Consider the following 60,948-nt stretch of genomic DNA (forward strand, 5'->3'; position numbering starts at 1 on the left):
CCATCCAAGCTGGTGGCCATTACTGCATCTTGTGGGAGCAAATTCCATAGTTTAACTATGCGCTGAGTAAAGAAGTACTTCCTTTTGTCTGTCCTGAATCTTCCAACATTCAGCTTCTTTGAATGTCCACGAGTTCTAGTATTATGAGAAAGGGAGAAGAACTTTTCTCTATCCACTCTCTCAATGCCATGCATAATTTTATACACTTCTATCATGTCTCCTCTGACCCGCCTTTTCTCTAAACTAAAAAGCCCCAAATGCTGCAACCTTTCCTCGTAAGGGAGTCGGTCCATCCCCTTGATCATTCTGGTTGCCCTCTTCTGAACCTTTTCCAACTCTAGAATATCCTTTTTGAGATGAGGCGACCAGAACTGTACACAGTATTCCAAATGCGGCCGCACCATAGATTTATACAACGGCATGATGATATCGGCTGTTTTATTTTCAATACCTTTCCTAATTATCGCTAGCATGGAATTTGCCTTTTTCACAGCTGCCGCACACTGGGTCGACATTTTCATCGTGCTGTCCACTACAACCCCGAGGTCTCTCTCCTGGTCAGTCACCGCCAGTTCAGACCCCATAAGCGTATATGTGAAATTCAGATTTTTTGCTCCAATATGCATAATTTTACACTTGTTTATATTGAATTGCATTTGCCATTTTTCTGCCCATTCACTCAGTTTGGAGAGGTCTTTTTGGAGCTCTTCACAATCCCTTTTTGTTTTAACAACCCTGAACAATTTAGTGTCATCAGCAAACTTGGCCACTTCACTGCTCACTCCTAATTCTAGGTCATTAATGAACAAGTTGAAAAGTACAGGTCCCAATACCGATCCTTGAGGGACTCCACTTTCTACAGCCCTCCATTGGGAGAACTGTCCGTTGATTCCTACTCTCTGCTTTCTGCTTCTTAACCAATTCCTTATCCACAAGAGGACCTCTCCTCTTATTCTATGACTGCTAAGCTTCCTCAGAAGCCTTTGGTGACGTACCTTGTCAAACGCTTTTTGAAAGTCTAAGTACACTATGTCCACTGGATCACCTCTATCTATATGCTTGTTGACACTCTCAAAGAATTCTAATAGGTTACTGAGACAGGACTTTCCCTTGCAGAAGCCATGCTGGCTCTGCTTCAGCAAGGCTTGTTCTTCTATGTGCTTAGTTAATCTAGCTTTAATAATACTTTCTACCAGTTTTCCAGGGACAGAAGTTAAGCTAACTGGCCTGTAATTTCCGGGATCCCCTCTGGATCCCTTTTTGAAGATTGGTGTTACATTTGCCACTTTCCAGTCCTCAGGCACGGAGGAGGACCCAAGGGACAAGTTACATATTTTAATTAGCAGATCAGCAATTTCACCTTTGAGTTCTTTGAGAACTCTCGGGTAGATGCCATCCGGGCCTGGTGATTTGTCAGTTTTTATATTGTCCATTAAGCTTAGAACTTCCTCTCTCGTTACCACTATTTGTCTCAGTTCCTCAGAATCCCTTCCTGCAAATGTTAGTTCAGGTTCAGGGATCTGCCCTATATCTTCCACTGTGAAGACAGATGCAAAGAATTCGTTTAGCTTCTCTGCAATCTCCTTATTGTTCTTTAGTACACCTTTGACTCCCTTATCATCCAAGGGTCCAATCGTCTCCCTAGATGGTCTCCTGCTTTGAATGTATTTATAGAATTTTTTGTTGTTGGTTTTTATGTTCTTAGCAATGTGCTCCTCAAATTCTGTTTTAGCATCCCTTATTGTCTTCTTGCATTTCTTTTGCCAGAGTTTGTGTTCTTTTTTATTTTCTTCATTCGGACAAGACTTCCATTTTTTGAAGGAAGACTTTTTGCCTCTAAGAGCTTCCTTGACTTTGCTCGTTAACCATGCTGGCATCTTCTTGGCCCTGGCGGTACCTTTTCTGATCTGCGGTATGCACTCCAGTTGAGCTTCTAATAGAGTGTTTTTAAACAACTTCCAAGCATTTTTGAGTGATGTGACCCTCTGGACTTTGTTTTTCAGCTTTCTTTTTACCAATCCCCTCATTTTTGTGAAGTTTCCTCTTTTGAAGTCAAATGTGACCGTGTTGGATTTTCTTGGCAATTGGCCATTTACATGTATGTTTAATTTAATAGCACTGTGGTCACTGCTCCCAATCGGTTCAACAACATTTACATCTCGCACCAGGTCCCGGTCCCCACTGAGGATTAAGTCCAGGGTTGCCGTCCCTCTGGTCGGTTCCATGACCAACTGGTCTAGGGAATAGTCATTTAGAATATCTAGAAACTTTGCTTCTTTGTCATGACTGGAACACATATGCAGCCAGTCTATGTCCGGGTAGTTGAAGTCACCCATTACTACCACATTTCCTAGTTTGGATGCTTCCTCAATTTCATATCTCATCTCAAGGTCTCCCTGAGCATTTTGATCAGGGGCACGATAGATCGTTCCCAGTATTAAGTCCCTCCTGGGGCATGGTATCACCACCCACAACGATTCTGTGGAGGAGTCTGCCTCTTTTGGGGTTTCCAGCTTGCTGGATTCAATGCCTTCTTTCACGTACAGAGTGACTCCACCACCAATATGTCCTTCCCTGTCCTCCGATATAGTTTATATCCAGGGATAACTGTATCCCACTGGTTTTCTCTATTCCACCAGGTCTCCGTTATGCTCACTATATCAATGCTCTCCTCTAAGACCAAGCACTCCAGTTCTCCCATCTTGGTTCAGAGGCTCCTAGCATTAGCGTACAGGCACTTGTAAGCAGTGTCTCTCTTCAAGTGTCTTTGGCACTTGTGGTTTGGCCTGTGGTAATTTTGCTCTTCTGAATTTATATCCTGTGCCCCTGCTCTCACAATGCCTACTTCTAGGCGTACCCCTTTTAAAATTTCATCATTTCTTTGGTTTTTATCCCAGGGGGAGGTTTATTCCGAACCGGACCTTCCTCAGCTCCTGTCGGGTTTCCCACCTCAGTCAGTTTAAAAGCTGCTCTGCTACCTTTTTAATTTTAAGTGCCAGCAGTCTGGTTCCATTCTGGTTCAAGTGGAGCCCGTCCCTTTTGTACAGGCCCAGCTTGTCCCAAAATGTTCCCCAGTGCCTAACAAATCCGAACCCTTCCACCTGACACCATCGTCTCATCCACGCATTGAGACTGCAAAGCTGGGCCTGTCTGGCTGGTCCTGCGCGTGGAACCGGTAGCATTTCAGAGAAAGCTACCTTGGAGGTCCTGGCTTTCAGCATCCTACCTAGCAACCTAAATTTTGCTTCCAGGACCTCACGGCTGCATTTCCCCATGTTGTTGGTGCCAACGTGCACCACGACCACTGACTCCTCCCCAGCACTGTCTACCAAACTATCTAAACGACGGGCAAAATCCGCAACCTTCGCACCAGGCAGGCAAAACACCTTGCGGTCTACACGCCCATCACACACCCCACTGTCTATGTTCCTAATGATCGAATCACCCTTTACAAGGATCCCTCCACCCCCTGGAGATATATCCTCGGCACGAGAGGATAGCTGCTCATCCCCCAAGGAATGGGCCCCTTCTAAGGGATCATTTCCCTCTTCCTCAGCTGGATGCTCTCCTTCCCCGAGACCATCGTTCTCCATGATAGCAGGAGAGCTATCATCGTTGGAGTGGGACACAGCTATAACGTCCCTGAAGGCCTCCTCCACACATCTCTCTGTCTCTCTCAGCTTTTCCAGGTCCGCCACCTTGGCCTCAAGGAAATGAAGTCGTTCCCAGAGAGCCAGGAGCTCATTGCACCGAGAGCACACTCACGACTTCTGTCCAACAGGCAGATAGTCGTACATGCTGCAGGCGGTGCAAAACACTGGAAAGCCCCCACATCCCTGCTGGCTTCTTACCTGCATAGTTTTGTTTAAGGTTTATTACATCAATGGGTTGGAGACTGTGGTTTAGTTGAGGTTACGGAACAGACGGGCAGAGTGGGGGGCCCTGGCCTCCTCGCCCTGCTGCCGAACTCGCTCTGCTGCTTAACTCGCCTTGACGCTTTGTCAGCTGGGGCCTTGACGCTTTCCTGCTAGGGTGGTGTTGAACACTAGCTTTCTATAGGCTTCCTTCTAGGATCTGTCTCCTAAGATATAGGTTCTTTCAGGATTTGGCTCCTAGCTCAGGGTGACCTTAGGCTGCCCTTATTACTTATTGCTCTGAGCTGTTTTAATTCAATTAAATAATGGAATAAATGGGAGCTACTTACCCTCTTTTCGCTCTGCTGCTTAACTCGCCTTGATGCTTTGTCAGCTGGGGCCTTGACGCTTCGTCAGCTGGGGCTCCCTCTAGCTCGTGGAGCAGGCTCCCTCGCTAGGGTGCTCTCAGTGCTGTTCAGTAGTATACTGCCTCCGACAGAGGATGTTGTACATAGCCCTGTTCTGCGTATCGATTAAACAAATAGGGTGATAAAATACACCCATCTCACACCCTTTCCAATGGGGAACCGATCGGTTTTTCCATATTCTTTCCTTACAGTAGCCTCTTGTCCAGAGTATAGGTTGCGCATCAGGACAATCAGATGCTGTGGCACCCCCATTTTGTTTAAAGCATTCCATAGTTTTTCATGATCTACATAATCAAAGCTGTAATCTATAAAGCACAGGGTGATTTTCTTCTGAAATTCCTTGGTCCGTTCCATTATCCAACATATGTTTGCAATATGATCTCTAGTGCCTCTTCCCTTTCTAAATCCAGCTTGGACATCTGGCATTTCTCACTCCATATGTGGTAAGAGCCTTTGTTGTAGAATCTTGAGCATTACTTTACTTGCATGGGATATTAAGGCAATAGTTTGATAATTACTACATTCCCTGGGATCTCCTTTTTTTGGAATTGGGATGTATATTGAACGCTTCCAGTCTGTGGGCCATTGTTTAGTTTTCCATATTTCTTGACAAATGTTTGTCAAAATTGGACAGATTCAGTCTCAGTAGCTTGTAGCAACTCTACTGTTATTACAGCACTTAGGTTACAGTATATGAAAGGTCTGAGTTAGAACACAAGGTCTTGTTACAGATGATGGAGTACATCATGCCTGCAGACCTTTGACCATATCTCCAGATGCAGGTAGGTCCTGAGCATAATGTGGCTTGGCATTTTATATGCTTTCTTATCAGCAAGTACTGTATTCTTTTCTGGTAGCTCTAGCCTTAATGTTCCTCCAGTAACTCTTAGGCGCAATATCTCTCAAAGAACACCACAAAACTGCCTTCAATGGTGTTCCGGCAACTGCCTAGAGTATTATCAATGTTTACAACTTCTCTGTGAGCATTGGCTGCCTTCCCAGAAATATTATTTCTCTACACTCTGTTACAGAGCTCTCGTAGAGGACTCTTTCCTTTACACAGAAGGGGGTCAAAGAAACCATTTGGAAAGAATATTTTGCAATTTGTGCATAAGCAATAACTACAATACTATCCACTTTTTACGTCTACATTACAGGTGGTTGTTAATTTGTTTTTAATGTTATATTTTAAAATTGTTGTAACCTGCCTTGGGACCTTTCGGTGAAGGGCAGGTGGTAATAATAATAATAATAATAATAATAATAATAATAATAATAATAAATAGTCAGTCCTCCGTTTTCCATTTTCACCTCAGCTTTCTCTGGTCTCTGCCTCACACTGCCCTCCTCAACTGCCTTTCCAAAATGTGTCACCAAGCAGCTACTATTAAATAGGTCTGTAACACAGTAAAAGTACAAGGCCTTGAATTTTGACAATTACACTCTGACATCAAGAGAAGTCCCAGAAATATTTCTTCAAAGTACAAATCATAAACAGGCAGCTATATGCACAGCATTATACTTCCTTTTCTATTTATTCCATCAGGAGGAGTCTGGGGGAATCATGGCTAAGGGGAAACTATCAGAAATGTCACCAGAAAGAACTGAGGAGCAGAAGAAGGAACAGAAATTGTGGAGTCAAGATGGAGCAGAGAGGGAAGAGGAAAGCAAATGCAGAAGCCGGGAGATGAATCCAGAACTTCTCAGGGTGGTGAATATAAAACTGAAGAGGAAACTCATTGCTCAAAGGAAATGAGAATGCCTCCTGAGTGCAGTAAAATCTTAAGCTGCCAACAAGTCCTCAAACAGCGAGGGCATATGACGGAGAAGGCATACAATTTTTTGGAATGTGGGAAGGGATTCTTTGATAAATCGAGCCTTGTTAGACAACAGACACTTCATGCCAGAGAGAAAGTGAATTCATCCTTAAGCTCTGGGGAAAGTATCAGTATTAGTCAGAGTGGAAGGCTTGGCTCCCTTCAAAAACAGCATACAGGAAAAAACACATATAAATTCACTGAAGGGGGCAACAGCTGTTCTGATCAGTCAGCGACTGTTAGGCATGAGACAATAAACGAATGCTTGGAGTGTGGTGAAAACTTCAGGCAGGATTATTATCAACTGGCTAGACATCACAGAAGTCATCCAAGAACTCATACAAGGGAGAAACCGTATAAATGCTTGGAGTGTCGGAAGAGCTTCAGTCAGCGTGGCACCCTTACTGTGCATCAAAGAACTCATACAGGAGAGAAACCTTATAAATGCTTCGAGTGTGGAAAGAGCTTCAGTTGGAGTGGCGACCTTACTGTGCATCAAAGAACCCATTCAGGGGAGAAACCTTATAAATGCTTGGAGTGTGGAAAGGACTTCAGTAAGAGTAGTGCCTTTACAATGCACCAAAGAACCCATACAGGGGAGAAACCTTATAAATGTTTCGAGTGTGGAAAGAGCTTCAGTCACAGTGGCGCCCTTACTGTACATCAAAGAACTCATACAGGGGACAAACCTTATAAATGTTTCAAGTGTGGAAACCGCTTCAGTGAGACTGGCACCCTTACTAGACATCAGAGAACTCATACAGGGGACAAACCTTATAAATGTTTGGATTGTGGAAAGAGCTTCAGTCAGTATTGCCACCTTACTGTACATCAAAGAACACATACAGGGGACAAACCTTATAAATGTTTGGAGTGTGGAAAGCGCTTCAGTCAGAACGGCAGCCTTACTTCACATCAAAGAATTCATTCAGGGGACAAACCTTATAAATGCTTGGAGTGTGGAAAGAGCTTCTGTGAGAGTGGCACCCTTACTAAACATCTAAGAATCCACACAGGAGACAAACCTTATCAATGCTTCAAATGCGGAAAGAGCTTCAGTTGCAGTAGCACCCTTACTGCGCATCAAAGAACTCATACAGGGGAGAAACCTTATAAATGCTTGGAGTGTGGGAAGAACTTCAATCAGAGTGGCAACCTTACTTCGCATCAAAGAACGCATACAGGGGACAAACCTTATAAATACTTGGAGTGTGGAGAGAGCTTCATTTGGGGTCGCGACTTTACTGTGCATCAAAGAACTCATACAGGGGAAAAACCTTATAAATGCTTGGAGTGTGGAAAGAGCTTCAGTTGGAGTGGTGCCCTTACTGTACATCAAAGAACTCATACGAGCGACAAACCGTATAAATGCTTCTAGTGTGGAAAGAGCTTCAGTGAGAGTGGTGCCCTTACTAAACATCAGAGAACTCATACAGGGGACAGACCTTATAAATGCTTGAAGTGTGGAAAGAGCTTCAGGCAGAGTGGCAAATTTACTTCGCATCAAAGAAGTCATGCAGGGGACAAAGCTTATTAATGTTTGGAGAGTGGAAAGAGGCAAAATGGTAATCTTCAGGCACATATCATCTATACTGGAAAAGCCATATAATGTGGAAGAATTTTTAGGAACAATTCCAGCATTAATGTACATCAAAGGTTCCATATAGTGTAGAGCCTTATGAATATTTGGAGTGTTGAAAGAGAAGAGGAGAGCAACCATAGAGAAGTACCACAAATTGAGCAAAACCCAGGAGAGGAAGAAATCTCAAAGTGCCAAGTCGAACAGATAGCATAAAGTAGCAAGAATGTGCAGTGTTCATATGTTCATTTAGGCCCATTGCATTTCAGGTCAACAAGATCCCTTTTCAAGGGCAACCTACAATCAAATACAGACTCCATTAATAAATCATGAGATAATAACACTTAAAAGCTTAAATAAGTACAAGACCAACAACATCCATTGTTAGTGGTTTTGTAGTTATCTAAACCTTTAAGGTTTATTATCTTATGATTTATTTATTCTAGAGCATTTGTACCCGACTCTCCAGCCAAGAACGCCCGTGGAACGTTTTACAGTAAAGAAGAATTAGACAGTCCCTGCCCACAGGCGTCCAAACTTGCCTTTTTTGCCTTCTCTTTCAGAGGAGAAGGGATTTACGCTTTGAACCTGCCCCTTCTTCTATTTTGAGGCTGTTTGTGGCCATTCTCCTCTAAGTCAGTCCTTTGGGGCTGGAGGTTTGGCTCATCATCAACTTTGTACTGATCTTGCTTTTCTACTCTTTATGTACATAAATTTCTTGTTTTAATATTTTTACTTATGACCAGGTGAGGTTTATATTTGACTTTTATTTTTCAAACTTTTCACCTTCATCTCTGTTTTTCTAGACCCCATCTGTAGGTCCTTACATTCAGCTGGTTCTGTTGAATCCCTGCTTTGATAGGGAGCTACCCTCTTCTTCTTTTTTCTTAATAATTAGGATAAATGCCTGTATCCCTGCAACATAGCAAAGCTTTAACTAGATTGGACTCATGGAAGAGGGTAAAAGAAAGTAGAATTGCATAATAGTTAAAATTAATATTGGTTTTGCATGCCATAATTATTGTTTGTAATGGTTGAGTTCCACTTTGTTCTTCTGAGTAACGTTTACATAGCCGTATCCTTTTTTGCAAGTAATGATTATTTCTCCCTTCCCCAAGATTCAATCATGTGTTGTGGATTTCTCTTTGATATTATCATGCTCCTGTCTTTTATGACTGAAATGTATTTCAGATAAATCTCTCCAACCACATTTTAGACTCTTGGGTCCTCTTTATCACTCTCACGCCCATTGGCCAATTTAAGCTGGAGACCGTGTCTGAGCAACTTCCTGAGTGCTCTCTCCCCCCCCCCCTTTGGAGCAGGATGTCTTGTTCCTCGCCTATAATCCCTCCCCTCGCACTGGTCCCACTTAATGCTCATTTTGGGAGGAGGAAGCCATGGGGTAGTGGGTGGGTCTACGTGCACACCAGCACTGAGCAGAGAAATCCCACTTTCCTTTTGAAAATAAAACATTGGACATAACAATAAAAATAGTGTTATTTTGGGGGAGTTAAAAGGCTGAACTGAGAAAAGCTAGGGTTTGCAGAAAAAGGATATCTACCATCAGTTCGTGAAACTTGAGGTCCATTGTGCATATACATGCAGGTGTTTACCTGTGAGCACACAAGTTTATAGACACACCAGATTCACACAGGAGAACGGTTAATTTTTTAAAAAGTCTTATGTTCTAAGCCAAGAGACTTGAGGTTCATCGTAGGGATGCACACCGGGGAACAGCTGCAGCACTAGGGGATTGGAGAAGATCTGCCCTGGGAGTGAGTACCTGAGCATCTGGGTGCTTGCTTGCTCGCTCCTCTGGGTTGCTGCCTCTCAAGGCAGCTGAAGTCTCTGATAAGTGCTGCGAGGACTGGGACCCCCTGCCTGACCATGACTCCAGAGAGAGGTTGCAGTCATTCTTGCAGCCTCTTTCATCAGCTCCTGGCTGGGTCAGGAGGCATAAAAGCCCGGCTGCTTTTGGGCCCTGTGTCTGTCACCACCAAAGGACAACACCAAAGGGAGTTGTCCCTTGGGGAGCTCCTTAGGGAGTCGCCAGGATGAGGGTGCTAACCCCTTCTATTTTGTTTATATACCAGTCTAGAAGAGATTGGTAGTGGGGAGGGCATAAAGTGATTGTGTAGTTCCTGTGCAGGGTGAGAGTCTGTGCAATGAACTGAATGAGAGGAGAAAGTCTCCAGATGCCTTCAGAGTGAGAGAGTGTAACTGGCAGAAGGCTGGCCCTCCCTGGGTGTGAGGTGGGGGGAGTAGATGCACGGCCGGTTCTAAAGGGCGGCCAGGTGGGGCACTGGCCTGAGGGCCCCTGGAGCTACACAGGCCCCTGAGGGGCCTCTCCGCTCCTCTTCTGCGATCCGTGGCATCAGCTGTGGATCGCAGGGCAGAAGCTTCCGCCTGCCTGCCATTCCCTTGCCCTACCTACCTGTCTCCTGCCTTTTAGCATTGCCCTTAATGAAGATGGCGGCTGTTTCCCTAAGGTGCTGAAGCCCCTGCTGCCATCTTGGTTGATGCCGGAGATGCGCGTGCATAGCACGCATGCGTGCCATCAACCAAGATGGCGGCAGAGGCTTCATCCCCTTAGGGAAACCGTGGCCGCCATCTTGGTTAATGGCAATGCTAAAAGGCGAGGCAGGTAGGTGGGGGGGCCACGCACCCACGTACGTAAGCATGCATGTGCGCACATGCCAGGGCCCCGGGCATGCTGATGCCCAAGGGCCTCGGCATGCCTGTGGCCAGCCCTGAGTAGATGTGCCCTGTCTGAAAGATATTGACTGGATCTGACTGTTCCCAACTCTCTCGGAGGCCTACTAGGATAAGTGGCTCAGGGAAGTTTTGTTGGTGGGCTCTTGTTGGGCCCATATCAGACTAACGGAATCCACTGGATTCCTGAATGCCTTGGGAGAGTTGCCAGTAGACAGAGCAGGTGACCCTGTTGAAGCCCTTGTTACATCGGGCTCTTCACATGGTTGTTTGTGGGCACCCTCTCGGCATTGTGGAGCCCAGTTTGTACCTTGGTGCACCAGTGAACTAAGGGCAGTGAAACAGGCTAGATGATGGCTAGAGCGCAAGTGGCGAAAGAAGTGTTGTGAGGCCGACTGGGCACGAGTAAAACAGCATAACCGTGCCTACTGTGTGGCAGTGAGGGCAGCGAAGAAGGCCCACTTCTCTGCCACCATCACATCGTCAAGTAACCATCCAATGGAGCTTTTTTCTGTTGTCAGGGGTCTGTTAACAACAGCTCCAGGGGTTTTAGAACCTTCAGAGGCCCACTATGAATTGTATGCAAGGCACTTTGAGGGTAAAGTTGCTTGCCTCCATAGCAATCTTGCTGCCCTGTCCACATCTACTGTAGTTCCCAGTGAGGTGCCCAGTACAACATCTGCTGTAGCTTCTTGGGATCAGTTTCAGTTGATGCGGCCTGATGACATGGACAAGGTGTTTCTGACGATGCGGCCAGCAATGTGTCCTCTCCACCCTTGCCCTTCTTGGCTTATTAAAGCTTGCTGAGGGGGTTTGACCGAGTAAATCCAGAGTGTGGTCAATGGTTTTTTGCCAGTGGGAGTGGTTCCAGCTACCCTGAAAGAGGCTGTGATCCAACCACTCCTGAAAAAGCCCACCCTGGACCCATTGATTTCGAACAACTACTGCCTGGTCACAAATACCCCCTTTTTAGGGAATGTGATTGACAGGGTAGTGGCACAGCAATTGCAAGTACTCTTGGATGAAACAGATTACCTTGACCTGTTCTAATCTGGGTTCAGGCCTGGTTATGGGACTGAATTGACCTTGGTCGCCCTGATGGGTGACCTTTATCGGGAGAAGGACAGGAGGAGTGTGACCCTGTTATTCTTACTTAATCTCATGGTGGCTTTTGATACCATTGACCATGGTATCCTTCTGAACTGAATTGGTGAGATGGGTACTGGAGGCACTGTTTTCCAGTGGTTCTGATCCTACCTTCAGGGTCATTTTCAGAGAATCGCATTGGGAGATTGTCTTTCAGCCCCGTGGCAGTTGTACTGTGGGGTGCCGCAGGGTACCATCTTTTCCCTGATGCTGTTTAATATCTATACAAAGCCCTTGGGGGCAGTCATCAGGAGATGATACCTGGCTGTATTTCTCTGTTAACATCTGAATCGGGAGAGGCCATGTAAGCCCTGGACTGCTGCCTGGACTCAGTGGTGGACTGGATGAGGGCCAAAAAACTGAGTCTGAATCCTAGCAAGACGGAGGCGCTGTGTGTTGGTGGTTCCTGAGTTCAGATGATTGGTCAGTTGCCCTCTCCTTAAATATTAGACAGGTGCCGTCTCTTTATATTTTCAGCGCCTACTGAATACCTTTGTCTTTCAACAAGCCTTTTAAGCAGAGACCTTATCCCAGTCTGCGTCTGTGTTGGAATTGCTTTTTAAGATGTTGTGAAAGCTTTTTCTAAAAAAGATGTTTTTAGAGATGTTTTGTTTTAACATATTTTAATGCATTTTTATGATGTTTTATAGTGTTTTTATTTGCTGCCCTTGGCTCCTATTGGGAGGAAGGGCGGATATAATAATAATAATAATTATTATTATTATTATTATTGATGGCATGCGTATGCATGCACCTTTTTTAAAAAAAAAAACCAGCTCTTTTAATGTACCAGATTTGCACAATTCTTACAACTCTGAGTATTGCTCCAAGCCTGGCAAAGATATGGAGCCTCATGTATAAAAGGCTTCTTCTTCTTCTCCTTTTCCATTTCTAGCACCTGCAAGGGCAATTTTTAAGATATTTTTAAAACGCTTGTTTTTTGTAGGAGCACCTCTCTGGAAAAGAGCAGTTTAAGTAAAAAACAACAACAACCCTGAAATGTGCCTTCCCCAACAACTGGTGGAGAAAGGCAGGCTGCATCCTTACCTTTGGGCCAATGGAAAGAAAATGGAAGGGTGTGTGTGTGGTGATAAATGGCACCCAGCAACATTTATTTTTATTTTATTATTATTATTATTATTATTATTATTATTATTATTATTATTATTATTATTGACCGGCCTTCACCCGGAGGTCCCAGGGCAGGTTACAGTTTTAAAATACAGCATTAAAACAGTTAAAAGCAACCTAAAAAAATCAAAAGAGGGTAGGTCCTAAAAATATACACCTGAGGTGTTAAAGACCAGGGTAAAGTGGTGTGTCTTCAGCATTCACCAAAAACTAGAATGAAGTTGCCAGACTAGCGTTTCAGATCTCTGCTTTTTCCCCGAGATTCCAGATTTTTGGGGGTCCTCCCTGCGTGAATCACCTCAATCTCTGGACTTTCAGCTTTCATTTTACAAAAAATAAATCTCTAGATGATTTGGTTCAAGAGGATATACAGCAAAATGTCATCTCCCCACCCCCACAACTTCTCTTAAATTAGCTTGTGGCTGGCTGCTCTAACCCCGCCTTTTCAGGTGTTTAGCCAATAAGTGAAATCAGGGTTGTGAGTGGCAAGGGATTTATTGATCTCCAGGCAATAGCTAGAACCCGTTGCAAAGCCAGAAAACGGTTGTTTTTCCCTGCTTGTCTGAAAATCTGAGTAAGTTTATAGCTTTCATCCATAGTAAAAGTCTTTCTCTTGTGTGCAGGAGTCAAACAAGTTTAAATTTTCCTAGGCTGTTGAAGAGAGCACTGTTTTGAAAATATGAATATGAAGCTTTAATCCCAGTGTGTGTGTATATGGAATCCTTCCAACATCCCTGTGATGTAGGGATGGAAGATTGGAAACCAAGGCAGCTCACAACAAGAAATAAATCCCTTTAAAATCCAATCACCATAAAAACAAGAATAAAACTATGGAAAATAGCTTAAAGTGGTATGATTCCAAACGTTGGGTTTGGTGAGGTTGCAGTTCTGTGCATGCTTCCCTGTTTGAGTAAGCCCCATTGAATACGTTGGGACTTGCTTCTGAGTAAACATGCATAGGATTGTACTATATATATCTCTTTACAGGTTGTGTAAACAATAAACATCTTTCACAGTCATGCTTATATAAATATTTCTTTATACTATGTCCCGATAAGTATCTGATTTCCCATTATGGCTATACCTTATTTCCTCTACATTTTAAGTGTGCCCTTCTTCCTTGGGGTGGTCATGGTTCCCCTCTGTTGTTTTCATCCTGAGGGGCAGATAGGCTGAGAGATGGTGAGAAGCCCATGATCACCAAGTAAACGTTATAGCTCATTTCCATTTTAAAAAACTAATTAAAACAATCCTGCTTTCCATATATGTTCTGCGTATAGACTAAATAAATAGGATGATAAAATACACCCGTCTCACACCTCACATTCTGAAATTTATGGTTCTTCATCATACGGTTCCTCCATGAATGAATCTGTCATCCTGGCATCTCTTTTATAGAGTTCTTCAGTGTACTGCTTTGTCCCTATGTACTAGTCACTGTATTGTTGCATTTAGGGTTCTGACTGTGTTTCTATCTCCCCTTGCTTTTGCTTTCCTTCTCTATATAACCATTTTAAAAGTTTCTTCAGTCATCCATTGTGGTCCTTCTCTCTTTTTAATTAGAGGTATTGTCTTTTTGCATTCTACCCCGATAATGTCTCTGACTTCAATCCATAGTTCTTCTGGTTCTCTGTCAACTAAGTTGAAAGCCTCAAACCTGTTCCTTATTTGATCTTTATATGCTTCTGGGATGTTATTTAAATTGTATTTTGGGATTATGATTGCTTTGTTGTTGTTCTTTAGATTTACTCTGATCTTCGATACGACCAGTTCATTATCTGTACCGCAGTCTGCTCCTGGTCTTGTTTTCGCAGAAAGTATGGAACTTCTCCATCTTCTGCTACCAATTATATAATCAATCTGATTCCTATATTGACCATTTGGTGACGTCCACATGTACAGTTGTCTTTTCGGTTGCTGAAAAAATGTGTTCGCAAGAAACAAATTATTGGCTTCACAGAATTCAATAAGTCTTTCTCCTTCTTCATTTCTGTCTCCGAAGCCCCATTTCCCCACAATTCCTAGTTCTTCTCTGTTCCCTACTTTTGCATTCCAGTCTCTCATGATTATCAACACATCTTGTTTTGGTGTGTGATCAGTTTCTTCCTGTACTTCTGTGTAAAATCTCTCCAATTCCTCTTCTTCTGCATTTGCTGTTGGAGCATAGACTTGGATGATGGTTATGTTAATAGGTTTCCCATTTAATCTCATTGATATCACTCACTCAGACCTTGTGTTACAGCTCCTGCTTGCTTTTGCTACATCACTTCTCACTATTAAAGCAACTCCATTTCTTCTTCCTCATTTCCTGCATAAAATATTTTGTAGCTGCCTGACTGAAAATGTCCCATTCTCCTCCATTTTAATTCACTCACACCAAGTATTGTAATGTTGATACGTTCTATTTCTTGCTTGACAATTTCTAACTTTTCCTGGTTCATGCTTCTCACATTCCATGTTCCTATTGTGTGCGTCGTACAACTCCGGACTCTCCTTTCGCATCTGTGCGCATCAGCCTCTGGGCTTCCTTTCGGCTTTGACTCAGCTGCGTCATTAGTCACAGCGCTACTCGTACTTGTCCTTTGTTCTTCCCCAGTAGCTCGGTGAGTGCCTTCTGACCTGGGGGTCTCATTTTCCAGCACTATCTCGTGTTGCATTTTGGATACTCTGTTGATAGGGTTTTCGTGCTCAGAGGTATTCAGAGGTGGTTTACCATTGCCTTCCTCTGAGTTTGGATGCATCTTAGTCTGGTGTCTCAGCTTTGACCATTCCGCCTTGGGTGCCCCTGACAGAAGTCTAGCTTCTTGGTCTAGATTCCTGACGGCATTGCTCTCGGCTTCTTCAACACTCTCAAACCCCCTCACTATGTTAAGGTGTGCACTCTCAAACTGCCTCACCACTTTAAAGTGTGCATCCTAGAGGGGTTGTGGTTGGTATGGTATTGCGTTTAGGAAATCATCGCTGTCTTTACTTTTTCTATTTCTTTTTCTTTTCTATTTACATTTCATTTACCTCTGACCTTGCTCCCTTTCATCAACAGAAGCAACAACAGTGGTTACATGTGGTCAGCTCAACCTCCTTAAACCCAATGATGATGCACCTTGTTATTTGCATGACGGATTGTTTCTTGCCCAATAATGGTAAAAGCAAATTCACATGCTTGTTTTCCTCTGCTTGTCTGAAAATCTAAGTTATAGCTTTCATGCATAGTAAAATCTTATGTGCAGGAATCAAACAAGTTTAAATTTTCCTAGGCTGTTGAAGAGGGCACTGCTTTGAAAATTTCCCAATATGAAGCTTTAATTCTATATTCACTTTTCTGAGAGTAAAGCTACAATGCTAATCCCATATCCTGGAAGTCAATCCCATTGAATTCAGTAGGACTTACTTTTGAGTAGACATGGTTAGGATTATGCTGTAAATTAATGGGAGTTTTGAATAAACATAGCAAACAATTGTGTTTGTATTGTAAATCTCTCCACCTCCAATCCTATTTTTAAAGCAATACTTAGGTGTCACACTTTTATTATGTAGCTTACTTATGTAGCTTACTTAGGTGTCACACTTTTATTATGTAGGAAACTAATACTGATTTTATTTTAATATTCTGCAATGACGAATTGGTTTTGATAATAAACTGTTATATAGGGTGTATGCATTTTACATCTCCAATGTGTGTGTACACAGAATCTTTCCAACATCCCTGTGAGCTAGGGATGGAAGATTGGAAACCAAGGCAGCTCACAACAAGAAATAAATCCCTTTAAAATCCAGTAAACATAAAAACAAGTATAAAATAGCTGCAAAATAGCTTAAAGTGGTATGATTCTGAATTTTGGGTTTCGTGAGGTTGCAGTTCTGTGCAACCATTGAATACATTGAGACTTGCTTCTGAGTAAACATACGTAGGATTGCACTATAAATACCTTTACAGATTGTGTAAATAATAAATATCTTTGCTTATATAAATATTTCTTCATACTATGTCCCGATAAGTATCTGATTTCACACTATGGCTGTACATTATTTCCTCTACATATTAAGTGTGCCCTTCCTCCTGTGGGTGGTCATGGTTCCCCTCTGTTGTTTTCATCCTGAGGGGCAGATAGGCTGAGAGATGGTGAGTAGCCCATGATCACCAAGTAAACTGTATAGCTCATCTCTATTTTAAAAAACTAATTAAAACAATTTACATGCAGGCAAAGTTTGTGAAGTTGATCCACACAATACATTTAAAGCACGTCCAGCTTGCATTTAAAGCGCATGACTTCCCCCAAAGAATCCTGGGAAGTGTAGTTTCCCCTCACAGTTATAGTTCCATCACCCTTAACAAACTACCGTTCCCATGATTCTGTGCTGGGATGTATGTCCTTCAAATGTGTGTTGAATGTGCTTTAAATGAATGATGTGGGCCTGCCCTAGGTATGCTGTGCATTCATTATTTATTATTTGATTTATATCCCACCCTTCCTCCCAGCAGGAGCCCAGGGCAGCAAACAGAAGCGCTAAAAACACTTTAAAACATCATAAAGACAGACCTTAAAATACATTAAAACAAAATGTTAAACACATTTTTTTAAAAAAAGCTTGAAAAAACATCTTTAAAAAAGGGTTAAAAACTTTATTAAAAGACGTATTAACAAGCAATTCTAACACAGACGCAGACTGGGATAGGTCTCAATGTAAGAGGCTTATTGAAAGAGGAAAGTCTTCAAAAGGCGCCGAAAAGATAGAGATGGTGTCTGCCTAACATTTCGGGGGGGGGGGATTCCACAGGGTAGGTGCTGACACACTGAAGGCCCGTTTCCTATATTGTGCAGAACGAACCTCCTGGTAAGATGGTATATGCAGGAGGCCCTCACCTGCAGAGCGCAGTGATCAACTGGGTATATAAGGGGTAAGACGGTCTTTCAGGGATCCTGGTCCTGAGCTGTATAGGGCTTTGTACACCAAAACTAGAACCTTGAACTTGGCCCGGTAGCAAATGGGCAGCCAGTGCAGTTCTTTCAGCAGCATGGTGACATGTTGGTGATACCCTGCCCCAGTAAGCAGTCTCACTGCGGCATTTTGCACCAGCTACAGCTTCCGGACCAACCTCAAGAGCAGCCCCACATAGAGAGCATTACAGTAATCCAGCCTGGAGGTTACCACTGTGTGGACAACAGTGGTCAGGTTATCCCGGTCCAGAAACGGCCACAGCTGTCTTATCAGCCGAAGCTGGTAAAAGGCACTCCTAGCTACAGAGATCACCTGGGCCTCTAGCGACAAAGATGGATCCAGGAGCACCCCAAGACTACAGACCTGCTCTTTCAGAGGGAGTACAACCCCATCCAAAGCAGGCAACTGACCAATTATCCGAATTCGGGAACCACCAGCCCACAGTGCCTCTATCATGCTAGGATTCAGACTCTGTTTATTGGCCCTCATCCAGCCCACCACCGAGTCCAGGCAGCGGTCCAGGGCTTGCACGGCCTCTACTCATTCAGATGTTATGGAGAAACAGAGCTGGGTATCATCAGCATACTGCTGACACCTCGCCCCAAATCTCCTGATGACCACTCCCAAGGGCTTCATATAGATGTTAAACAGCATTGGGGACAAGATGGTACCCTGCCGTCCCCCACAGCACAACTTCCAGGGGGCAGAAAGACAGTCACCCAGTGCTATTCTTCGAGAGCGACCCTGGAGATAGGATCAGAACCACTGTAAAACAGTTCCTCCAATACCCATCTCACCAAGTCGGCCCAGGATACCATGGTCAATGGTATCAAAAGCAGCTGAGAGATCAAGTAAGAATAACAGGGTCACACTCCTCCTGTCCTTCTCCCGATAAAGGTCATCCATCAGGGCGACCGAGGCTGCTTCAATCCCATAGCCATTGAATTGAGAAGAACATTAGTGAATTGAAAGGAACAATTTTAAAAGATGCTTTTTTAAACAGGGCTGTAGCTCAGTGGTAGGGCACTTGCTTTGTATGCAAAGGTCCAAAATCTAATCTCTGGAAAAGACTATTGCCTGGAATCTTCCATGTCATCAGCATTCAGCTAGATAGTACCAAATGGCCCGAGTTGGTATAAGTTGGTAAAAGTGGAAAGAGACCCAAGGGCCACAGTGACTCCAAAATTTATTTATGTATTTTATTTACAACATTTATATACCGCTTTATTGTAAAAAACCTCAAAGCTAGTTATAGAAGGAATTAAAACAATGAAATTGGCAAAAATAGTTAAGGACAGGTGTCCAGAAGCTCCCTGGGAGGCCTTGGGCCAGTCACTGCCTCTCAGCCTCAGAGTGAGGCAATGGGAATAACCCTCTCTGAATACTGCTTACCAAGAAAACCCTTTTCATAGGGTCGCTATAAATTGGAATTTATTTTTTTGTCAGGTGTTAAAGTGAACAGCACGGCTTCCTCTGAGGTTGAGGGGCAGTGACTGGCCCAAGGCCACCCAGGGAACTTCATGGCTATGTGGGGATTTGAATCCTGGTCTCCCAGGTTGTAGGCCAACACTTTAACCACTATGCCAGACTGGCTCTTTAACACTTAGCAGGAGCCAAAGAAGCAGTCTTACGTGGCAGGTGATGGATGCGCACGAAACTAGGCACGGCAATGATGGCACGAAGAAAGAGGACAGAGAGAAAGGTTTCCTTCCTCTCTCATAACAGCCTAGAAGTCATGGACAGACAAAAGAAAGTCCTTCACATAGTTAGTTGAGGAATTCACTCCCACAAGAGGCAGTGATGGCCACTAGCCTGGACGGCTTTAAAAGCGGATCAGACAAGTTCATGGAGGAAAAGGCTATCTGTGGCTACCAGCCATGACGGCTGTGCTCTGCCACCAGCGTCATAGGTTCTGCACACCAGTTGCGGAAGGCGCAGGAGAGGAGGGAGGCTCTTGCGCTCAGGTCCTCCTTGGGGGCTTCCCGGGGGGCCGCTGTGAGAACAGGAAGCTGGACTCTAGCTGGGCCAGGGGCCTCATCCAAGCAGGCTCGGCTTACGTTCTTCTCCTTCGTGTAAACTCTTCCCGGACAGCCTTTTTGTTAAACATGTGCACAAGGTTTTTCTTTTATTTTTTTAAAGTGGAGGAAGGACACAGTCCAGAAAGTTAATGACCCCCTTCCCCCCTTGGCCCTCTGTGAGAAACAGCCCAGGGGCCTTCATCCTTGCGCTCTTCAATGGTTAATAACGACGACAAAAGAGCAGCCGTTCCTAGAGCAGAAGCAAGGTTGCCGTAGAGGGACTTCCCTTTCCTGTCCCGCCTACCCGAAAGGAATGCCGGGAGGGAGGACGTCTCTTTCTGCTTGCGGAGGTGCGGGAGAACCTGTACGGAGGGAGCCCCAAGATCAAGGTGCACAGTTTGGGGCGGTGGGCAGGGAGGAGGGGAATTTGGAAGAAAGCGAGACCCCCTTTTAGGAGCCCCCCTCCATCAGGGGACCCCCAAGGTTTGAGGGTGCAATCCTGCCCCGCGGATCTCAGCTCTGCCCTCCTGCTGGGTCCCATCTATTTAGAGTATTCCTCAGAAATCCCAAAGGCAACAATCCCGAGCTAGACAGATCCGTTTGTCTCGGTGTAAGGCAGATTCTTCACGTTCCCTGTTTCCTTCTTTAATTCAGCCTTGATCTTTTAATCATGAGATTGTGAAATGCATTCCTGCCAGCCCTCCTCAGTTTTCTTTTCCCAGAATCAAGGTTGCCGCTTATTTGAGCAAAGCCCTTTAAAATAGCGCTACAGACATATTTAGCAGGCGAAGCTTTTCCCGAAACTGATGCAAACAACTTCCCACTCATTCTTCCTACGCTGGTTTATTGCATTTTTATCCCTTTTTCTCCAAGGAGTTCAAGGTGGCGTATATGAGTTCTCCCCCTCCTCATTTAATCCCCAGAACAACCCTGTGAGGTTAGGCAGTGACTGGCCCAAGATCACCAAGTAAGCTTCATGGGCTGAGTGGGGATTCCAACCCTAGTCTCCCAGCTTCTAGGCCAACCACTACAACCAGATGTTAGAAGCACAGGAGTAGGGCCAGAAAAAAGTTCGCAAAACTTATTCCTCCACACTTGTGCAAGGTGCATCATAAAATCACAGTAGCAGGGTTTGGGGGGAAAGTGGTCGAGACTGTTGCCAGGGATATGTTAAAAGGTTTGGGGTTTTTTGAAACACCTACAGTGTTTTTTATTTCTTCGGTAGCTGTAGCCTGGTTCAACTGGAACTTGGCACATGCCTAATACTGCATTTGGCTTTGTTTCTAGCATTGAGGGATTTGTTCTGGTAACCAGGAAAACCACTAGAGTGTCATATGTGTATGTATGTATCTGCCCATTAGAATATAGACAGGAATTGGCAGCCTCTCCCCCCTTGCCCAGATCTCCTCTCATTAAAACAGCCCCTTGCCTTTCAAGCCAATAAAAATACCCCTCCCCTCCCTCAGTGAGTTGAAACTTTTCCAAATATTGGGCATCTTCTGCTTTTGTGGTGCTGGTCGCAGCCTTCCCTGAAAGCAGCAGTAGAAAAAGACTCCTGAAGGAGACCTGGGTCCTTTCTGCTCTCAGCTGGTGAGGAAACATCGTTGTGGACAGCACTTGGATTTGGGGGGGGGCAGAGAACAATCTCAGGCTGAGAGCTGGAGGAGGTACAGTTAGGAAGTCTGTTCCATTGGAAAGAGAGGAGAAGCGGTGCTCAGAGTGGAAGGGGCATCCTTTTCTAAAAATCATTTTAAAAGAATGATGATTTTAAATATATAGTTGAGAGGTGAGGTGGAAAGGCCAGAAGCGGCTGAGGATTTTGAGGCGGGGGTGGAGAGAAACAGGCTACCAAGTAAAGCTCAAGAGAGGAGAGGAAAGAGATTTGCTGAATACGGAAGGGAAAGGGGGGTTCAGGAGGGATGTTCTTCCCTTTAATGAAATGGCCACATAGTGAGGTCAGCAGAGATAAACTTTAGCTAGCAGCCTGGTGGAGTTTAGATGGGCAGTGTAGGATTCAGCAACAGTTATGTTCCGGTTAATTGTCACCTAGCATGTTCTTCTGCATAGAGTTAGATTTAAAAGGTTAAGATGCGTATGTTATTCTGTTTTGTTGTGATATATAATCATTATTCAATTATACTATTCCATATTTCTCTCTTCCCCGGATTCATTCAAATGCAATGTGCTGTTGATTTCTGTATGGTCACCACCTCTTGCCTGTTGTGGCAATTCAAGGACCTCATTTTAAGTGTTGACATGAGCAGTTCGACGAAGTAGGGCTGTGTACTAATTCGGTAATAACTGGGCCTCTTTTTTTCTCTTCATAAGCTGTGAAATGGCATCGGAGTGACATTCTGGGTCCTTCCCCCTTTCCCCTGGAGGGGAATCAGCCGCCATGCAGCCAGCTCAGGTAGGGGAAAGATCATTGGGGAGGCACATTGGGGAACAGTAGGAGAGGGTCCATCCTCGGCACAGAGGGACTAGTTGCAGGGGGGCCTGTCTCCACCCCCTTTACTTCCGGGGCTTCCTCTGAGGGAGTCTGTTGGCTCCACTGAGGACCCAAGACCGTCTGGTCCAGTGCCGAAGCAGATGCCTCTGGGAAGCCCACAGGGGGAACCTGAGCGCAACACCCTCTTCCAGAGATTCCCAGGAACTGCTGTTCAGTAGTATACTGCCTCTGACAGTGGACGTAGACTTCATGGCTAGGAGTCATTGCTGGCCTTTCCTTCCCTGAATTATTCTCATCTTCATTTAACGCCATCCAGGTTGGTGGCCGTGACTGCATATTGTGGTGGTGAATCACAGAGTTTAACTCTGCTGTATGAAGAAGCGCTTGCTTTTATTTCTCCAAAAGCTGCCAACATTTAGCTTTACTGGATGGCCCTTGGTCATCATACCAGAGAGGGAGAAAAACTTTTCTCTGTCCAGTTTCTCCATACCTTGCATAATTATATAGATCTCTATCATGTCTTCCCTTATTCATGTTTGTTATGAACAATAAACCTCCACATGTTCTTCTGTAGACATTGCTGAGCTAGTAAGGATCCCGGGTACTAGTCCAACACTCTAACCGCTGCACCACACTGGTTTTCCTGACAGGGACTCTGTGCCTTAATCCCAGCATGGCAGACCAAGATTCAATAGGGATAGCTTCATCCAGCTAGAAATTAGAATTTAAAACAATTTAAAAACACATGCTAAAATGCCTGGGAGAAGAGGAAAGTCTTGACCTGGCGCCGACAAGATAACAATGTTGGCGCCAGGCGCACCTCGTCACAAATATCATTCCATAATTTGAGGGCCACCACTGAGAAGGCCCTCTCCCTTGTTGCCATCCTCCAAGCTTCCCTCAGAGTAGGCACCCCCAGGAGGCCTTGGATGTTGAGCGTAGCGTATGGGTAGGTTCGTATAGGAAGAGGCGTTCCATCAGGTATTGTGGTCCTAACCCCTTGATCATTTTGGTTGCCCTTTTCCTTGATCATTTTGGTTGCCCTTTTCTAAACCTTTTTACAGCTTTACAATACCCTTTTTGAGGAGAGGCAACCAGAACTGTCCATGGTATTCTAAGGGCAAAAGCCTGATGTGGTTCTGCTTCAGAAAGACTTCTTAGATGCATTTGGTAATTTTCTCTCTAATAATGGTTTGGAGTAGTAGTTTTCCCAAATAGGTATTCAGCTAACCTGCCTCTTAATTTCATGGATCCCTTTAAAAAAAATCTGTTTACATTGGCCACTTAACACTCCTCAGATATGGAAGTCAATCTGAGGGACAAGTTAAATATTTTTGTGAGAAGATCAGCAATTTTACATTCGAGTCCTGTAAGAACTTTACCCTTAGCTAAATGCCATCTCGATCCAATGATTTGTGAACACTGAAGGAACAATCCCCAATTGCCACATCTCTCTTCAGATTCTGAGTGGAGGGGAGATAATTTCCACACTTTGCCTGGGAGTGTTTATGAGGAATGTGTTTTGTTTTCATATTCCAGGGTCTGGTGACCTTTGAGGAGGTGTCCTTGCATTTCCCAGAGGATGAATGGGCCCTGCTGGATCCAGACCAGAGAGCCCTTTACAAGGAGGTCATGGCGGACGTTCATGAGATGATAACCTCCCTGGGTAAGGATCCCAATTAGATCACTTCAAGAGTATTGATGGACTTAGCCTGGACATTAGAAGAAGAGCTCTGCTGGATCAGGCCAGAGGCCCCATCTCATCCAGGATTCTGTTCTCAGGGTGGCCATCCAGATGGCTTTGGGAAACCACAAGCAGGACATGACTGCAACCGCACTCTCCCCTCTTGGGACTAAGCTGGATAGACCCAGGAGTTGCAAGCGGGGAGGTGTAGGTTGGGGCTGTGTGGAGCACTTGAATAGCTCTAGAAGTTTGCCCCTATAGCCTCGAGCGCCCCATTGCCTTGCTCCTCCCCCTCTCCCTCAAGGTAGGTGACAGAGACACCACAGCTGAGAGGCCAGGTGCGTAGCTCTCTCCCTCCAAGCCACCTGCACCTGGATAGGCCAAGTGACTGGCTCTCTTGAGGGCAGATTCATGTGTGTATATATATTTTTGTTGCTGAATTTGAAACATAAGCACATCTCCTGGTTGGAAGGAGACTTCCTTGTCCATGGCTTAGCAGAAGAGGAGAGATGAGCAGGTAGATGCTCAAATGGGTGATGGGACCCCTCTGTCTCTGGGAGTTGTGACTAAATTGGTAGAAAACTAAATTGTTGAATCTGATGGTCTTGTTACCTGGCACAGGCATCCTCACACTGTCACGCTTAGTTCTCGCTTGACAGACCTGAAAATTACTGAAGCCCACCAGTCCCAAGATGATGGTTCAGGGCAGAGCCAGTCATAAAATGGTGGTAGGTGGAAGCAAAGTATGACATAATCAGCTGGTAATTACTGACATTTTCTACTGATAACTAGCCCATCTTTGGTATCTACTTGGCAACATCATTTGCCTTGTGGCAAAGAGTTCCATAGCTAATCTTTCATCCAGGTAAGTCCAGACATTTGTCTGTAGGTTTTGACTCATACTCCCCATTTTAGGCAGAATTTGCTGATTCAGAGGCTCTTAGTGGAGGTTTATTCTTTTATACTTTCCCCCTCCCACATTTATTCATCTTCTGTAATTTCTCCTCCCATTCCCTTTTCACACTCAGCTTGTACTCCATCTGTGTCGTTTGATGGGCAAGGTGCATTTCAATGTACGTCGTACCTTTGGCTCTGTATCAAGACGGAGTTCTAACTCAGTCCTTTCATATACTTTAACCTATGTAAGTTTATACCTTCAAGGTCAGGGTAGAATGTCAGCCTGGCACAACCACTGGCTCCCTTCTTCTGAACTTCATCTCCCTAGTGCGGTTAATATATTAGTTACTATTTGGATCCGTCCCAGTCTGGTTTCAGGCCTAGCCGTGGCACTGAAACTGCTTTGGTTGCCCTGGTTGGTGACATCTGTTGGGAGAAAGACAAGGGGGGTGAGACTCTGCTTGTTCTCCTTGATCTCTCTGTGACCTTTCATAATGTTGATCATGGTACTCTTTTACCTCCAGGGCCACTTCCAAAAAGTAGTTGTGGGAGGCTATTGTTCAGCACCATGGGAGCTGTCTTGTGATGTTCTTCATGGCTCCTTCTGGTCCCCCAATGAACATCTGTATGAAGCTGCTGGGAGTTGTCATCAGGAGATTTGGAGGGAGGTGTTTGTCAATATGCAGATGACGCCCAACTCTGTTTCTGTGTTCCATCTGAATCGGGAGAGGTAGTTGAGGTGTTGGACCAGTGCTTGGAGGCGGTGAATGGCTGGATGGGGGCCAATATATTGAGGCTAATTACTGAAAAGACAGATGTATCTTGCGTTCTCATGTCTGGGAAATTGGGGAGACAGCCTATTCTGGACAGGGTCGCATTCCCCTCTATCTCTTTTGGTCAGAGATGACTTGGCCACAGTACTCCATTCTCTGGCAACGTCTGGTTGAATTGTTGCAACGCGCCTTATGTGAGACTGCCCTTGAAGATGGGTCAGAAACTTCAATTGGTCCAAAATGCAGCAGCCAGATTATTGGCTGGGGTTCCTTGTAGATCTCATGTAACCCCTGTTTTAAAACGGCTGCATTGTTTGCCAGTTTGTTTCCAGGCTCAGTTCAAGGTGCTAATGCCAGTGTAAAGCCCTAAATGACTTTGGTCTCAAATATCTGAAAGACTCTCTCCTTCCCTACAGACCCTGCAGAGATCAGCAGAGGGGGCCCTATTGGTACTTCCACCACCCTCAGAAGGTGGGAGGGCGTTCTCTGGCAGCCCCTAAGTGGTGGAACCCCCTCCCACTGAGGTGTGTCCAGCAGCTTCGCTGTAAAGCTTTAGGTGAATGTTGAAGACGCACCTCTTTACCCTGCTCCTTGATGCTTCAGACATGTATTTTTAGGACCGGCCCTATTTTGTGATTTTAGGTTTGATACTGGCAAGGCCAGCCCCCTTTCTTGTGAATGCACAGGCTGAATGGTTCTTGCTTTCTCCCTTTACCTATATCTACTCAGAGTTCTTATATGTTGAACATTAGTTCACCTGAGCTCGCAGGTTTCCAACAGCAGTCATCTAGAGTAGGTGGGTTATGGATAGAGACCCCACGCAAGGATTCTTGGCTCTTGGGAAGTACCAGAAATACTTTAATTGGGTGTCAGACATCAGACAGCAGAATATTCTTAAAATATGCTATTCATTAATATCTTGCACACTACAAATATTAAATGCACTCTAAGTGGCTTTGCCATCATAACAGAAACAGAAAATAAGAATACAAATTAGCAGGACAGAAGCTGCTGTATATACTCATATAACATCAAAGTATAAGACCTTGAAGGTTTACACTTACAGTACTTGTTGTTATGTGCCTTCAACTTGATTACGAGTTATGGCGACCCTATGAATCAGTGACCTCCAAGAGCATCTGTCGTGAACCACCTTGTTCAGAGCTTGTAAGTTCAGGTCTTTATGGAATCCATCCATCTCTTGTTTGGCCTTCCTCTTTTTCTACTCCCTTCTGTTTTTCCCAGCGTTATCGTCTTTTCTAATGAATCATGTCTTCTCATTATGTATCCAAAGTATGATAACCTCAGTTTCATCATTTTAGCTTCTAGTGACAGTTCTGGTTTAATCTGTTCTAACACCCAATTATTTGTCTTTTTTGTGCTCCATGGTATGCACAAAGCTCTCCTCCAACACCACATTTCAAAGGAGTTGATTTTTCTCTTATCCACTTTTTTCACTTTCCAACTACACATCCATACATAGAGATCGGGAATACCATGGTCTGAATGATCCTGACTTTAGTGTTCAGTGATACACCTTTCCATTTGAGGACCTTTTCTAGTTCTCTCACAGCTGCCCTCCCCAGTCCTAGCCTTCTTCTGATTTCTTGGCTATTGTCTCCATTTTGGTTAATGACTGTGCCGAGGTATTGATAATCCTTGACAAGTTCCATGTCCTCATTGTCAACTGTAAAGTTACATAAATCTTCTGTTGTCATTACTTTAGTCTTCTTGACATTCAGCTGTAGTCCTGCTTTTGTGCTTTCCTCTTTCACTTTCATCAGCATTCATTTCAAATCATTACTGGTTTCTGCTAGTAGTATGGTTTCGTCTGCGTATCTTAAATTATTGATATTTCTCCCTCCAATTTTTGCACCTTCATCCTGGTCTAATCCTGCTTTCCGTATGATATGTTCTGCGTATCATTTAAACAAATAGGGTGATAAAATACACCCCTGTCTCACACCCTTTCTGATGGGGAACCAATCGGTTTCTCCATATTCTGTCCTTACAGTAGCCTCTTGTCCAGAGTATAGGTTGCACATCAGGACAATCAGATGCTGTGGCACCCGCATTTCTTTTAAAGCATTCCATAGTTTTTCATGATCTACATAATCAAAGCTGTAATCTATAATGCACAGGGTGATTTTCTTCTGAAATTCCTTGGTCCGTTCCATTATCCAACATATGTTTGCAATATGATCTCTAGTGCCTCTTCCCTTTTTAAATCCAGCTTGGACATCTGGCATTTCTCGCTCCATATGTGGTAAGAGCCTTTGTTGTAGAATCTATTAAGGCAATACTTTGATAATTACTGCATTGCCTGGGATCCCTTTTCTTTGTAATTGGAATGTATTACTTACTTACTTACTTTATTAAGAATTGCAGGGCCATAGGCCAACACAAGTGCATAAAACAGGTACAGTAAAATTTATATAGATTTAAAACAAAATGTTAAAACAGACAACGAATCCCTAACTATTACATGAATACAACCCATCTATTTCATAAGACGGATTATAATTAGCTCGAAGTTTTCATGCAGCAATTGCGAACAAGGATACATTGTAGGTCACCTCCAAATTGGAGTCAGACAATAGGAAGGTTATTTTGTCCTCTACTGAATTAAGCAAGTAGGTATCTGTCCATTTCCAAAGGAATCTGGATCTGGGATTTTTATAGATTGGACAGTAAAACATTACGTGAGGAAGGTCCTCCGCCATATTAGAGCCACAAATACAGAACCTTTGATCCTTGGGGATTCCAGAGATCCGGCCCTCTCTATCGGCGTTAGGGAGAGAGAAAAAACATAGAGCAGTAAAAGCCTGTCTAAGTGCGAGAGGGAGGGGATGTATAAGGTATAAGGAACATTGGTAGTCAAACTTAAACCTCCAAAACCAAGGGGCAACCTTAGAGTTGATTAAAGCTAGTCTGTCTAAATTCATAGAGTGGAGAAAGACAACCTCACAGAGCCAGTTGTTATTTGGAATTGAGGTAAATTCCTGTAGAGAGATATCTATGTATCAGATCATCTAATTTACAACCCCATAAATTGAAGGAAAAGGGGTGATCGAGACAGAGTTTTAGGATTTCCCTGCCTTGGAGTGCATCGGTAGATCTAAAGAATTTCATGAGGGTAAGATGTAAATGTGCACACAGCGGGGGGAGGCCTGTCTCTGCCCGTAGCATTGCTGCTGATGTACCCGGAGGAAGGGACAATAAGCGCCTAAGAAAGTTGTTTTGGATAGACTCTAGGAAGATTATATTCCTATTGTCCCATCCCCAAACGGAGACTCCGTACATTATCTGTGGGAGCACCTTAGCTTTAAAGATTTTTAAGGCTGGAAGGATCTGATTACCGCCTGTAGACCGATAAAATTTTAGAATAGCACCCACTGTTTTTGCCGCTAATGATTTAATATATTGAAGATGGCATTTCCACGAGAGAGTATCCGAGAAGTATACTCCCAAATATTTATACTCTCGGGACTGCTCTATCTGATGATCTGCCATATGCCAACGGTGGCCTTCGAATCTCTTCCCAAAGACTAAGACTTTCGTTTTATCGTAATTTATTTTCAGCTTTTCTCCAATACAAAAGGACTGTAGGTTTCTCAGCAGCTTCCGTAGTCCAATGGGAACTAAGGAAAGAAGGACCATATCGTCGGCGTACAACAACACCGACACTTTCCTTTGCCCAATGGAAGGTGGAAAATATTGAGGGCCAGATAGAGCGGGGATGATGTTATTTAAGAACAGATTGAAAAGCAGAGGAGCTAAAAGACAACCTTGCTTAACACCCCTCTCTACCGCTATCGGTTTAAGCTATGGCTTAAACTGTTCAACTTGAATATTGACCCTCGTCTTTTATTCCTTATTAGAGCTCTATATAATAACACCTATGCCTTAGTTAGAACAAACCGTTCTGGTAATTGGAATGTATATTGAACGCTTCCAGTCTGTGGGCCATTGTTTAGTTTTCCACATTTCTTGACAATTTTTTGTCAAACTTTGGACAGATTCCGTTTCAGTAGCTTGTAGCAACTCTATTGGTATTACAGTACTTACATTAGAAAGGACTGAGTTAGAACACAAGCTCTTGTTACAGATGATGGAGTACATCATGGCTGCAGACCTTCGACCATATCTCCAGATGGAGGTGGGTCCTGAGCATAATGTGGCTTGGCATTTTATATGCTTTCTTATCAGCAAGTACTGTATTCTTTTCTGGTAGCTCTAGCCTTAATGTTTCTCCAGTAACTCTTAGGTGCAATATCTCTCGAAGAACACCACAAAACTGCCTTCACTGGGGTTCCAGCAGCTGCCTAGAGTATTATCAATGTTTACAACTTCTCTGTGAGCACTGGCTGCCTTCCCAGAAATATTATTTCTCTACACTCTGTTACAGAGCTCTCATAGAAGAGTCTTTGCTTTATACAGAAGGGGGGCAAAGAAACCATTTGAAAGAACATTTTGCAGTTTATGCATAAGCAATGACTCCAGTAATATGCACTTTTTAAGCCTACATCGGGCTGGGCCCATTACAGGTTGTTTTTTAATTGTATTTAATGTTGTATTTTAAAATGGGACCTGAGACCTTTGGGTGAAGAGTAGTAGTAGTAGCAGTAGTAACAACAAAAACAAACAACAACAATAATAAATCAGTCCTCCGTTTTCCATTTCCACCTCAGCTTTCTCTGGTCTCTGCCTCACACTGCCCTCCTCAACTGCCTTTCCAAAACGTGTCACCAAGCAGCTACTGTTAAATAGGTCTGTAACACAGTAAAAGTACAAGGCCTTGAATTTTGACAATTACACTCTGACACCAAGAGAAGTTGCACAAATATTTCTTCAAAGTACAAATCATAAACAGACAGATACATGCATAGCGTTTCTCCACAGCATTATACCTGCTTTTCCTTTTATGCCATCAGGAGGTGTCCGGGGTATCATGGCTGAGGGGAAACCCTCAGAAATGTCACCAGAAAGACCTGAGGAGCAGAAGAAGGAACAAAAAGTGGGGAGTCAAGATGGAGCAGAGAGGGAAGAGGAGAGCAAAATGCAGAAGCCGGGAGATGAATCCAGAACTTCTCAGGGTGGTGAATATAAAATTGAAGAGGAAACTCATTGCCCAAAGGAAATGAGAATGCTTCCTGAGTGCAGTAAAATCTTAAGCTGCCAACAAGCCCTAAATCAGCGAGGGCATATGACGGAGAAGGCATACAATTTTTTGGAATGTGGGAAGGGATTCCTTGATAAATCGAGCCTTGTTAGACACCAGACAGTTCATTCTAGAGAGAAACTGAATTCATCCTTAAGCTGTGGGAAAAGTATCAGTATTAGTCAGAGTGGAAGGCTCAGTTCCCTTCAAAAACAGCATATAGGAAAAAATACATATAAATTCACTGAAGGTGGCAACAGCTGTTCTGATCAGTCAGTGATTGTTAGGCATGAGACGATATACACTGCAGAGAAGTTGTATGAATGCTTGGAGTGTGGTGAAAACTTCAGGCAGGATTATCAACTAGCTAGACATCAGAGAAGTCATACAGGGGGAAAAGCATGTATGTGGCCTGACTGTGGGAAAAGGTTCACCCAGAGATGTAACCTGACAAGACATCAGAAGAGTCACACAGGCGAGAAGCAATATACACAGTCTGACGGTGGGGAACATCTCAGCAATACCTCAAAACTTACCGGACCTAAGAGAGTGTACACAGCAGAGAAACCATATAAATGCTGGGAGTGTGGAAAGACCTTCCAAATGAGCACAGATGTCAATTTACATGAAAGAGCTCACAGAGGGGAGAAAGATAATGAATGCCTGGAGTGTACAAAGAGATTTTGTCACAGGTCAAATCTTTCTGTACATAAAAGACTACATGCAGCACACAAGCCATATAAATGCTTGGAGTGTGGAAAGAGCTTCTGTGAGAGTGGCACCCTTACTAAACATCTAAGAATCCAGACAGGGGACAAACCTTATAAATGCTTCGAATGTGGAAAGAGCTTCACTCAGTATTGCCACCTTAGTACACATCAAAGAACCCATACAGGGGAGAAACCTTATAAATGCTGGGAGTGTGGAAAGAGCTTCAGTCAGAATAGCTCCCTTAGCTTGCATCGAAGAACGCATACAGGGGAGAAACCTTATAAATGCTTCGAGTGTGGAAAGGACTTCAGTAACAGTAGTGCCTTTACAATGCACCAAAGAACCCATACAGGGGAGAAACCTTATAAATGCTTCAAGTGTGGAAAGAGCTTCAGTCACAGTGGCACCCTTACTAAACATCAAAGAACCCATACAGGAGAGAAACCTTATAAATGCTTCGAATGTGGAAAGAGCTTTAGTCGCAGTGACGACCTTATTCCTCATCAAAGAACTCATACAGGGGATAAACTTTATAAATGTTTGGAGTGTGGGAAGAGCTTCAGTCAGAATGGCCACCTCACTTCGCATCAAAGAACGCATACAAGGGACAAACCTTATAAATGCTTGGAATGTGGAAAGAGCTTCACTCAGAATGGCAACCTTACTGTGCATCAAAGAATTCATACAGGGGAGAAACCTTATAAATGCTTGGAATGTGGAAAGAGCTTCTGTCAGAGTAGCAAACTTACTAGACATCAAAGAACTCATACAGGGGTCAAACCTTATAAATGCTTGGAGTGTGGAAAGAGCTTCACTCAGAATGGCACCCTTGCTTCACATCAGAGAACGCATTCAGGGGACAACCCTTATAAATGTTTGGAGTGTGGAAAGGACTTCAGTAACTGTAGTAACCTTACTAGGCATCTAAGAACCCATAAACGGGGACAAACCTTATAAATGCTTAGAGTGTGGAAAGAGTCAGAATGGTAATCTTCAGGCACATCAAATCTTCCACACATGGGAAAAGCCATATAAATACCTTTAATGTGGAAGACATTTTAAGCGCAATTCCAGTCTTGATGTACATCAAAGGTTCCATATAGTGTAGAGCTTTATAAATGTCTGGAATGTTGAAAGAGGACAGGAGAGCAACCATAGGGAAGTACCAAAAATTGAACAAAACCCAGGAGGGGAAGAAACCTCAAGGTGCCAAGTCAAACAGAGAGCAGAAAGCAGCAAGAATATGCAGTGTTCATATGTTCATTTAGGCCCATTGCATTTCAAGTCAACAAGATCCTTCTTCAAGGGCAACCTACAATCAAATGCAGACTCCATTAATAAATCACATGATAATAACACTTGAAAGTTTAAATAAGTACAAAACTGACAACATCCATTGTTAGTGGTTGTTATCTAAACTTTTAAGGTTTATTACCTTATGATTTATTTATGTAGCCTCTATTTGAATGTAAGTTGCACTTGAAGAAGGGTCTTGCTGGCCTGAAACATGTCAGGCCTAAAAAAACATTTGAACAGTACATCGTCTCACTGCTTTTTCCTGTCTGTTTGACCTTGGCACCTTGAGGATTCTTCCTCTTCTGGGTTTTTTCTTGAGTGTCGAAAGAGCATCACTGGGGAGAAACAAGAAGCCCCTGCCTCTCTGGGAACAAGTTTGGTTCCTTGAAGCCAAGGTGGCTGACCGGGAAAAGCTGAGAGAGATTTGTGGGTAAGGCCTTGAGGGAACCTATAGTTGAGGGAGCCTATAGTTGTGCACACTCCCAGGATGATGGCTCTCTTGCTATCATGGAGGACGAGGGCCTTGGGGAAGGGGACCCATCTATCTGAGAAGGAGGGAAATGATGCCTTAGAAGGAACCCATTTCTTGCGGGATGAGCAGATATCCTCTTGTGCCAAAATACTTCTCTGGGGTGTGGATACTGGGAGTGGGTGATTTGATCATTGGGAACATAGATAGTGAGCTGTGTGATGGGTGAGAAGACCACAATATGATTTCCTTGCCTGGTTCAAAGGTTACAGATGTAGCCTGTCATCCTGATAGCTTGGTAGATAGTGCTGGGGAGGAGTCAGTAGGTGTGATGCACCCTGGCAGCGAAAGCCCGGACCTCCAAAGTGGCTTTCTCTGAAATGTTACTGGTCCCACGTGCAGTGCCATCTGGACAGGCACAGCTTTGTAGTCTCAAGATGTGGATAAGATACTGGTGTCAGGAGGAGGGGTCGATTTGCTAGGCACCAGGGAACATTTTGGGACAAGCTGGGCCTGTACAAAAGGAAGGGGCTCCACTTGAACTGGGATGGAACCACACTGCTGGCACTTTAAGTCAAAGATGGTAGAACAGCTTATAAACTGCTTGGAGGGGAAAGCCGACAGGAGCTGAGGAGGGTCTGGTCTGGAACAAATTCCCCCCCCCCTAAAATAAAGGCAAAAAGAAGAAAATTTCATGGGGTAGGCCTGGAATTAGGCATTGTGGGTGCAGGAGCACAGGATAGCAGCTCAGAGAGGCAAAGGTACCACAGGCCAAACGAAAAGTGCCAAAGACACTTGAAGAGAGACAAGTGTTTGTATGCTAAATGCTAGAAGACTCTGAGCCAAGATGGGGAAACTGGAGTGCTTAGTCTTGGAGGACAGCACTGATACAGTGAGCATCAGAGAAAACTGGTGGAATGGAGAAAACCAGTGGGACACGGTTATCCCTGGATATAAACTGTATTGGAGGGACAGGGAAGGACGTATTGGAGGTGGTATGGCTCTATATGTGAATGAGGGCATTGAACCCAGCATGCTAGAAACCCCAAAAGAGGCAGACTCTTCCACAGAATCATTGTGGGTGGTGATATTAGGACCCAAGGATAATTTAGTACTGGGGATGTTGTATCATCGGCCTGGTCAAAATGCTCGGAGAACTTGAGATAGGAAATGAAATCGAGGAAGCATCCAAAGTAGGAAATGTCATACTCATGGTTGACTTAAATAACCTTAATATAGATTGGCTACATATGTGTTCCATTCACAACAAAGTAGTAAAATTTCTAGGTATATTACATGACTGCGTCCTGGAACTGTTGGTCATAAACCAATGCGAGGGGCAGTAACCCTGGACTTGATTCTATGTGGCACTCAGGACTTGGTGTGAGATGTAGGTGTTGGTGAAAGGAGCCCTTACCATAATGCTCTTAAATTAAAAATACATGAAATGCTACTGTTGTTTACATACAAATAAATGGCCAGTTGCTAGGAAAATGCAACATGGACACATTTAACTTCAAAAGAGGATACTTCCCCAAAACTAAAGGGATTGGTAAAAGAAAGCTCAAAGACATAGTCAAGAGGGTCAAATCACTTCAAAATGCTTGGGAGTTATTTAAAAATACAATATTAGGAGGTGAAATGGAGTGTATACTGCACATCAGGAAAGATACCTCCAGGATCAAGAGGATGCCAACATGGTTAAGAAGCAGAATCAAAGAAGCTATTAGAGGTAAGAAGGCTTCCTTCAAAGAATGGACATCTGGCTGAATGAAGAAAATGAAAAGGAACACAAATTCCGGCAACAGAAATGCAAGAAGACAATAAGGGATGCTAAAAAAGAATTTGAGGAGCGCATTGCCAAAAAGATAAAAACCACCACCAACAAAAATATTTAAATACATTCAAAGGAGGAGACCATCTAGGGAGGCAGTTGGACCCTTGGATGACAAGGAAGACAAAGGTGTGCTAAATCAGGATAAGGAGATTGCAGAGAAGCTCAATGAATTCTTTGCATTTGACAGTGGAGAATCAAGGGCAGATCCTGGGACTGAACTAACTTTTGCAAGAACTGAGTCTGAAGAACTGAGGCAAATAGTAGTCCTGAGAGATGAAGCCCTATGCTTAATTGTCCAACGAAAAAATGACAAATCGCTGGGTTGGGAGGGCTACCACCCTAGAGTTAAAGAACTCAGATTGTAACCATCTCAGATCTGCCTGCATACCTGAGGCCTGGAAAGTGGCCAGTGTAAGACCAATTTTAAAAAAGGATCCAGGGGCAATTCTTGAAATTACAGGCTGGGTTAGCTTAACGTCTGTCCCAGGAAAACTGATAGAAAGTGTTCTTAAAGATAAAACAACCAAGCATGGCTTCTGCAAGGGTAAGTCCTGTCACACTGACCTATTAGAATTCTTTGAGTGTCAACAAGCATATAGATCGAGGTGATCCAGTGGACATAATGCACTTAGACTTTCAAAAAGCTCTCAACAAGATAATTCGCTAAAGACTTCTGAGTAAGCTTAGCAGTCATGGGATATGAGGCAATGTCCTCTTGTGGTTCAGGACCGGCTAGGAAACAGAAAGAGAGTAGGAATCAATGAACAGTTCTCAGTGGAAGGATGTAGAAAGTGGGGTCCCTTAAGGATCAGTATTTGAACCCATGCTGTTTTACTGGTTCCTTCATGATCTAGAGATAGGTGTAGGTAATGAGATGGTCAAGTTTGTTGATGATGCTAAATTGTTCAGGGTTGTTAAAACAAAAAGGGATTGCAAAGAGTTTCAAAAGGACCTCTCCAGACTGACAGAAATGGCAGTGTAATGCAAATGCAGTTCAGCGTAAACAAGTGTAAAGTTACGCATATTGGAGCAAAGACCTTAATTTCACATATACACTCATGGGTCTGAACTGGCAGTGACTGACCAGGAACAAGGCCTTGGGGTCGTAGTGCATAGCTCAGTGAAGATGTTGACCCAGTGTGCAACAGCTGCAAGATACCCAAATTCCATACTAGGGATCATTAGGAAAGGTATTGAAAATAAAACTGCTGATATCATAATGCTGTTATGCACATTATAGTGCTGCCGCATTTGGAATACTGTGTACAGTTCCGGTACCCTCACCTAAGAAAGGATATTGTAGAGTTGGAAAAGGTTGCGAGAAGGGCAAGCAGATTGATCGAGGGGATGGAGCAACTCCCCGATGAGGAAAGGTTGCAGCATTTGGAGCTTTTTAGTTTCGAGAAAAGGCGAGTTAGAGGTGACATGATAGAAGTATATAAAGGGATGGAGAGAGTGAATAGAGAAAGGTTTTTCTCCCTTTCATAGCACTACAACTCATGGACATCCAATGAAGCTGAATGTCGGAAGGTGCAGGAGAGACAAAAGGAAGTGCTTCACACAGCGCATCTGGTTGGCCACTGTGAGAAAAGGATGTTGGACTAGATGGGCCACTGGTCTCCTACAGCAGGCTCTGATGTTCTTATGAAACCACTAGGGGCTCCTGCCCTGCTCGCTTAACTCGCCAACCCCTCCATTGCCCAAACTCCCCCTTCTTTCCATGCGTTGCCAGAGCTTGCTGCTCCCCCACAAATCATCAGAGGCCCCCACTTCCTTCTCCCCACCCTGGATCAGCAGAACTTCCACCTCTGGTCACCAGAACTACCCCTTCTCCCCTCCACCCCTTCCTTCTCCCTCCACAGATCGCTAGAGCTCTTCCCGTCACCTACAGATTGCCAGAGCTCCCCCCTTCTTCCTCCAGGTCTCCAGCGCTTCCCTCACGGGTCACCTCAGGTCAGACAGCCCCTTCCCCACATCGTCAGAGTTTCCCCCTCCCCCATGGGTTACCAAGGGCAGGACTCCCACCTACCCATTGAAGCTGTGGGTCGGGCTATGGCCTCTAGGTTCCCACCTGGCCCCCAAGTTCTGGGCCAGGCTCCATGGGCACTGTTGAGTTCCAGGCCAGGGTGCGCTCCTGCTGAGTTCCAGGCCAGGAGAAGTTCTGGGCTCGGCCGCTGCCATGGAGTTCTGTGCCAGACCACATGGCCACCACTGCCACCATATTTCAGTCCAAGCTGTGCTGCTGCACACCAAGCTACAGGCCAGGCCGCACAGCCACCATGTAGCTCGCCAGCCTGCTTGGCCATCTTTGCTGCTGCGTCCTGCCCCATCACACTATGATGGCGTGAGGGCTTCCATTTTGTTAATATAGGATATAACTGTCTAGAGTGTGGGAAGAGTTTCATTCAATGTACCTCTTGTATTTTGCATCAAATAATTCACAGGAAACAGCAGTATTCAAAATTCCCATTTTTAGTTCACCTCAAAGGGTCCTTATAGGGCAGAATCCATAAAATGCATCAGTCCTAGATACTACCTGAGATTGATCTCTATACAATAGAGAGACTGAGTAGTTCCGTTTGCACTGGTGGGAAATTGGCCATTCACTTCCTCGTAAACCTCTCCTACGTAATAGATGCCTGTAGTAGATGCCAGTGGAAGGAATTGCTAGGAATGTTTGAACTGTCCGGAAAGCAGCAGGGAAGATTGCTACTGAGGTCTGTTTGGGGGTCAAATCTGTGAGCCTAGTGAAAGTGAAGCAGAATGAAGGAGCCGTGGAGTGGAATGAATGAAAAACTTTGGTCAGGAAGTCCTGGCTTGTGACTGAGGTAGGCCTGAATGTCTGGCTTGAGGGCAGACATGTTTTTATTTATTATTTAATTAATTAATTAATTTGTACCCCGCCCTTCCTCCCAACAGGAGCCCAGGGCGGCAAACAAAGCACTAAAACACTTTAAAACATCATAAAAACAGATCTTAAAATACATTAAAACAAAACAGCATTAAAAATATTTTTAAAAAAAACCTTAAAAAGGGTTAAAAACATTATTTAAAAACATATTTAAACAATTCTGACACAGATGCAGACTGGGATATGTCTCAACTTAAAAGGCTTGTTGGAAGAGGAAAGTCTTCCAAAGGCGCCGAAAAGATAGCAGAGATGGTGCCTGCTTGATATTCAAAGGGAGGGAATTCCACAGGGTAGGTGCCACCACACTGAAGGTCCGTTTCCTATATTGTGCAGAACAGACCTCCTGATAAGATGGTATCTGCAGGAGGCCCTCACCTGCAGAGCACAGTGATCGACTGGGTATGTAAGGGATAAGACGGTCTTTCAGGTAACCTGGTCCTGAGCTGTATAGGGCTTTGTATGCCAAAACTAGACTTGGTCCTGTAGCAAATGGGCAGCAAATGTTTTTCTTGATAGAGTATGAGAAGCAGAAATGCTGAGGAGGCCTTAGTCAAACTAACTGTGAAGATGCTCCATTTGATGAGCGGTGCCGGGTGACCTTTGTGAATCCACCTGTATACCCTGAGAAGGCTGAGGATCATTGCAACCCCTAAAACGATGGGAAACTGTTCCTGCAGGTGTTTGTCTCGTGACCTGAGATTAGTTTAGAGAAAAGGCGGGTCAGAGGAGACATGATAGAAGTGTATAAAATTATGCATGGCATTGAGAAAGTGGATAGAGAAAAGTTTTTCTCCCTCTCATAATACTAGAACTCGTGGACATTCAAAGAAGCTGAATGTTGGAAGATTCAGGACTGACAAAAGGAAGTACTTCTTTACTCAGCGCATAGTTAAACTATGGAATTTGCTCCCACAAGACGCAGTAATGGCCACCAGCTTGGATGGCTTTAAAAGAAAATTGGACAAATTCATGGAGGACAGGGCTATCAATGGCTACTAGCCATGATGGCTGTGCTCTGCCACCCTAGTCAGAGGCAGCATGCTTCTGAAGACCAGTTGCCGGAAGCCTCAGGAGGGGAGAGTGTTCTTGCACTCGGGTCCTGCTTGCGGGCTTCCCCCAGGCACCTGGTTGGCCACTGTGAGAACAGGATGCTGGACTAGATGACCCCTAGAGCGTCTCACATACAGTCAAATAGAATTGGACAATCCCTGCCCACAATCTTGCCTTTTTGCCTTCTCTTCCAGAGAAGGGATTTACGCTTTGAACCTGCCCCGTTTCGAGGCTGTTTGGGGCCATTCTTCTGTAAGTCAGTCTTTTGGGGCTGGAGCTTTGGTTCATCATCAGCTTTGAACAGATCTTGCTAGTCTACTCTTTACGTACATGAATTTCTTATTTTATTATTTTTACTTATTCCCATGTGAAGTTTGTACAGGAATACCCCGCTATACGGACCTTCACTTTAAGGACACTCGCGAGTATGGACACACTTACAGTAGTTTACGTACGCTAGCTTCGCAAGAACGGACACTTAACCTTTGGTTGTGGCCTGTTCTTTTGGTGCGTGGGGGGTGGAAAGAGTGCAATCGCGTGAGTGCGTGACCGCGAATCAGCTGGGAGGCACGATCGCAATCAGCTGGGAGGCACGATCGCAATCAGCTGGGAGACGCGGCGGCAGAGCAGTGCAGCAGCAGAAGCTTTAGCTCGGGGCTTTGAGGCTCCGTGTGAAGGAGAGGTGGCACAGTGGCAGTGCAAGTGAAAAAAGGTAGTGCTTCTCTTTAAGTGCATTTTCTGTTTACGTACTCACTCTGGACCCATTGCGTACGTTAATGCGGGGTATTCCTGTATTTCACTTTTACATTTCAAACTTTTATCCCTTCATCTCTGTTCTTCCTGACCCTGTCTGTGGGGTCTTACATTCAGCTGGTTGTTTTGAATCCCTACTTGGATAGGGAGCTATTGACATGGAAAATTCTATTCTCATAATGGGGGACGGTACTCGCATGTGCAGTGGTGGGCAGAGAGGCTAATACATCATTGAAAGCTTTTAAATTTCCCTCTGTGCATAAAGGTTGACGGGAGATACAGAGTGTTACTGCACAACCTAGTAGGCACATGTCGCAGTTAGAAATTATCTCAGTCGCCACCTTAAACTCCTGTGCCCTGAGATGCTGCAAGGGTATATAAGGGAGTGTCAGCCTGTGCTCAGACAGACATGCTTGCGTGATTGCTGTCTCCTTACGTAAGTAATAAAACTCAGTCTGCTGATACAAAGTCTCCTGGGTCCGAACCAAACAGTTGTGCGACTCCTAGGGTGAGATTCCATGACACTATCCTATACTTTCTTTTCTCTTTTCTTAATAATTAGGATAAATGCCTATATACCTGTAACATTGCAAGCTTTAACTGGTTTGGACTGGTGGAAGGGGATAAAAGAAAGAATTGCATAATAGTTAAAATTAACATTGGTTTTGCATGCCATAATTATTGTTTGTAATAGTTAAGTTGCAGATTGTTCTTCTGAGTAAAGTTTACATAGCCATATTCTGCTTTCCAAATAATAATTATTTCTCCTTTTCCCAAGATTCAATAATGTGCGTGGATTTCTCTTCAATAGTCTCATGTTCCTATCTTTTATGGACTGAAATGTATTTAAAATAAATCTCTCCAAACACAATTTAGACTCCTGGGTCCTCTTTGATTATCATTCTCACGTCCGTCCGTTGGGCCAATTTAAGAGGGAGAGTGTGTGTCAACAACTTCCTGAGCGCTGTCTCTCTCCTCTTTGAAGCAGCATCTCTTGGTCCTGCCCTATATTCCCTCCCCTTGCGCTGGTCTCACTTAATGCTCATTTTGGGAGGAGGAGGAGGAAGCAAAGGGGTATTGGGTGGGTTGGTGCGCACACTGGCACTGGGCAGGGAAAGCCTTTCTGAAGATAAAACATTGGAAATACACTAAAAATTGTGTTATTTTGGTGGAGTTAAAAAACTGAACTGATAAAAGCAAGGGTTCGCAGAAAAACAATGAAAAAGGACCGTACCCGCCTGCCAGCTCAGAGGAAAGTGATCTGAGCCAGCACCACCAAGCAGATCCCATTACTAGACCACAGTAGGGCGTTAATGCGTAGGTGGGTCGCTGTTTCTGTATGTGCCTTTCTGCACCTTCATCCACACGAGTGCTTTTGATTTTATGTCGCCAAAACCTGTCTTGATGTTGCCTTTCCAGACTCGTGGGCGGTGCTTGATGGGATGTGCATGTATTTGTGGCATGTGTTCCTGTTGCCACCCCTCACTTAGTACTTCCCCCATCTCCCATCAGTTCTTGAAACTTGAGGTCCATTGTGCACATACGTGCAGGTGTTTGTTTACCTGAGAGCACACAGGTTTTTAGATATACCAATGATGATGCACCTTGTTATTTGCATGATGGTTTGTTTCTTGCCCAATAATGGTCAAAGAGAATTCACATACTGGGAAGTGCAGCTTCAATAGCTGCTGTTCCCAATCTACTGCCTGGGAAGGGAGACCAAACCATGTGTGTTTCCTCTCTGTCAATTGTTACTGGAGTTCGGTTGGGTGTCAAAGTGAGTTTATAGCATCCCACAGAGGAGGTAGGAAAGAGTAGAGAATCTTAACTCTTATTTCTCAACCCTCTCTCTGCAGTGAAGAGTCAAGTTTGTAAAGAAGTTTGGAGGAGCCACATTAAAAGACAGGCAGGGCATTCCAGGCAGGAGGTTGCTAGCCCTGCTTTGATATAGTTATCATTGCAGAGGAACCCTACTCAAGCCTTACAACAGCACAATCCTTTCTGCTGAGAAGTAAGTCCTGTTGAGTTCTATGGGATTAGTCCCTTAGTCAACGTGCTTCAAATTGCAGCCTTCAGGGGCATCCTTCTGTCCTCTTGAGTGCTCCCATTTAACATTTTCACAACACTACGCTTTCGTCATGTGCAGCTGGTGAATTTGGTAGGTCTGGTTCGCTGGGAAGTTTTGTGGCTGTCTCCCCCTGACTCCCCCCTCCCACTTTACTGGCTTTCCACCAACCACCCTTCCCCAGATGCACCCAGTGGAGGGACTCACCCAAAGGGTGGGGGTATCAAAGCCACCCTTGGGAAAGACAAAAGCAGTTTTCCTCCTCCCAGCACACAAGTGTGTGTGCACACCGAGGGGGGATTTCAATAGAATTGGGGGGGGAGGTGCATTTCCTTCTTCCCAAATCCACATCTTCTGTAGGAGCCATGCTCAGTTCATTTTAACACTTGGGGGGGAAATGAAATGGACTGCCTTTAAGTCAATCCCAACTTGTGGCGACCCTGTGATTAGGGTTTTCATGGTAAGAGGTATTCAGAAAGGGTTTACCATTGCCATCCTCTGAGGCTGAAAGGCAGTGACTGGCCCAAGGTCACCCAGTGAGCTTCATGGCTGTGAGGGGATTCGAACCCTGGTCTCCCAGGTTGTAGTCCAACACTTTAACCACTATCCCACACTGCCTCTTTAATACTTAAGAGGAGCCAAAGAAGTAGTCTTAGGTGGCAGATGATGGATGCGCTTGAAATTAGGCATGACAACGATGGCACGGAGAAAGTGGACAGAGAAAAAGCTTTTCTCCTCTCTCATAACACCCTAGAACTGATGGACATAAAATGAAGCTGAAGGTGGGAAGATTCAGGACAGACAAAAGAAAGTCCTTCACATAGTTAATTGCAGGATTCACTCCCACAAGAGGCAGTGATGGCCACCAGCCTGGACGGCTTTAAAAGTGGATCAGACAAGTTCATGGAGGAAAAGGCTATCAGTGGCTACTAGCCATCACGGCTGTGCTCTGCCACCATCGTCACAGGTTCTGCACACCAGTTGCGGAAGGCGCAGGAGGGGAGGGAGGTTCTTGTGCTCCGGTCCTGCTTGGGGGCTTCCGAGGGGGCATCTGGTGGGCAACTGAGAACAGGAGGCTGGACTCTAGCTGGGCCAGTGGCCTAATCCAGCAGGTTCGCCTTAATGGTCTTGTATTTCACATAAACGTTTCCCAGACAGTCTGTTTATTAAAAATGTGCAGAAGATTTTTATTTTACCCCCCCTTCCTTAATTCCCTTCCTATGTTTGGGACCAGAGAAGTCATTATTCCTTATTATTATTAAGAGCCAGTGTGGTGTAGTGGTTAGAGTATTGTTCTAGGACCTGGGAGACCAGGTTCAAATCCTGACGCAGCCATGAAGCTTGCTGGGTGACCTTTGGCCTGTCACTGTCTCTCAGCCTAACCTACTTTCCAGGGTGGTTGTGAGAATAAGATGGAGAGGGAGGAGAACTATGTCCACCCTCTTGAGCTCCTTGGAGGAAACAACTTCCCACATCCTATGTTTGTTTATTGCATTTTTATCCTACCTTTTTCTCCAAGGAGCTTTAGGTGGCATGCATGGGTTCTCCCCCTCCACATTTAATCCCCACAGCAACCCTGTGAGGTAGGTTAGGATGAGAGGTGGTGACTGGCCCACGATCACCCAGTGAGCTTCATGGCTGAGTGGGGATTTGTACCCTAGTCTCCCAGGTTCTAGCCCAACCACTACAGCTGGATGTTAGAACCACAGGAGCAGAGCCAGAATAAAACGTTGGCAAGAGTTACTCCTCTACACTTGTGCGAGGCGCATGATAAAAGTGCATGAGCAGGGTTGGGGGGGGGAAGTGGTCGAGAGTGGTGCTTCACACTCATGCCAGGCTTATGTTAAAAGGTTTTGGGTTTTTTGAAACCCCCACAATGTTTTTAATCATTTAGTAGCTTTAGCCTGGTTCAACTGGAACTTGGCACATGCCTCAATACTACATTTGATTTTGTTCTGAGTAATTCATTCTAGTAACCAGGGAAAACCACTATAGTGTCAACCTCTCTCTCTCTGTGTATATATATATGTATATATGTGTGTATCTATGTATATGCCCATCAGAATATAGACAGGAATTGGCAGCTTCTCCCCCCTTGCCCAGATCTCCTCCCATTAAAACAGCCCCTTGCCTTTCAAGCCAATAAAAAGACCCCTCCCCGCCATCTGTGACTTGAAACTTTTCCAAATATTGGTGATCTTCTGCTTTTGTGGTGCTGGTTGCGGCCTTCCCTGAAAGCAGCTGTAGAAAAAGACTCCCGAAGGAGACCTGGGTCCTTTCTATTCTCAGCTGGCGAACGAGCATAGGTGTCACCACCACCTGGATTTGGAGGGTGGGGGAGAGAACAATCTGAGGCTGAGAGGGGGGACGAGGAAGGGTGTGGGAGTCTCATCCATTGTCAAGGGAGGAAAAGCGGCGGTCAGAGTGGAAGGGGCATCCTTTTCTAAAAATCATTTTAAAAGAATGATGATTTTAAATATATAGTTGAGAGGTGAGGTGGAAAGGCCAGACGCGGCTGAGGATTTTGAGGCGGGGGGTGAGAAATGGGCTACCAAGTAAAGCTCAAGAGAGGAGAGGAAAGAGGTTTGCCGAATACGGAAGGGAAAAGGAGGTTCAGGAGGGATGTTCTTGCCTTCAGTGAAATGGCCATATAGTTAGGTCAGCAGAGATAAGCTTTAACTAGAGGGCGGGTGGAGTTTAGATGGGCCAGTGTAGGATTCAGCAACAGTTAATTTCCCCCTAGCATGTTCTTCTTCTGAGTGGTTTAAAAGGTTCATGAGTATGTCATTCTATTTTGTTGTGCCATATAATCATTTTTCAATTATACCATTACATAGTTCTCCCCTCCCCCTGATTCATTCATATGCAACGTACTTTTGATTTCTGTTTGGTCACCACCCCCTGCCTGTTGTGGCAATTCAAGAACCTCATTTTAAATGTTGACTTGAGCGGTTGGACTAAATAGGGCTGTGTACTAATTCGATAATAACTGGGCCACTTTTTTTTCTATGTAGGCTGTGAAATGGCCTCAGAGTGACATTCTGGGTCCTTCCCCCTTTCCTTGGAGGGGAAACAGCCACCGTGCAGCCAGCTGAGGTAGGAGATAGTTGGGGAGGCGGGTTGGGGAACAGCTGGAGTGGGTGTGTTCTCTGCACACAGGGACTAGTTGCAGGGGGGCCTGTCTCTAACCCCCTTTACTTCTGGGGCTTTCTCTGAGGGACTTTGTTGGCTCCACTGAGGTTTTCCCATGAAACTTTGACCACGACCTCTGAAGAGTGCTGCTGAATCATGCCCAAGACCGTCTGGTCCAGTATCACGGTGCCCAAGCAGATGCCTCTGGGAAGCCCACAGGGGGAACCTGAGCGCAACAGCCCTCTTCCAGAGATTTCCAGGAATGGCTGTTTAGGTCTATACTGCCTCTGACACTGGATGTCGTATGTAGGCCTCAAGGCTAGGAGTCATTGATGGCCTTTTCCTCCTTGAATTTGTCTAATCTTCATTTAATGCCATCCAGGTTGGTGGCCATGCCTGCATATTGTGGTGGTGAATCCCAGAGTCAGCCTCCCCATTTTAGGCAGAATTTGCTGATTCAGAGGGTCTAAGTGGAGAAGGCTTATTCTTTCTTACTTTCCCCCTCTCACATGCTTCTCAAAGTATTTTTACCCATCTTCTGTAACGTATTGGCTGGTAGGCAACTTCACCAGCAGAATAGCTGCCTCTAGGCATGGGGGCTTGTATTCCCCCACCCCAGCCTTAGTTCTCTCTAGAGTTTAGCATTCAGCTTAAGGTGGATCCATGTAACCTTGCTATGGTGTCTTATCAGTGATGCTAGTGAGTGAGGCCGCTTGAGCCTGCCAAGAAGTCAGTTGAAGGGTGCCAAGATGCTCTGTTATTTAGCGCTTTGTAGCAATGATGTATTATTTTGGGAAAGTACCTTGTTAGCTCATTCTGGCAGCTTAGAGAGATAGGTCAAGGAACGGTCAATGTGTAACTCAGCTCACTGCTCACCTGGTCCTTATCTAGCTAATAAGATGGCCTTGCCGGGGAGTGGCTGGACCTTTTGATGCACTGCCATGGATAGCAGCTCCAAGTCTTATCTAAGGCAACTAAGGAGCGAACGCTGCCAAGAAGAGTAGCCTTTAGAGGTCAAGATGATCTGCTGGCTAGTAGTGCTAATTAGCACAATGTCTTCCCACTTTTAGTGTATGAAAACAAGATAATCAATCAAGGGCTATGATGCTTCAAGATCAAATGCTTTAAGATGCTTCAAAGATAGCCATCAATTGTTGTCATTATAGGTATTTGCCAATAGATGTATTTATAGAATCTCGTTTGATGCTTAGCTTGATATAGAACAATTAATCATGTATTCTGCCAAGAAGCGATGATTTAATGTAAGGTAGCAACTGATCATGTATTTGTGCCTTGCCAAAGATTTTGCTCTATAAGTCACTCTTGTTGCCCAGTTCGGGGTTCAGACTGGTCAACGTTCTGTGCAGGGACCTTGCAGTCTGTTCCACTATTGGGTCCGCGTGCACCCTGAAAGTTACTCAATAAACTCTCCTTGTAAGGAAACCTAGAGATCTGTCTTATTGATTCCTTGGTATCTCTCTCTCAAACCTGTAAAGCCTGCAGCCAGGGGCAATACAATACATGTAATTTCTTCTCCCATTCCCTTTTCACACTCAGCTTGTACCAGCACAGCCAGTTTCTATCGTCCCTCCTCCCTTACATTCGCTTCTTCCTCCTATTACAACTTTCCTCTATTCTCCCCTTCTGTTCTATTCCCAGATTGTTTATTTATAGTAAATATTAACCTTTTATCTCACTTATTTCCTTCAATACCTGTTCTGGCCCTTTCCCATCTAAGCAGTCTTCCATCTTTGGTGATTAAAGCAGATCTTGTTGATATCAGTCTTGCTCAGGCTGCCTCTCTTCTCCTGAAGGTCCATTAAAAGAAAACAGATTGTCAATCCTTTTTGAGAGTACGGACATTTCTGGGATCCTGCTGGGAGGAAGTGTAGGATATAATTCAAATAAATAATAAATAAATAAATGAAGCAATGAATTCAGTTTTATTTGCTGCAATAGTGTTTATTTTGTTCCTTGGCACTCACAGAGAAGTAGTTCCCTTAGTCTCATTTTGTATAAACACTATTTAAGTCATTTGTGTTTCTTTAGTTTTTATATTTCAGGGTCTATGGAACTCCCTAACTCAGAATTCTTCAATGTGACTCTTTTCCGCGCCACTATTCCCACTGAATGCCTTTAAACCCTCTTAGTAGCTTTGTAAAAGAGGGTTAGGTGTGAAATGGGCACCCCCACTGGAAATAGGATGAACTAAGATTGTTTCTTAAATGGATTTTATGTTCATAAGGGAATGCTGCTATTTACTCTGGGGTCTTAGAGGTGCTCGATGACCATTGCTAAAGACTTGGGAGACACTGTTGTGGCAGCCTGCTTCTTTGTGGCTTTTACCTTAGGGCCAAATTCCCTCCATCTCCACCCCAGCCAAATTCAGCCACAGCCTGGTCCGGCTACTGGGTACAGTCTAATCCCAAATCTCCTGTAGTTGAGCATCTGGCTACTTGGACAGATTGAAATGGAAATGTACTGCCTTCAAGTTGATCTTGACTTATGGGGACCCTATGAATAGGGTTTTCATTGTAAACGGTATTCAGAGGTGGTTTTACCATTGCCTTCCTCTGAGGCTGAGAGGCAGTGACTGGCCCAAGGTCACCCAGTGAGCTTCCTGGCTGTGTGGGGATTCGAACCCTGGTCTCCCAGGTCACAGTCCAACACTTTAACCACTACACTACGCTGGCTCTCTTGGACAGGTTAGCTGATTTTTAAACCCAAGTTATGTAACCTTCCTCTGATAAAATCATTACACAGGGTAGAATGTCGACCTGGTATAACCACTGGCTCCCTTCTTCTGAACTTCATCTCCCTAGTGTGGTTAATATATTGGTTAATACTTGGATCTATTCCAATCTGGTAGGCCTAGCCGTGGCCCTGAAACTGCCTTGGTTACCCTGATTGATGACATCCATCGGGAGAAAGATGAAGGGGAGTGAGACTCTGCTCGTTCTCCTTGATCTCTGTGTCCTTTGATAATGTTGACCATGGTATTCTTTTGGAAGGTCTCAGGGAGATGGAAATTGGGGACACTGTGCTTCATTGGTTCTACTCATACCTCCAGGGCCACTTCCAAAACGTAGTTGTGGGAGGCTGTTGTTCAGCACCATGGGAGCTGTCTTGTGATGTTCTCAGGGTTCCATTTTGTTCCCCATGAACATCTCTATGAAGCTGTTGGGGGTTGTCATCAGGAGATTTGGAGGGAGGTGTTTGTCAATATGCAGATGACGCCCAACTCTATTACTGTGTTCCATCTGAAGCAGGAGAGGCAGTTGAGGTGTTGGACCAGGGCTTGGAGGCGGTGAATGGCTGGAGGCGAATTCCGGAAAAGACAGATGTATCTTGCATCTCGGGAGATGGGGAGGCAGCCTGTTCTGGACAGGGTCGCACTCCCCTCTATCCCTTTTGGTGAGAGATGACTTGGCCACAGTACTCCAGTCTCTGGCAATGTCTGGTTGGATTATTGTGTCGCACTCTACATGAGCCTGCCCTTGAAGACGACTTGGAAACTTCAGTTCGTCCAAAATACAGCAGCCAGATTATTGGCTGGGGTTCCTTTTAGATCTCATGTAACCCCTGTTTTAAAACAGCTGCATTTGTTGCCAGTTTGTTTCCAGGCTCAGTCCAAGGTGCTAATGCCAGTGTAAAGCCTTAAATGACTTCTGTCTCAAATATCTGAAAGACTGCCTCCTTCCCTACAGACCCCATTGAGATCAGAAGAAGGAGGTCTTATTGGTAGTTCCACCACCCTCAGAAGCTTTGACGGTGCCCCTGGACAGGGCCAGCATCAGAGGGCGGCCAGGTTGGGCCCTGGCCACAGGCCCCTGAAGGGCCCCTCCTTAGGGTGGGTGGGTAGTGCTCTCTTTTGTGATCTCTGGCAGTGTCAGCTCCCCTCCCTGCTGCGGATTGTGAGAGGGAGCTCCCAGAGCCCCCTACTGCCGTGCAGGCCCCACCCACCTCTCCCTTGATGTAATCAACCAAGATGGCGGCCAAGGTTTCCCTAAGGGACTGATTCCCTTTCCACCATCTTGGTTGATGGCAGGGATGCGCGTTGATAGCACAAACGAATGCCACCAAGCAAGATGGCAGCAGATCACGGAAGGCAGGTAGATGGGGTGTGCGGTGCCGGGGCACGGGGCAGGCTCCGTCAGGCCTGGCACTGGCCCTGCCCTTGGGGAGGACATTCTCTCTGGCAGCCCCTAAGTTGAGGTGCGTCCGGCAACTTTGCTGCAAAGTTTTAGGTGAATGTTGAAGATGCACCTCTTTACCCTGCCATTTCATACATGTTTTTAATGTTTTATTTTAAAATCGATGTAAGCTGCCCTGGGACGTTTGGGCGAAGAGCAGGTAATAAATGATTAATAATAATGATAATAATAATAGTCAGGCCTCCATTTTCCATTTTCACCTCAGCTTTCTCTGGTCTCCGCCTCACACTGGCCTCCTCAGTTGCCTTTCCAAAATCTGTCACCAAGCAGCTACTGTTAAAATAGGTCTGTAATATAGTTAATATATTTCTTCAAAGTACAAATCATACACAGAGAGATATATGCACAGCATTTGCGTTATGCTTGCTTTTCTTTTTATCCCATCAGGAGGAGTCTGGGGGATCGTGTCTGAGGGGGAACCATCAGAAATGTTACCAGAAAGACCTGAGGAGCAGAAGGTGGAACAAAAATTGGGGAGTCAAGATGGAGTAGAGAGAAGAGAAGAGCAAAATGCAGAAACTTTGGATGAATCCAGAGCTTCCCACAGTGGTGAATGTAAAATTCAACAGGAAACTCATCACCTAAAGGAAATGAGAACGCCTCCTGAGTGCAGTAAAATCTTAAGCTGCCAACAAGCCCTAAATGAGCGAGGGCATATCGCTCACAGAGAGGAGAAAGAGCATGAATGCTTGGAGTGTGGAAAGAGCTTCACTCAGCATTGCCAGCTAACTAGACATCAAAGAACTCATACAGGGGAGAAACCTTATAAATGCTTGGAGTGTGGAAAGAGCTTCAGTCAGAGCAGCAACCGTACTGTGCATCAAAGAACCCATTCAGCGTACAAACCTTATAAATGCTTGGAGTGTGGAAAGGGCTTCAGTCACAGCAGCAACCTTACTGTGCATCAAAGAACTCATTCAGCGTGCAAACCTTATAAATGCTTGGAGTGTGGAAAGAGTTTTAATCGGAGTGACGCCCTTACTGAGCATCAAAGAACTCATACAGGGGAGAAACCTTATAAATGCCTGGAGTGTGGAAAGAGTTTCAATCGGAGTGACGCCCTTACTGAGCATCAAAGAACTCATACAGGGGAGAAACCTTATAAATGCTTGGAGTGTGGAAAGAGCTTCAGTCAGAGTGGCACCCTTACTGTGCATCAAAGAACCCATACAGGGGAGAAACCTTATAAATGCTTGGAGTGTGGAAAGAGTTTCAATCAGAGTGGCACCCTTACTCAACACCAAAGAACTCATACAGGGGACAAACTTTATAAATGTTTGGAGTGTGGGAAGAGCTTCAGTCAGAGTGGCCAGCTTACTTCGCATCACAGAACTCATACAGGGGACAAACCTTATAAATGCTTGGAGTGTGGAAAGAGCTTCAGGCTGAGTGGCAACCTTACTGTGCATAAAAGAACTCATACAGGGGAGAAACCTTATAAATGCTTGGAGTGTGGAAAGAGTTTCTATCGGGGTGGTGCACTTACTGAGCATCAAAGAACTCATACAGGGGAGAAAACGTATAAATGCTTGGAGTGTGGAAAGAGCTTCAGACACAGTGGCATCCTTTCTGAGCATCAAAGAACTCATACAGGGGAGAAACCTTATAAATGCTTCGAGTGTGGCAAGAGCTTCACTCACAGTAGCACCCTTACCAATCATCAAAGAACTCATACAGGGGAGAAACCTTATAAATGCGTGGAGTGTGGAAAGAGCTTCAGTCGGAGTGGCACCCTTACTCTTCATCAAAGAACTCATACAGGGGAGAAACCTTATAAATGCGTGGAGTGTGGAAAGAGCTTCAGTCGGAGTGGTGCACTTACTGAGCATCAAAGAACTCATACAGGGGAGAAAGCTTATAAATGCTTGGAGTGTGGAAAGAACTTCAGACACAGTGGTAAATTTACTTCGCATCGAAGAAGTCATGCAGGGGACAAAGTTTGTTAATGTTTGGAGCGTTGAAAGAGTCAGAATGGCACATCAAATCATCCACACGGGAAAAGCCATGTAAATTCCTTTAATATGGAAGATGTTTTAAGCACAATTCCAGCATTAATGTACATCAGAGGTTCCATATAGTGTAGAGCCTTATGAATATTTGGAGTGTTGAAAGAGGACAGGAAGCACCACAAATTGAACAAAACCCAGGATAGGAAGAAATCTCAAGGTGCCAAGTCAAACAGGGAGCAGAAAGCGGCAAGAATGTGCAGTGTTCCTATATTCATTTAGGCCCATTGCATTTCAGGTCAACAAGATCCCTTTTCAAGGGCAACCTACAATCAAATACAGACTCCATTAATAAATCATGAGATAATAACACTTAAAAGCTTAAATAAGTACAAGACCAACAACATCCATTGTTAGTGGTTTTGTAGTTATCTAAACTTTTAAGGTTTTTACCTTATGATTTATTTATTCTAGAGCATTTGTACCCCACTCTCCAGCCAAGAAGGCCCCTAGAGCATCTTACAGTCAAGAGGAATTAGACAATCCCTGCCCACAGGTGGACAATTTTGCCTTGTTGCCATCCATTCCAGAGGAGAAGGGATTTCTTCCTTTGAACCTGCCCCTTCTTCCATTTCGAGGCTGTGGCCATTCTCCTCTAAGTCAGTCCTTTGTGGCTGGAGCTTTGGCTCATCATCAACTTTGAATGAATTTTGCTTTTCTACTCTTTATGTACATAAATTTCCTGTTTTAATATTTTTACTTATTCCCAGGTGAGCTTGTATCTTGCGTTCTTGTCTCCAGGAGATGGGGAGACAGCCTGTTCTGGACAGGGTCACACTCCCTTCTATCCCAAGAACTCCCAAGATGACTTGGCCACAGTACTCCATGCTCTGGCAGTGTCTGGTTGGATTATGGCAATGCGCTCTATGTTGGTCTCAAATGTCTGAAATATTGCCTCCTTCCCTGCAGACCCTGCAGAGATCAGCACAGGGCTCTATTGGTAGTTCCACCACCCTCAGAAGGTTGGGGTGGTGCCCCTGGGGAGGGCATTCTCTGTGGCTGCCCCTAAGTTGCCGAACTCCCTCCCCACTGAGGTGCGTCCAGCAACTTTGCTGTAAAGTTTCAGGTGAATGTTGAAGATGCACCTTTTTACCCTGCCCTTTGATACCTGAGACATGTATTTTTAGGACCCACCCTATTTTGTGATTTTAGGTTTGATACCAGCAAGGCCGGCCCCCTTTCTTGTGAATGCACAGGGTCAAGGGTTCTTGCTTTCTCCCTTTACCCCTATATGTTGAACATTAGTTCACCTAACCTTGGAGGTTTCCAGCAGCAGTCATCTAGAGTAGGTGGATTATGGACAGAGTCCCCACGCAAGGATTTTTGAGACTTGGGAAGTACCAGAAATATTTTAATTGGGAGTCAGACTTCAGACATCAGAATATTCTTATAATATGCTATTCATTAATATCTTGCACACTGCAAGTATTAAAAGTACTCTCAGTGGCTTTGCCATCATAGCAGAAACAGAAAATAATAATGCAAATTAGCAGGACAGTAGCTGCTGTATATATTATCATTTAACATCAAAGTATAAGACCTTGAAGGTATACACTTAGAGTATGTAGATTGGAGTATATGAAAGGACTGAGTTAGAACTCAAGGTCTTGTTACAGAGCCAAAGGTACAAAGTACACGGAATTACATCTTGCCCATCAGATGACACAGATCATGCCTGCAGACTTTGAACAGTATCTCCAAATGAAGGTGGGTCGTGAGCATAATGCGGCTCGCCATTTTATATATTTTCTTATTAGCAAGTACTGTCTGCTTTTCTGGTAGGTCTAGCCTCAATGTTTCACCAGTAACTCTGAGACACAATATCTCTCGAAGAACACCACAAAACTGCCTTCAGTGGTGTTCTGGCAGCTGCCTAAAGCATTATCAATGTTTACAAATTCTCTCTGAGCATTGGCTCAGAAATATTATCTCTCTGCACTGTTACAGAACTCTCGTAGAGGACTCTTTGCTTTACATAGGAGGGGGGCAAAGAAACCCTTCCAAAGAACATTTTGCAATTTATGTGTAAGCAATAACTACAGTAATATTTACTTTTTAAGTCTATATGGGACTGGGCTCATTATGTTATGTTATGTTAGAGTTTATTTCTATGCCGCCTTTTGGCCAAAAAGGCCCTCAAGGCGGCTCACAAAAAATAAACCCAAATAAAAAACACACATCAGAAAAGAACAATACAGTTTACAAAAATTTAAATAAAAATATTAATATTGTTAAAAAAGCAACAGCAACATCTTTCAATAACAATACAATAACAAATGTCATATTGTCTCAGACGCAATGCTTCTTAATGGAGTTAGTTTACAGGCTGTTGTTAAATTGTTTTTAATGTTGTATTTTAAAATGGTTGTTGTAACCCGCCCTGGGACCTTTGGGTGAAGACCGGGTAATAAATGTTAATAATAATAATTAATAATAGTCAGGCCTACATTCTCCATTTCAACCTCAGCTTTCTCAGGTCTCTGCCTCAGATTGCCCTCATCAACTGCCTTTCCAATATCTGTCACCAAGCAGGTACTGTTAAATAGGTCTGTAACATAGTAAAAAGGACAAGGCCCTAAATTTTGACACACTCTGACATCAAGAGCAGTCCCAGAAATATTTCTTCAAAGTACAAATCATAAACTGGCAGATATCTGCACAGCATTTCTCCACAGCATTATACTTGCTTTTCTTTTTATCCCATCAGGAGGAGTCTGGGGGATCGTGGCTCAGAGAGAACCATCAGAAATGTCACCAGAAAGACCTGAGGAGCAGAAGACGGAACACAAATTGGGGAGTCAAGATGGAGTCAAGAGAGAAGAGGAGAGCAAAATGCAGAAGCCGGGAGATGAATCCAGAGCTTCTGAGGGTGATGAATATAAAATTCAACAGGAAACTCATCACCTAAAGGAAATGAGAACGCCTCCTGAGTGCAATAAAATCTTAAGCTGCCAACAAGCCCTAAATCAGCGAGGGCATATGAGTCACAGAGAGGAGAAAGAGTATGAATGTTTGGAGTGTGGAAAGAGATTTTGTCATAGGTCAAATCTTTCTGTACATAAAAGAGTACATGCAGGAGACAAACCATATAAATGCTTGGAGTGTGGAAAGAGCTTCTGTGGGAGTGGCACCCTTACTATACATCAAAGAACTCATACAGGTGACAAACCTTACAAATGCTTGGAGTGTGGAAAGAACTTCAGTCAGAGTGGCAGCATTACTTCATCAAAGAATTCATACATGGGACAAACTTAAATGCTTGCTCAGCATTGCCAGCTAACTAGACATGAAAGAATTCATAAAAGGGACAAACCTTAGAAATGTTTGGAGTGTGGAAAGAGCTTCAGTTGGACTTGCGACCTTACTGTGCATCAAAGAACTCATACAGGGGAGAAACCTTACAAATACTTGGAGTGTAGAAAGAGCTTCTGTGAGAGTGGCACCCTTACTAAACATCTAAGAATCCATTCAGGAGACAAACTTTACAAATGCTTGGAGTGTGGAAAGACCTTCAGTCAGAGTGGCAACCTTACTGTGCATCAAAAAACCCATTCAGGGGAGAAACCTTGTAAATGCCTGGAATGTGGAAAGGGCTTCACTCAGTATTACCACCTTACTAGACATCAAAGAACTCATACAGGGAAGAAACCTTATAAATGCTTTGAGTGTGGAAAGAGCTTCAGTCAGAATAGCTCCCTTAGCGTTCATCAAAGAATGCATATAGAGGACAAACCTTATAAATGCTTGAAGTGTGGAAAGAGCTTCAGGCAGAGTGGCAAATTGACTTCACATCAAAGAACTCATAAAGAGGGCAAACCTTATTAATGTTTGGAGTGTGGAAAGAGATGGTATTCTTCAGGCACATCAAATCTTCCACACATGGGAAAACCCATATAAATTCCTTTAATAAGATGTTTTAAGCACAATTCCAGCCTTTTGGAAATCAAAGGATCCATACCATGTAGAGACTTAAAAAGTATCTGGAGTGTTGAAAGAGGACAGGAGAGCAAACGTGGAAGCACCAAAAATTGAAGAAAACCCAGGAGAGGAAGAAACCTCAAGGTGCCAAATCACACAAATAGCAGAAAGCAGCAAGAATATGCAGTGTTCATTTAGGCTCATTGCATTTAAGGTCAACGAGATCCTTCAAGGGCAACCTACAATCAAATACAGTAGGTCCCCGTTTCTCGGCGTTCTGCCAATACAGCACCAGGGGGGCGATCAGCTGGAGGGGGAGTTGGAGCTCTCTGAGCACCTGATCTCACCGGAGGAGGGGAAGATCAGCTGTGGTGCGCTACAGCTGATCTCCTCAGGGGCAATCAGACTCCTGCACTCCAGCTGATCTCGCTGGAGGAGGGGAAGATCAGCTGTAGCATGCTTCTCATCTTCTGGCACGATCAGACTCCCGCGCTTGAGCTGATCGTGCCCGAGAAGGCTGATCTTCTCTTCCTCGGGTGCGATCTTCGGGTTAGGTTCCAGATCCCCGCGCTACAGCTGATCCGCTTTTCGGTGGTTTTTTATTTTTGGCAGGGGTCTAGAACCTAACCTGCCGTATGAGTGGGGCTCTACTGTACAGACTACATTAATAAATCATGAGAAAATAACACTGAAAACTTTAAATAAGTACAAAACCAACAACATCCATTGTTAGTGGTTTTGTAGTTATTTAAGCTTTTAAGGTTTATTATGTTATGATTTATTTATGTAGCCTGTCTTTGATTGTAGGTTCCACTTGAAACTGGGTCTTGCTGACTTGAAACATGTCATGCCTGAATAAACATTCGAACATTACATTGTCTCACTGTTTTTTGCTGTCTGTTTGACCTTGGCACCTTGAGGTTTCTTCCTCTCCTGGGTTTTGTTTGAATGTCAAAAGAGCATCAATACGGATTCGTGGTGAGGGGGTTTGAGAATGTTGAAGAAGCTGAGAGCAAAGCTGTCAAGAGTCTAGACCAAGAGGCTAGATTCCTAGCAGTGGCACCCAAGACGGAATGGTCAAAGCTGAGACATCAGACTAAGATGCATCCAAACTCAGAGGAAGGCAATGGTAAACCACCTCTGAGTACCTCTTACCACGAAAACCCTATGAACAGAGTATCCAAAATGCAACACGAGATAGTGCTGGAAGATGAGACCCCCAGGTCAGAAGGCACTCACCGAGCTACTGGGGAAGAACAAAGGACAAGTACGGGTAGTGCTGTGACTAATGATGCAGCTGGGTCAAAGCCGAAAGGAAGCCCAGAGGCTGATGCGCACAGATGCGAAAGGAGAGTCTGGAGTTGTACGACTCACACAATAGGAACATGGAATGTGAGAAGCATGAACCAGGGAAAGTTAGATAGGATAAGGATATTGCAGAGAAGCTCAATGAATGCTTTGCATTTGACAGTGGAGAATATAGGGCAGATCCTGGGACTGAACTAGCTTTTGCAGGAAGGGGGTCTGAAAAACTGAGGCAAATAATAGTGATGAGAGATGAAGTCCTACACTTAATTGTCTAAAGAAAATATGAGAAATCACTGGGTTGGAAGGGCATCGACTCTAGCGTTCCCAAGTCACTCAACTGTGAGATTGTTGATCTTCCAAAAATATGTGTCTCACATCTGCCTCCATTCCTGAGGACTGGAAAGTGGCCAATGTAACGCCAATCTTTAAAAAAGATTCAGGGGCGATTCTTGAAATTACAGGCTGGTTAGCTTATCGTCTGTCCCAGGAAAATTGGTAGAAAGTATTGTTAAAGATAAAATAACCAAGCATGGCTTCTGCAAGGGTGAGTCCTAGAATTCTTTGAGTGTCAACAAGCATATAGATTGAGGTGATCCAGTGGACATAATGTACTTAGGCTTTCAAAAAGCTCTCAACAAGATAATTCGCCAAAGACTTCTGAGTAAGCTTACCAGTCATAGAATATGAGGAGAGGTCCTCTTGTGGGTCAGGACTGGGTAGGAAACAGAAAGAGAGTAGGAATAAACCGACAGTTCTCTCAACAGAGGGATGTAGAAAGTGGAGTCCCTAAAGGATCAGTATTGGAACCCTGCTAAAGATAGGCATAAGCAGTGAGATGGTCATGTTTGCTGATGATACTAAACTGTTCATGGTTGTTAAAACAAAAAGGGATTACAAAGAGCTCCAAAAGGACCTCTCCAAACTGAGTGAATGGGCAGTGAAATGGCAAATGCAGTTCAATGCAAACAAGTGTAAAGTTACACATATTGGAGCAAAAACCTTAATTTCACATATACGCTCATGGGGTCTGAACTGGCGGTGACTGACCAGGAATAAGGCCTTGGGGTCATAGTGGATAGCTCAATGAAGATGTTGACCTGCTGTGAAATTAGCAGTGCTGGGTGACCGTGGTGAATCCACCCGTATACCCCGAGAAGGCTGAGGATCCTTTCAACCCCTAATGTTATGGGAAACAATTTCTGCAGGTGTTTGTCTCATGACCTGACATTTCCCAATACAGAACTGAATCTTTAATAAGAAAAATTAGGGAGAGAAAAAACGACAAATCAGAATGCAGAAAAGTTGGGGTGTTCAGTCCTTTGGGGCTGGAACTTTGGCTCATCATCAACTTTGTACTGATCTTGCTTTTCTACTCTTTATGTACATACATTTCTTATTTTAATATTTTTACTTACTCCCAGGTGAGGTTTATATTTCACTTTTATTTTTCAAACTTTCCCCCTTCATCTCTGTTCTTCTGGAGCCCATCTGCAGGGCCTTACATTCAGCTGGTTCCTTTGAATCCCTGCTTGGATAGGGAGCTGTCCTTTCTTTCTCTTTTCTTAATATTTAGGATAAATGCTTATATACCTGTACCATAGCGAAGCTTTAACTAGTTTGGACTGGTGGAAGGGAGTAAAAGAAAGTAGAATTGCATAATAGTTAAAATTAACATTGGTTTTGCATGCCATAATTGTTTGTAATAGTTAAGTTGCATCTTGTTCTTCTGAGTAAAGTTGACATAGCCATATTCTGTTTTCCAAGTAATGGTTATTTCTCCCTTCCCCAAGATTCGATAATGTGCTGTGGATTTCTCTTTGATATTATCATGCTCCTGTCTTTTATGGACTGAAACGTATTTAAAATAAATCTCTCCAAACACGTTTTAGACTCTTGGGTTCTCTTTGATTATCACTCTCCTGCCCGTTGGCCAGTTTAATCTGGAGACCATGTCTAAGCAACTTCTCTCTCTCTCCCTCTCTCTTTGGAGCAGGATCTCTTGCTCCTCCCCAATAATCCCTCTCCTTGCTCTGGTGCCACTTAATGCTCATTTTGGGAGGAGGAGGCCATGGGGTAGTGGGTGGGTTGGTGTGCACACTGGCACTGAGCAGAGAGAATCCCACTTTCCTTTCTGAAAATAAAACATTGAACATAATAAAAACAGTGTTATTTGGGGGGAGTTAAAAAGCTGAAGTGAGAAAAGCTAGGGTTTGCAGAAAAAGGACCATAACCACCTCTCAGCTCAGAGGAAAGTGATCTGAGCCAGCACCGCCAAACGGATACTGTTCCTAGACCACACTAGGGCATTAATGCGTAGGTGGATCGCTGTTTCTGTATGTAAAGTTTCTTACCTCCCTAGCAGTCTGGCTGCTCTGTCCACATCTACTGTAGTCCCCAGTGAGGTGCCCAGTACAACATCCACTGCAACTTCTTGGGATCGGTTTCAGTTGATGTGGCCTGATGGCGTGGACAAGGTGCTTGCGATGATGCGGCCAGCAACGTGTCCTCTCAACCCTTGCCCTTCTTGCCTTATTAAAGCTTCCTGAGGGGGTTTGACTGAGTGGATCCAGGGTGCAGTCAACGCGTTTTTGCGGGTGGGAGTGGTTTCAGCTGCCCTGAAAGAGGCTGTGAACCGACCACTCCTGAAAAAGCCCATCCTGGACCCATTGGTTTGGGACAACCACTGCCTGGTCACAAACACCCCTTTTTAGGGAATGTGATTGACAGGGTAGTGGCACAGCAATTGCAAGTACTCTTGGATGAAACAGATTATCTTGACCCATTCCAATCTGGGTTCAGGTTTGGTTATGGGACTGAATTGACCTTGGTCGCCCTGATGGATGACCTTTATCGGGAGAAGGACAGGAGGAGTGTGACCCTGTTATTCTTACTTGATCTCATGGTGGCTTTTGATACCACTGACCATGGTATCCTTCTGAACCGACTTGGTGAGATGGGTACCGGAGGCTCTGTTTTCCAGTGGTTTTGATCCTACCTTCAGGGTCATTTTCAGAGAATCGCATTGGGAGATTGTCTTTCAGCTTCGTGGCAGTTGCACTGAGGGGTACCGCAGGGTACCATCTTGTCCCTGATGCTGTTTAATATCTATACAAAGCCCTTGAGAGCAGTCTATTTTTCTGTAACATCTGAATCGGGAGAGGCCATGTAAGCCCTGGACTGCTGCCTGGACTCAGTGGTGGGCTGGATGAGGGGCAAAAAACTGAGTCTGAATCCTAGCAAGATGGAGGCACTGTGTGTTGGTGGTTCCTGAGTTCAGATGATTGGTCAGTTGCCCTCTCCTTAAATATTAGACAGGTGCCGTCTCTATATTTCCGGTGCCTACTGAATACCTTCGTCTTTCAACAAGCCTTTTAAGCAGAGACCTTATCCCAGTCTGCATCTGTGTTGGAATTGCTTTTCAAGATGTTGTTAAAGCTTTTTTAAAAAAGATGTTTTTAGAGATGTTTTGTTTTAATGTTTTTAAAGATGTTAAACTATTTTAATGCCTTTTTTATAATGTTTTATAGTGTTTTTGTTTGCTGCCCTTGGCTCCTATTGGGAGGAAGGGCTGGATATACTACTACTACTACTAATACTACTACTACTACTACTACTAATAATAATAATAATATTTGATGACATGCATGTGCATGCACCTTTAATTTTTTAAAAACAAAAATACAACTCTTGATGTACCAGATTTGCACAATTCTTAAAACTATGAGTGTTGCTCCAAGCCTGGCAAAGATTTGGAGTCTTGTGTATAAAAGGCTGCATCTTCTTTTTCTTTCCAATTCTGGCACCTGCAAGGTCAATTTTTAAAATAGTTTTAATACACTTGTTTTGTGTAGGAGCACTTCTCTGCAAAAGAGTGGTTTGAGTAAAAAAAACCAAAATGTGCCTTCTACAACAACTGGTGGAAAAAGGCAGGCTGAATCCTTACCTTTAGATTGATAGAAAGAAAAAGGAAGGCCACAGGGCGGGTTACAGTTTTAAAATACAGCATTAAAGCTATTAAAAACAACCTAAAAAAAGCAAAGAGGGATAGGTCCTAAAAATATACATCTCAGGTATTAAAGGCCAGGGTAAAGTGGTGTGTCTTCAGCATTCACAAAAACGACAATGAAGTTGCCAGACTACAATTTTAGGTCTCTGGTTTTCGCCTGGAGACCAGATTTTTGGGGTCCTGTCTGGGTGACTCACCTCAATCTCTGGACTTTCACCTTTCATTTTACAAAAAGTAAAGTTTCTAGGGGTCTGGTTCAAGAGGATATCCACCAAAACGTCAGCACAATGAATTAAGAACAGATAAAAACATCATAGCTTCGGCATGCCTGGGTAGACTTGCCTGATCAAAACTGTTTTTAGCAGGTGCTGAAAAGAGTATCATGAAGCTGCCTAATGTCAATAGTCAGGGAGTTCCAAAGCATAGATGCTCCCACTTTGGCTGACTGGCTGACAGGATTTTTGTTTGTTTGTTTGGGGTTTTGTTTAACAATCCTGCCTGGTTGTGCGATGGTGAGTGTTCTGCCTTACTCATAGGAATTTTGTTGTGGTTGGTATGGTATTGCATTTAGGAAAGCATCACTGTCTTTTGTTTTTCTGTTTGCATTTCATTTACCTTTAACCTCACTCCCTTACATCCACAGAAGCAACAACAGTGATTCCATGCACTCAGCTCAACCCCCTTA

At 44.3% G+C, this 60,948-nt stretch overlaps 2 protein-coding genes across 2 annotated transcripts; both read left to right on the forward strand.

The window, feature by feature from the left end:
- The first annotated feature begins 30,992 nt into the window (after positions 1-30,992).
- LOC133378956 (zinc finger protein 420-like) lies at positions 30,993-58,138 on the forward strand. The gene is made up of 4 exons (XM_061613568.1): positions 30,993-31,292; positions 31,518-32,136; positions 49,761-50,921; positions 53,739-58,138. Exons 1-4 carry the CDS (start codon positions 30,993-30,995, stop codon positions 54,284-54,286), a joined length of 2,628 nt encoding a protein of 875 aa, XP_061469552.1. The 3' UTR covers positions 54,287-58,138.
- On the forward strand, positions 54,287-54,856 carry LOC133378957 (zinc finger protein ZFP2-like). Its single transcript, XM_061613569.1, has 3 exons — positions 54,287-54,292; positions 54,350-54,633; positions 54,715-54,856. Exons 1-3 carry the CDS (start codon positions 54,287-54,289, stop codon positions 54,854-54,856), a joined length of 432 nt encoding a protein of 143 aa, XP_061469553.1.
- Positions 58,139-60,948: the final 2,810 nt, after the last annotated feature.

The sequence above is a fragment of the Rhineura floridana genome, chromosome 3 (genome assembly GCF_030035675.1).
Source record: "Rhineura floridana isolate rRhiFlo1 chromosome 3, rRhiFlo1.hap2, whole genome shotgun sequence".
Classification (NCBI taxonomy): domain Eukaryota; kingdom Metazoa; phylum Chordata; class Lepidosauria; order Squamata; family Rhineuridae; genus Rhineura; species Rhineura floridana.

Coding starts and splice junctions, on each gene's coding strand:
- LOC133378956 (XM_061613568.1), top strand. CDS start 30,993: ATGTGGCCTGACTGTGGGAAAAGGTTCACCCAGAGATGTAACCTGACA. Junction 31,293..31,517: donor GTCACAGGTCAAATCTTTCT/GTACATAAAAGA, acceptor GAGTGTGGAAAG/AGCTTCAGTCAGAATAGCTC. Junction 32,137..49,760: donor GAATGGCACCCTTGCTTCAC/ATCAGAGAACGC, acceptor AGCTAACTAGAC/ATCAAAGAACTCATACAGGG.
- LOC133378957 (XM_061613569.1), top strand. Junction 54,634..54,714: donor TGTGGAAAGGGCTTCACTCA/GTATTACCACCT, acceptor AAAGAGCTTCAG/TCAGAATAGCTCCCTTAGCG.